This window comes from Cenococcum geophilum (genome assembly GCF_001692895.1).
Source record: "Cenococcum geophilum 1.58 unplaced genomic scaffold K441scaffold_3, whole genome shotgun sequence".
Classification (NCBI taxonomy): domain Eukaryota; kingdom Fungi; phylum Ascomycota; class Dothideomycetes; order Gloniales; family Gloniaceae; genus Cenococcum; species Cenococcum geophilum.
Window position 1 is genome coordinate 4033676 of NW_027137561.1, and position 72089 is coordinate 4105764.

Consider the following 72089-nt stretch of genomic DNA (forward strand, 5'->3'; position numbering starts at 1 on the left):
GGGGAACCTAGCCTTCTCCTATAAGGTATAGGAATTAAGTCTAGAATTTAGTAAAGGGTTAATTCGGTTTTATTATTAGGCGATTATAGTTATACTAGGCGTCCTATACTTTATTTAGGTTAATATAGATAGCCGCTAGGTGCCGTATTATCTTATTAACAGATATAAATTAGATAGGGGAGTTATCCTCAAACTTAGCTTAAAGGTGCCGTTAGGCGTCCCCAGTGGTTTAACTAAAGAGGTAGAGCATTTTAGCTTCTTTAAAAAGGAAATAATTATAGTTAACGCGGAGCTTTTCTTGTACTTAAATCCTCTAATTCTTAAAGGTAGGGTCTATTCCATTAGATAGTAGTAGGGGGTTAGGGAGCTTAATGGACTTTAATTACTTTATTATTATATCCGTACTCCCTAGTATATCGTATTTAGTGGAGTAAATAGGTCAGCTAGGGCTCTAAGAAGGGGAAGTTAGGCTATTTTATAGGGCTATAAGGCTTTCTAAGATCTCTTATAGGGTCTCTTTTATATTTCTTACTTTAAGATAATTGGCTTTCTAGCTAGTTGTAAGGGCGCGAATCTGCTTACGTACGTCTATAATATTATTATTATCTTTAATTTCTAATCCTAATTAGATCTTAGGTTCCTCTTAGGTAAAAGTAGCTCTCTTAAATAAGCTTGCTTTAGGTGCCATTATTAGCTTCCTAAGGTTCGTTAGTATTATANGCTTTAGTTTTAATTCTGGGGGTATAGGTCTAGTCCTATCTAGCTTATAAGGTGGGATATTATCTAGGCCTCCTTAGGTAATATAGAGTTGTTTTAGTGTCTAAGTATAGCGCGTTAATACATCATTACAGACGAAGTTTCTTTAGGGTGGAATATTATTAAGGCCTTCCCAGGTAAGGTAGGGTAAGCTTAGTATAATATCATGGCTTAAATAAATGCCTCTAAACCGAAGCTTAAACGAATACTGTATTACAAAGATACTAAGCTAAGGAGAAGGAAAAGGGGTTACTAGGACCGATGTAAATAAATATATATAGTAAGCCGCCAAGGCGCCAGCTTTAGGCGAGCCAATCGTAAATTAGTAGGATTTGGCAGGTAACGTATAATAGCGCCGTTACACTTACTAATTAACTCCAGAAGCTTAATCTTAGGACGGTTAAATTAGTAGGCGTTATATTTTTAATGCTGTTCCTAAATAGGATTTGCTAAGATCTAATATAGTATATATAGCTCTTAAATAGGGCGTTAATATATTAAGAACAAATAGACCTATAACTGGTACTAGGTAATAATAAACCGCAGCCACCCTATAAGGGAGCGTTATAAAAACAATATAAGCCGGACCTAGGAAGGTATAAAGGGCTAGGGAACTTTAGCGTATACTAGATATAAAATCAGACGTATTATAGATGTAGGGGTACCTACTATTTTATTAATTAATGTCTATAGCTCTAAGAGTTAGTTTATTATAATTTCTTATATATAAATAAAAATAACTAAATATACGCTAGAATACGTAAGCGCCTAGGAAATATAATTCTGTATTTATTAAGTAATAATTAAATCCAGTTTCTTAAAGACTAGCTAAGGTAGAACGCGAATATTAATCCTAATATACTAGTAATAGGTATCTAACTAAAGGCAGCTTCTGTAGAGCTTATAAAGGGTAGTAACGCTAAAAGTAAAGAGGAACTTAGTAAGTCCTAGGAAGATATATACTAAGTAAAGTCAATATATATTAATTTAGTAGGGGCCGCAACCTAGTTATAGCCTACGCTATAGGTATATAATCTTAGGAGACCGTAAGGGAAAGTAAGGGTAATAAAATAGCCTTTAAAACCATCTAGTCCGTAACTGGCAATAGTTTAAAATGTATAACTAAAAGGACATGTCTAAATTATACTATAGCCCTAATAGTAGGCCCCTTTACTACTGTTAAGTAGTAATAAGGTTAATAAAATAAACTATACTAAATAGCTAAGACAGGCGGAGTAAATAGTAGATATAATAATAATAGCTAAGGTATTATAACTAAAGCTAGTTAGGATAATAGATATACTAAAAGGAAACGTTTTAGGCTTAACCGTAATAGCGGACAAGATCTTATTAAAAACTATTAAAGTTACTATTAGTAACTGCCTTATAATACTTAGTAAGCTATAGTTAGTAAGGGCTAGACTAGCAATAAAACAAACTGTAATAGGTTAGGTGTCTTATATTATTTAATTAAAAGATAGTAGAGTTAAAATAAGGGTTTTGACGTCCTATAAGGATATAATATTCTTTAAACTAGATAAAGGCCTTAATATAGATAATAGTTTGGGAAATATATAACTGGTGCAACTGCTAGGATTATATCTAGGGTTACTTATAACCCGGCGTATTAGGATAAGAAAGATATTAAGAATAAAAAGGAGGGAAATAAGGTGCGGCTCTAACACGGGCGTTTACTATTTTAGATATCCGCTAAATAGAGCTATTGGTAAAAAAAGGAATATAATATTAGATGGAGAGAGCTTAACAGTAAAACGTTAAAGGAAGTTCTAAAGAAATACTTAAGGAAGAATCGGAAGCTAGTATTTAAAGTAAAGGTTAAGTCCCTTATATATTAAATATTAAAAATAATAGATTTATTTATAATATAAATAGAAAGCTACTAGAGTAAGGCCTAACTAAACGCTATAAATATAGCAACTGTATATAAATAAAAGGCAGATAAAGTCTACCTAGTTAATTTATTAGTATTAGATAGAATAGTTATAGGAGGCATAATAAAATAGTAAGAGGTAGCCTTATATTAATAGAAGGCGTCTATCTAGAAACTGCCTCTTAGTCCGTATAATTATTTTCTTAAGCTATAATATACTAAGCTGGCTTATAGGGCGTAACTAAAGCTAAAATAACTAGAGCGTATAATTATAGGAGATATTTAGCTAAGAGAATAAGAAATCCTTAAGGCTATATTATTTAACTAAGAAGAGGCTTTAGTATAGGAGTTCTCTAAGATAGGTCGTATTAGTCGGGACATAACTCTACCACTAAAGATTAAGACTATGCTGTATAAAGCATAGTAGGTATTAAACTTTCCTATAATAATGGCCTTATAAGGAGAAGTAATAAATATATTATAAAAATAACTAGCCTAAGGAACTCTAGAATATTGCAAAAGCCTATATAGGAACCTATAGTTTCTTATAAGTAAGAAGGAATATAAGAAATACTAACTAATTAATATAGCAATAAATATTAACTGAGTGACTATTAGGGACGTAAATTTGCCGCTATATACTAATAAGTTTTCTAAGGAGTTTATAGGGTATAAGGTTATATCTCTAATGGATTTCTTCTTTAGCTATAACTAATTAGAGCTAGATATAGAAAGTAGAAACCTAATAGCTTTTATAACACCTTTAGGACTTTTATAATAAACGATGGTACCTATAGAAGGTATAAATTCGGTAGCCTAGTTTATAAGAACAATTACTAAAATCCTAGAACAATATATCCCACACTATACCTTACTATTTCTAGGTAATATTATAGTAAAAGGCCTACAGATAGTATATAATAGAGAAGAAAGTCTTTTAGGTATGCGTAGATATATTCTAGAATATATTATATAACTAAACGGAGTACTTATAGATTTAGAGCGAGCTAGGTATATAATCTTAGGCGTAAAGTCTTACTTCTATAAAGATAAGATTATAGTAGTTAGTTACTGTTATAATAGAAAAGGATAATATTTAGGAGAGTTAAAAGTCGTAAAGATTATTTACTAGAGAGACTATAAAGATATTATATCTACTTAAGCATTTCTAGGAGTTGTTATGCACTACTAAATATAGGTAAAGAACTTTGTAATTAAGGCAAAGCCAATCTTCTAACTGCTATAAGTAAATATTCCGTTTGTATAGGGTATATAGTAGGTTACCGCTATAAAGACTCTAAAGTATATAATTACTACCGCGCCTATATTAGTTTAACTAGATTATAGTAAGGGGGCTAGGCTAATTATTCTTACTATTAATAGATGTAAGAATAGGTGGGGGTGCGGCCTTATATAACTGGATATATAAGGTTATTATTACCCGTATTAATATAAGAGTAGTATTTAGTCTTAAGCGGAATAGAAATATAACTTAGGAAAGCTTAAGTATTAGGCGTTATTATATACATTAAAGAAGTATCACGTATACCTATACGGCGTTTACTTTATAGTTAAGACAGATATAAATACCTTAGTTGTATAACTAAATTATACTGCCATTAATCTACCTGGACACTTAATAATAAGATAGCTAGCATAGATCTAACTATAGGACTTTAATATTAGATATATACTAGGAAAGAAAAATAGCCTAGCTAACGGACTTTTATAATAGCTACTTAATAGTAAACAACCTAATAAGCTAACTAAGGACATTAAAGAGTTTATTAACTATAAGCTAAGTGCCTTAGAATACTTAGCTAGCCCTCTTAAAATAAAAGCGGATCTACTATTAAAAGATTTATATTTAGAAGAATCTTAAAAAATTATAAAATGGCTAGTAACCTTGTAGCATTTAGAGGAGATAAATACTAAGGAATTTAAAAGGTTTAAATGGAACGCGCTAAAGTTCCTAGTACGTAATTAACAGCTCTTTTGCTAATAGTTAAAGAATATACTAATATAAAGAGTAGTTAATAATAAGACGACTTAGTAAAAGATTATTAAGAGTCTTTATAATTAGGGTAGATATTATAAATAAAAGGGAATATACTAGAGGATCTTAAATTAGTATTAGTAGCTAGGGCTATAGGATTAGATATTATAGTATATTAAGTTATGCCTATAATACTAGGGGTAATAATTAGGGTAGGAAGAAGAAGTAATATACCCTATATAGGAGTTTACCTTATAGCAATAAGTAGTAGTGGATATTACGTATATACCGCCAAACCGTCTTAAATTCTAGTACCTAGCTATTGCTTAAAAGTATATATCTAGATGGGTAGAAGCTTAGGCCCTTTAAAGTAAGGATGTAAAGAGTATAGCGAAGTTCCTCTATAAAGATATTATCTGCTAATAGGGAGTATTTAAACAGCTCTCTATAAATAGTAAAGGAGAGAATGCTAATATTACCGCTACGCTCGCAGAGCTCTATAACGTTAAAAGGGTTATAGCTTCCGTATATTACTTATAGGGGTAAAGCTTTATAGAGCGAGGTCATAAACCTATAATAGACGCTTTAGCGAAGATAGATAGCTTATAGCTAGATAATCTTTATACCGTCTTATAGGCTAATAGAATAACTATTAAGAGGTTTACGGGAATAACGCTAGTAAGAGTTATATACGGGTATAAGCATATCCTTTTTATTAAACTCTGTATACCTACCTAGTAAATACTACCTTAGTAAATAGTCCGGACTACTATAGAGCTGCTAGCACTTCGCGTAAAATAGTTTAACTAAAGAGACGCGGATATATAAAAGGCTATTACGCGTATAAAATAACTAAGGGTAATAAATAAGGAGTATTTTAATAATACCTATTATATTTACTAGGATGGGTTTAAGGTTAGAGATATAGTTATACTCTATAATATGCAGCTTAAGTAAGATTATTCTAGCAGTTATAAGTTAGATCTAAAATAGCTAGGCCCGTTCTATATACGTAAGAGTTACCCTTATAAAGGGTAGTACTTAATTAAGGATTTTAACAATACGCCGTTCTGCGATTAAACTCTAGAAAATAAATTAAAGAAGTTCTATTAATAATAGATATTTAAAGTCTGCTAGGAAGACTAGCTTAACCAGTTAGGTAGAATTATACTATAAAAAATAACAGTAGAGCTAGAGCCTAAGGAAGATATAAAAAATCTACAAGTATCGCAACGCTACGTATTTTAAGAAGTGCGCGTTTTAGAAAGATTATTTAATAGAACTAAGTATAAAACGTTTAACTAAGGGACAATTAAGTTCTAAGGTAGGGGAGGGGATATAGATAATAGCCGCGTAATCCGTTTATTTATTTACCGTATTTCCTAAAGCTCTTTCTATTACACTTTCTTATTTACTTTTTTTAGTTATAGGAATCTAATGCGTGTTAACAGTAAGGTAAGGATAGAGGAATATTTACGTATAACTATCTAGTATTATTTACTATAAAGATATTAGTTTAGTTACTACCTTTACTAAACTAATAGTGATTTTCTATCCTAGGGATGGAAAATTATAATTAGTCTATTTAACAATTAGAGCCAGTAAAACTCCATACCGCTACCTAGATTTAGTAGACTATTTAAATTAGGAAACCCTCTTTAAAACTTTACCTTTTCGCCCTTAATAAACCTTAAATATAGCCGCGATTAGTTAAAGTTATAAATTAAATAGAATTAATAATAGTATATTTATTATATCTTTATCTAGTAGACCTCTAGTACTATATAAGGGAGCTAAATAATAGATTAGTAATGTCTTTGCAGAAGTTAGAGGCTTTATAGTTAATTAGCGTTAGGTAGTACTCCTCTAAATCTATAACGAGATTCTACTCTCTTAAGAAAACTACATAGATGCTACTAGTGTAGTAGTTAATTTTATTAACTAGAATAATAGGTTGTAAGCATCTTTAGAAAAGGACGCGTTCTTATTAATCTTTAAGGATATCTCTAACGTTAGTAAGATAGTAAAAGATTAAAAAAATTAGTATAATAAAGCTAGAGAAACTATCTAAAAGTTCTAGGGATAAAGTATTCTTAATAGGCTATTTAAATATATAGTCTTCTACTACTTCCTTTTTACTACCTAAAAGCTTACCATCTACCTACTTTATAAAGTAACAGCGTAAGTTAATAAGGCTCTAATTAACAGGCTTAAATATCTAGGACGTAGTATTAAGAATATTATTTAACTATAGCTAACTAACTTTGCGCTCGCGCCTAGGATATTAGGAAAGGTAATATTAGACTAGGTAGTAAATAAGTATAGCTTAGAAAGATACTTAACTAGCTTTTTTATTCTAAATAAGGACCTATCGCCTAGAAGTAAAAGACTAACTACTATAGGACTAGAGGTTACTAATGTCGGAATTAGATAAGTAGGAGAGAGCTTAGCTCTTATACTATAAATATATTTATAATATACTTCTAACATAATAAATCCCTTAGCCTTTTAGCCATTAACGCCTGTTTAAGAAGGAGGCGTTAGTATTATACTAAGCCCATCCCAATAAAGATTACCTATATTAATTAACTTACCTTTATTATCTATAAATAAGAGCATTCTCGCAGCTAAAACGCCTATTAGCTCGCCCCCGCGACTGCCAGTATCTTTATTAAGAAGGAATCTAAAAATAGAACTAATAATTGCTTACCTAAAAGTAGGAGGGCTAGGAGTAGAAGCAATATTTAATAAAAATATTATTAAGCCGGGAGATAATATGGAGTATATTAAGGAGGTTATAGATACTATAATGGCAATCTATATAAAATAAGGATATAATTATAAGGATAATATACCCACTTATTTTAAGGCGTCCCGAAACTCAACTACTAAAATTAAACTAACTAAGGTAATAAAGCTCCTGCGTAGTTAGTATAGGGCGGCTAGTTTAAATCTAAAGATATATAAGGTCTGCTAAATATATATATAAGTAATAGGAGAATATATAGGTTTAGCGATAAAAGGTTTAAATTATACCGCACTGTGTTATAGACTCCGCTTAATATATTACGCTTATAACTATCTCGGCACTATAAAGATAGACCCTACTATATACTTCTAGTTTAGAAAGGCTTATAAACCTCTAGTTCTATCTAACTCCTTAAAACTATATAAGTTTATTTATAACTCGGCACTAAGGTTTTCCTATAACTAAGAGACTTTACTTAATTAGATGCTACTACTAAATAACTAAGATATATAGGAGTAAGAAGGATCCGTAGTTTTGAACATATTTAGATAGTAGTAGGATTTTAGCATCTTAGCAATAATTGATAAAGAAATGCGTATATACCGCTATTATTAGCGTCTAATTAATAGGCGGCCAAATTACAGCTAGTTAAAAACAATAGTCTATAGTCTCTGCTAGCAGCTAATAAGGTAGGATTCTTAGTATTACCGTCTCTATTACGCTCTTAGGCCTAACAGCTAGTGGCGTCTTATCTCTTACCCTTATTATGCGAAATTCGCTATTAAGGGAGACTCTACAGCGTTTTGCTTTATTAATATTAATATTCCCTCTCTCTTAGAAAGTGGATGCGGTGCTAATATAATCTAAAGAAGCGTTTCTCTAGATAATAAGACTAAGGATAATTGTACAATTATCCTACCTAGCTTGCATTACTACCTAGAATTATGGTAGGAGGATTTTAAGGCGTAAGGATTAACTAAGGGCGACGGATTTGTTTATAAGATCTCTAACTAAGACTAGACTACTAAAGACGTAGAAAAGTATATAATTAACTAGGTGGCTTAGCCATATAAGAAAGGAGACGTGCGTATAACCATGTCTTACCTTCCTTATAAAGCGAAAGGACCTTTAACCGGAACTCGGCGAATAATACTACTATAGTTTATTAGCATTTAGGACGATTATAATAACCCTAAGGTTATAAAAGGAGGGACTTAAGTAGAGCTGGTAAATACTTACTAAGACTTAAAAGTACTACCCCGCACGCTATCCGGACATGCCAATCTTTATAGCGTAATTCTATATCGCTTTCCTGCTATAGTTAAGCTAACCGCTACTAGTACCTTATTTAACGCCCTTTTAGGTAAACAATAATAGGATTCCCCAGCGGTAATTTAAGATTATAACCTTCTTCTTAATGGCAATAAGAATAAAGTTAGGAGATGTATGCATTCCTACCGCCTTAGGGCTGTTAAAAACTATAAGGATGCATTTGAGCTAATACGTGCGGCTAAAATAGAGCGCTTTAATAGCCGCTTATACTTCTATTGTGTTAATAATAGAATTAATCCTTTAGCTATTACGGTAGATCTAAGTAGGGTGCCTCTTGTTATTATAGAAGGGCAGAGTGATATAGAGTTGCTTAAAGAATTATGGGACAGAATTAAGCAGCTAGAAGGACGCGAAAGAGCTATATTGTCTAAAAGCCGTCTATCCAATACCTATTATGCTGCCTTACTAGGCGGATAAGAGCGGTCTTATTTAACCAGAACGGAGTCCCCTTATTTACTATCTTAGGTTTATAGTAAGGGCAAGGAACGCATACAGTTACTAGCCGCGCCATTATTTTAAAGATAGAGAGAAGTAAGGAGTTTTAGAGGTCGTTAAGGGACAACAACTTAGGTAGGGGAAGTATGTGGTAGTATAATTTAGCCTCCTGGATTTAATATTTAGATTAGGTATAGCTTTGGGAGAGTTTAGGCCTTCTATAATTATATAGATTGGCCTAAAGCCCTAGAGTCTTTAATAACTTAGGCGACACCGATAAACACATAATTTTCCTTTAATACACTCTATTCTTTCTCTTCTTACTACTTAATTCTAACTAATTGTAACCAACCAATAAACCGACAGACTGATAGCCTAATAGCACTATTGACTTTCTATCTAAGAGACACCGTACCCTCCTACACTAGTAGTAAAGATAAGTGCTTTTATCTTTAACTAAACCTTTAACCCCTAACGTGGAAGCCTTTTCTTTTAATAAGAATATACTATATATAGATCTACCCTAGGAATTAAAAGCGACTATACTAAATCTAAATCCGTAAGTTAGGATAATATTAACGACTTAGTTAACTAAGGTATAAGTACGGCAAGAGGGACGCGCAAGTTTATATAATTAGTAGTTTATAAATAAGGATCTAAAGCTAGAGAAAGGAAAGGAGATAAAGGGCGGCGCTACTCGACGTTATATATAATCCTCTAGTCATATAATAGTAATTATTTAAAACCATCTAAAACCATCTATAATTGTCCGTTATAATTTACTAATATCTACCAGTTTCTACTAGCGCTATAACATTACCTCCCCCTTTAAAAAAGCCTGCCCTTAGGCTTTATATATCCATTATATATCTATAGAGTATTTTTATCTTTATACTTAATAGGTAGCTTATTATCTTCGCTATTCTAGCACTTTATTTACTTATTAAAGTACTTTAGGGGCCTAGGTTTATTAGGGTAATAGCTATAAAACCTTTAAAGCTTATAGGGACTACTTATAAAGTTCTATATAGAGTACTAAGTAGAATTTAGGTTATACCCTTTCTAACTAATATAATATTTTAATGTTCCCCTTATAAGCTTATAGACTAGTATTTCTTTAATTTCCTATTTATTGTCGCTATTAACTTAGATTAGTAGGGGAGGTTTATTCTTTTGTCTAGGTAATAGGTTATTTACGGCTTTTAATAGTTTATTTAGAGAGAAAATAGGGTAAACCTTAATTAAATCTAGGAGCTTTACTTTGTATAAGTTGCCAATATTTTAAGAACCTTATATAGTCTTGCTATCTAATAGTCTAGTTTATAGCTAGGTTATTCTGTCTTTTAGTTCTTTATTATAACTTAGACTATATCTCCTATAGTAAAGTTAGGCTTTCGCCTATACTTATTTACCTACTATTATATTAATTTTTAGGCCTTTTTTTAGATTTATACAGGCTACCGTCTAGACTTCTTTTAAGCGCTTAGTATACTGCCGTACTTTCTTATAAGATAGTTTTTTGTATATAGTCTAGGGTCCTTCTAGTCTTTTCTAGTTAAAGCTTATATAGGGTAAATAGCCCATTTCTAGTTAAATAGGGGCAAATTCTACAGAGTTATGAGGTAGGGTTGCTTGGGCATAGTTTATTAGGGGTAGTAGTTTGGCCTAGTTATCTTAGAAGTAGTTAATAAAGGGCTAAAGTCTTTAATCTAAGTATTAATTTATAATTTCCATCTAACTATTTATTTAGGGTAGTATACTATAAAAAGCTTTAACTTAATGCCTAAGATTTAAGTAAACTTATTCTAGAAAGCCGATATAAATTACGGCCTATAATTAGATATAATAGTATCTAGTAGTCTATAGATTTAATAAATATAGTAGATATACAGTTAGGCCGCTTCTTTAGCATTAATATTTTTATAATATAGGATTAAGAACGGGCGCTTACTAAAGCGGTTAACTAAAATTATAACCATATTATATTCGTTACAGTCTATAGGTAGCTTATAAAAGTCTATAAAGATATACTATTAGGGATATTCTAGTATTAAGAGTAGTTTTAATAGTCCTAGGGTTTTATCTTATAGGATTATAAATCTATAGTAGCTATTATAGTTTTATATATAATAGTTAATATCTATAACTATTCCGGGCTAGTAGTAGCGGTTATTAATAATCTTATAGGTTTTGTTTTTTCTAAGATAGGCTGTAAAGACCTAGGTATAAGCTTTAGTAATAAGCTAGGTCTATAAGTTCTGTTCCTTAGCTACTACCAGCCATTTCTAGTACTTAAGTAGTCCGTTTTTAAGGGACTATAGGCTAGTAATATTCTTTACCTTTTTATAGTACTTCTATAAACAGGGGGTTATTTAGTTAGCCTATAGTAGTTTATTAATAAGGTTAAGTTTAAAGGAGTTAATAAGATATATTTTGGCGCCTAAGGAGTCCGTACTTAGTTCTGCCTATATTTAGGGGTTAAGGTATTTTAGTTATAGTAGTATTTAGGTCCGTAATAGGATCTTTATAGCTATTTAGTTATTTAGGTCTTATTTACGCCTTATAAAAGCGTTTATACGGTTTATAGCATCTAGTCTATATAATTAAGAAGTTAAACTAAAATAGAATATCCGCCTAGTATACCTACTAGGCTATAAAGGCCTTAGTTATTATAAAGTATTCTAGGGCCTTATAATCTAAAACGACCTTAATTAGCTTAGGGGTCCCCTCTAGCTATATACGCTAGTGCTAAAAGCTAGAGATAATAGCCAGCATTTCTTTATTATAGATATGGTAGTTTAGCTTAGTATCTATTATAGTCTTTAAATAGTATATAATAGGGTGCTATTTTCTATCCGGTTACTTCTAAGAAAAAATACTAGCTATTATACTATTTAAGGCATTAGTTTCTAGTATTAAGGGCTATTTTAAGTTAAAATAGGCAAGTAGGGGAGCCGATACTAGCTGTTTTTTAAGCCTATTAAAGACCTGCCTATATATAGTATTAAAGTAAAAGGGCTAGTCTTTTTTAGTAAAATGGTTAAGAGGCTAGGTAATCTTACTATAGTTCTTAATAAAGCATTAGTAAAAATTATAAAAACCTAAAAATAATTATACCCCCTTTATGGTCTATAGGGGTACCTACTAGTTAATTACGGCCGTTTTCTTTAGGTTAGCTTTAATTCTATTTATACTAATAATTAAACCTAAGTACTTTATACTCTTAACACTAAACTTTAACTTCTTAATATTAACCTAGAGGCTAGCCTTATAGAGCTATTATAGGAATTTATAGATATGCTCCTTATATTCTAGCTTATTTTTAAAGTAGATTATAATATTATCTAAATAGGCCGTATAAAAGTTGTTAAGGTAGTTAAAAAGTATATTATTTATATATCGCTAGTATATAGCTAGTCCGTTAATTAGTCTAGAAGGAAGTATCTTATATTTATATATTCCGTAATAGGTCTAAAATATAATAAGATTTTTAGACCTAGGGTTTATTCTAATTTAGTAAAAGGTTTAGCAGATATTAAGCTTTATAAAGACCTTAGCTCTACTTATTTAGGCTAAAGTCTTATTAAATAAGGGTAGTGGATAGTAGTTCTTGCGGGTTATATTATTTAGCTTATAGTAGTTAATATAGAAGCGGAGTTCTCTATTTAGCTTTTTAATGAAGAAAATAGGTAAGGTAAAAGGGGCTTAGCTAAGCTTAATAAAGCCCTTATTTAGGTTATTAATAAAATACTACTTTATAGCCTATAATTTAGCAATAAACTGCTTATAAAGGAGCTAAAGCTAAGGGTATTTTCCTTACCCTATTTAATCTCGATCTTATAGTTATATAATTAGTAAGGTAGAAGTATATTAGACGCTACTTTAGAGAATATATCCTTAAATTTCTAGTATTAATAGGGCAGTTTTTATTTTACTAGTTCTTTATCTATAAGCTTGCTTTCTTATCTACTAAGCTTATTTTCCTTTTTCTTAATTATTTAATTAATTTTATATAAGCTAGTTATAAAGGCGATAGTATTAAGCTAAACTAAGTTTTAGTAGAATCCTATAGTACTAATATAGTAGATATTAACTAATAGGAGGTCTACTAGTTTTTTTACGGATATTTATTAGGTTATATTTTATAGTATAAGGTTTATAGTTTTCCTTAGCTTATATTCTATTTTCTAAAAGTTATCTTTCCTATTTATTAGTTTAGTATAGCGTCCAATATTTCTAGCTTTCCTTTATAGCTATATAGGGCCTAAGTTCTCTATAATTAACTTAGCTAGGTTATTACTAGCTTCCTAAGTCTTTAGTATAAGTAGCGTAATATAGCTAGTTTAGGGGTAGTATAGTATATAGATCTGTTACGGGTTAAGCTATATATCTTTTTTAAAGGTCTAATCTCTACGTATAGCATCTACCTAGTAAATAGTATTAATTTAGGGCCGTATAAGGTTTTCTATTATAATGCTAATTTTTTTTATAAAGGAAGGGGTTAGGGGTAGGGTGTTAGGCTAAATAAGCCGCCTACTCTATATATTAAGCTGTAAGCCTAAATAGGCTAGCTATTTTCTTTTTAAGATTATATTATAGCTTCCTAAGTCTATAATAAGGAAGGGGATATTATACTACCTTTATCTATTAATATAGAGATAAATTTATAAGATAGTTATAATAGGTGGCTCTATTTGCCCGTTATACCCATAAATAGAAATTAGTTTAGGTAGTTCTTTAATAGGTATATTTAAAAGGTTAGCCAGCTTTACGGCATACTAGGTATTTATTAAGGTAAAGGTATTTACTTTAGAGTTAGCTAAAGTAGAGGTTAAAACTTAATATTTATTATAGAATAAAGTATAAGGGATAGTATAGCTTTTTCTACTAACTGGCCAACCTAGATTAATATATAATATATTAATCCCTTTTAACTCTAAAAAGGAGTCTTCTTTTAAGGTTCCTCTTTTTCTAACTTTAAACCATCCTCCTAGATTAATAAAACCCTATCTACTTTTGCGTTTATTAGGCAATCCTTTATATAGTAGCCTTTTTAACTATAAGAGAAGCAAGCTCCTTAATTACTAAGGGCCTATATATAGGGGTTGCTATATATAGGCTGAGCATTCGCTAAACCTATAGTAGAACTAGCCGTATAACTAGCTGCTAAATTAGTAGCGGGCTATATAGGTAGTGCTATAGGGGTTACTAATTATACTAGGGTATTATAGGCTATTCTTATATTACTTATAATCTAATTTAAAGGGCTTCTAGCTTTATATTATTTAACGTGTACCTTAGTTTAGTAAAGGCCTTAGTTAATAGCTAAGTACTAGTCGGTAAGTTCCTTTAGCGTCTATATAATAGTAAAAACTAGTAGTATAGCTCGCTGTAGATTTAGGGTAAGCTTATTAAATAGGGAATTTAAGCCTAGCTAGCTAGGTGCAGAAAGTGGGTTTAAAAGGCTTAGAAGGTCTCTGTCGTTTTTATATTTAGGCTTTTATAATTAAGTCAGGCATTTTATACTTTAAAGGGGTCCTTATAAATAAAAAATAGGTAAACAATTATCCCTTCTTTAAAAAGGAAGAAATTTAGTAAGTTCTATATATATTACGGACGTAGGTACGTCTATATATCCCTATTAATACAGCTAAAGACGTAGGCTATTTTAGCCTAAGTAGTAGGAAAGTAGTCCGTATTAACTTTAAGCTTATTTTATAATTAAAGCTTCTAATTATTAAATATAGGATTAATTCCGTCTATAAGTAATTGGGAGTCCGTAACCTTTACGGACCGCAATAATACTAATACTATATATTAGGCTAGGGTCTTAAGGACTATAGTAAGTCTTTAGGTATCTAATAACTCTTTACTAGATATAGGGGGTTCTCTAGCTTTAAGCAGCTTTGAAAGTTATTTAATTTTAGTATTAGCTACTATAAGCTCTACCTAAGAGTTTAAGTTAGTTACTATTTTACTATTGGAGGTATTTAAGGGTCTTATGGCTACTTTGTTGGCCGCTATATTTTTTAGTATAGTAGCACAGTTATTAAGATAACTTTTAGTAGGATTTTATAGGGGTTCTAATCTGTGCGTATTTTATAGGTCTTATTATTCTTTTTTATTCTTTTAATTCTGTTCTATTTTTTAAGTTTTAGTAATAGTTTTTAGGTTTATTTCTATATTCTATTCTTATTTATAGTCCTATAGATATATTTAAGTTCCTTCTTAGAAAAAAGAGTAGATAAGCTTTAGGTAATATTAGCAACTTAGTTAATTAAGGCATAAGTACGGCAAGAGGGACGCGTAAGCCTATATAATTAGTAGTCTATAAATAAGGGTCTAAAGCTAGAGAAAGAAAAGGAGATAAAGGGTAGTGCTACTTAACGTTATATGCAATCCTCTAGTTATATAATAGCAATTATTTAAAACTGTCTAAAACTGTCTGCAATTGCCCGCTATAATTTACTAATATCTACTAGTTTCCACTAGCGCTGTAATAAATAATAACGCTAGTACTCTAAAAGCCCCTAAAGTTATATATACCCCTACTATTATATAACCCCCTTATAGTAGATATTACTATAATTAGCGCTATAGCGTTTTACTTTAATATATACTAAAAGGATAATAAGGCCTTTATAATAAGCTTATATAAAATTAACTAAATTATTAATAATAGGGAGGAAGAGCTAGCTAAGGGAACTAATAAGAAACTAATTAAACACCTTCTTTTTACTATTTATACAAACTATAAGAATATATTTTTAAAAGTAGCTTTAGATAAGTTACCCCCTTACCAGATATATAATTATAAGATTTAATTAGAAGCTAATAACTTACTAGGCTATAGCCCCCTCTACTATTAATTAATAGACTAGCTAAAAGTAATAAAGTAGTACTTAATTAATAACCTAGATAAAGGGTTTATTAAGCTAAGTTAAGCCCCTTTTACTTCCCTACCCTATTTATAAAAAAGCTTAGTAGAGGTCTTTAGTTTTATATTAACTATTAAAAGCTAAACGCTATTACTTAAAAAGATTAGTATCTTATTTATTTAATTAATAAAACCTCTATATATTTAAGCCGGGTAAAGATCTTTACTAAACTTAATATTTATTAAGCTTTTTACTAAATTAGGATAGACCCTATATTTAAAGATTTAATAATATTCTATACCTATTATAGTTCCTATAAATATAAAATTCTTCCTTTTAGACTAATAAATGGGCTAACTATATAGTAAAGGTATATAAATAACGTTCTCTTTATTTACCTTAACGAATTCTATATAGTATGCCTAAACAATATTTTTATATACTTAAATAATAAACTTAAGTATTAAGTTTATATTAAAAAGGTTTTAGAGAGACTACGGAACGCGGGCTTATAAGTTAATATTAAGAAATATAAGTTTAGAGTAAAACGTATAAAATACCTCGGGTTTATTATAACTATAAAAGGGATTAAGGATAACCCTAAAAAGGTAAAAGTAATCTATAACTGGAAGCCCCCTTATATAGTAAAAGGGATCTAGTTCTTCCCTAGCTTTTATAACTTCTACTACTAATTTATCCACAATTATAGAATTATAGTAAAGCTCCTTATACGCCTAACTAAAAAGGATATGCCTTTTATATTTAATAATAGCTATATAAAAGCCTTTAAAAAGATAAAGGATCGGCTTATCTCTTCCCTAATCTTTTATTACTATAGCCTAAACCCTAAATTAATATTAAAAATAGATGCTTTTAATAAAGTTATAGCGGGAATTTTATTACAGCTATACCCGGACAGTAAATAGTACCCTATTACCTTTTTTTAAAAAAAATAATAGACCTAGCTAAGTATAACTATAAAATATACAATAAAGAGATACTAGCTATTATTTAATTACTATTCTAATAGTATATAAAGCTTAAAGATACAAACTTCCGGATTAAGATATATACAGATTCTAAAGCCCTAAAGTACTTTTTAACTATAAAGTAGCTTACTAAATAATAAGCCTAGTAGGCCGAAATACTCTTATAATTCTTCTTTATAATTATATATCATTTTAGTAAGTAAAACTTTAAGCCTAATGCCCTAACCTAAAGAGAATAAAATATAGAACCCTAAGATAAGCTAAAGACTTAATACTAGACGCGTGCCCTCTTTTATCCTAAATAGCTTAACTTATAGATTCTTAAGGAGCTAAACTTTTAGTAAAATAAGCTAGCACTAATAGAGGAGTCCTTAGATAAACTAATAGGGCTAATTAACCGCCTTTTAAATATAAACCATATAGCTAATGCCCTAAAGGCTCTTTATAATTAAGCTATAAAAGAAAACCCTAATTTTAAAATAGAGGAAGGGTTGCTCCTATATTAAGAGCGGCTTATAGTCCCTAATATTAATAATTTACGGATAGAACTAATCCGTAAAGCTTATTACTAAGTCTCTATAGTATACTCTGGCAAAAATAAGACCTATAAAATTATTAACTATCACTACTACTAGCTAAGAGTAGTTATAGATATTAATTAATATATATAGAACTATAAGGACTACTAAAGAGCTATAACCCTACGAGATAAAACCCTAGGACTACTTAAGCCACTCCTAATACTAGAGCGCCCTTAGTAGTATATCTCTATAGGCTTTTATAAACTACTTATAGACTATAACGAATATAATATAGTTATAGTTATAGTTAACCGCTTTAGTAAACGCCTATTTTTAATTCCCTATTATAAAAATATTAGTACTAAAGAGGTAGCCTAGCTATATATCTATTATATCTACTAAATTTATAGATTACTAGATACTATTATATCTAATTATAGGCTATAGTTTATATTAGCCTTTTAGAATAAGTTTACCTAGATTCTATATATTACTACCCTTAAATAGACGCTTAGATAGAGATTATAAATTAGTACCTAGACTAAAGGCTTAGGCCCTTTACTAACTATATCTAGAATAACTGGTCTAAACTACTACCTTTAATAGACTATACCTAAGCAACTCTACCCTATAACTCTATAGGGTTTACCCCAATTTAGTTAGAAATGAGATATTTACCCTATATAAGCTTTAATTAAAAAAGGCTAGAAAAACTCTAGACTGGATAAGAAAGGCTACTCTATAGTAAGGCCTAATAGTATATTAAACGCTTAGAGGAAGCCTAGATAGTAGCCTATAAGAACCTAGAAAAAGCCTAAAGATTAATAGAATAGTAGGTAAATAAACATCGTTAAGAGCCTAACTTTACCCCTAGTAATATAGTCTAGGTTATAATAAGGAATTAAAAAACTAAACAACCTAGCTATAAGCTAGACTATTAAATAATAGGACTATATAAGGTCCTTAAAAAGATAGGCAACTTATATAAGGTAAAGCTCCCAGATTTAATTAGGGTGCACCTTATTTTTTTACTAGATAAGTTATAGAAAGCTATAAATAACCTATTACCTAAATAAAAGAATAAGCCTTCCCTACTAATTTAAGTAAACGGTAATAATAAATAGGAAGTTAATAAAATACTAGCCTATAAGATAGTATAGGGAATATTAAAATACTATATCTAAGAGAAGGGCTATAACCTAAACCTAACTTAGTCCCCTATATAGAACTTTATAGGCTGCCCCTAGAAGCTTAAAGAGTTCTATAACTAATACCCTAATATACTTAGACCCTTAAAGTACCTAGACGAGTAAATAAAATACTAGTATAATAAAGATAATAAGTTACTAAAGGAGTATAGGGATAAGAAAGCCCTAAAGCCCTAATATAGCTCTCTGCTATATTTTGCCGTTTTCCGCCAGTACTATAAAACTTTAAATATTTAGGAACTTTAACAGCCGGTTAAAGTTGTCTAATTAGTTAAATCCTTGCTAAGACTTTTAGCGGCTATTCTTCTTAGCCTAATGCTTCTACTTAACTTATAATCGCCTTTAGTACCTGTAACCGACTACCGGTACCAAAGCTTGCGCCACCCTATGACTTACCACCCTTGTTTTCAGCTGCAATTGTACATCGTCGTCGGCTTCGCCGACGGCATCACCGACACCCTTTTGCCACCTATTTCTTGTATATAGTCTACTCGATTTCCATAGATTTACAATCAAGTCGCTTGTTCAATTCCCACACACTGCAAAGCTTACAGTACCTAGTCCGGATATACTTATATCTTCTTTTTTCCTCCTTATCTTATATTTTATAATCTTACGTTTTATAAGCCTAGTGCTGTCCTATTTTTAACTAAGCCTAAAAGTAGGATTTTTTTAAAAGAGGGGGGTAATATAACAGCGCTATCGCATATTACTTATTAAGTTCTACTATATTCTGCTAACCTATAATTAGCTCGCCTAAAGCTAGTGCCTTAGTGGCTTACCCTATATATTTATGTACATTAGTCCTAGTAACCCCTTTTCCTTCTCCTTAGCTTAGTATCTTTATAAAATAGCATTCTATAAGCTTTAGTTTAGAGGTATTTATATAAGCCGTTATAAAAGGCCTATTTATAGGGGTTGCTATATATAGGCTAAGTATACGCTAGGCCTATAGTAGGACTAGCTATATAGCTAGCTATTAGATTAACGGCGGGCTATATAGCTAGTACTATAGGGGTTACCAATTATACTAGGGCACTATAGGCCGTTCTTAGGGTATTTATAGTCTGGTTTAAAGAGCTTATACCTTAATTTAATAAAGGCCTTAGTTAATAGCTAGGTGGTAGTTTATAAGTACCTTTAGTGTCTATATAGTAGTAAAAACTAGTAATACGGCACGCTATAGGTTTAAAGTAAGTTTATTAAAGAGGTCTAGCATTAAATCTTTATAGGGAATTTAGGCTTAGCTAGCTAGGTATAAAAAGTGGGTTTAAAAGGCTAAAAAGGTCTCCGTTATTTTTATATTTAGGCTTTTATAATTAAGGCGGGCGTTTTATACTTTAAAATGGTCCTTATAAATAGAAGATAGGTAGTTAATTATCTCTCCTCTAAAGAGAAAGGGGTTTATTAAGTCCTAGGCATATTATAGATGTAGATATATCTATATATCCCCGCCAGTACGGCTAAATATATAGGCTATTTTAGATTAAGTAATAGGGAAGTAGTCTATATTAACTTTAAGTTTATCTTATAGTTAAAGCTTCTAATTATTAAATATAGGATTAGTTTTATTTATAAGCAATAGGGGGTCCATAACCTTTACGGACCGCAATAATACTAATACTATGTATTAGGCTAGGGCCTTAAGGACTATAGTAAGTCTCTAGGTATCTAATAACCTATTACTAGGTATAGGGGTATCCCTAGTTTTAAGTAGCTCTTAAAGTTATTTAATTTTAATATTAGCTACTATAAGCTCCTCCTAAGAGTTTAAATTAGTTAATATTTTACTATTAGAAGTAGTTAAGGGTCCTATAGCTACTTTACTAGCTACTATATTCCTTGTGTATATATAAAAATGTCTATTCAAAGCGAAGTCACGCCTTCCTCTAAACAGCAACATCAATATCTATCACAATCAGCCTTTCGGCTTTTCGCTTTCCCACCCTCCACCCTATAGATAGTTTTGCAGCCTTTTAGGCTTGCGGTAGGCCTGAGGGGGGCAATGAGTGCGTAATTATCTACCACTGCTTAAGACAGTAGGGAACTTACTATACAAGCAGGCTGAGGCAAGATTACCCTCTCCTTGGGCCTACACCCCCCAATACAAATACATTATTCGGAATATATCTCTGCGAGCGAGTGAATAGATAGACGCTTTAGAGCTATATTTACAATCGAGTCGCTCGTTCAATTCCCACACACTGCAAAGTTTACAGCCTGTACGAGCTTCGGTGTCCCCCCCATGTGCGCGCGCAACCACACAGCAATTTCGCTTTGTACGCACTAGAGAATTCCAAGTTTAGCTCTTGTAATTAAGCTTAAAAAATTAGAGACTTTGCCTTTCTTGTGAGTGCACAGCTCTTTTAGCAAGCGCACAGTATCTACGCTGGATGGTGCACTTAACTAGTAATTACCGAAATTGCTGTGTGGTTGCGCGCGCACATAGGGGGGACACCGAAGCTCGTACAGGCTGTACAATATTGATTGAGTTGCCAAGCCAGCGAGCTCTCAGTTGATTGAATTGATTGAGTCTTGGCATTCAATTCAATTCAATATTGAAACTTAGGTGATTGATTAACAAGCCTGATCCGACTACAACATGGCACGCTCGTCTCCGACCGAGACCCCATCCTCCCAGACGCCTAGGAGCAACGATTCCGCTGGTAGTGCCTTACCACATTAGCAAAGGACATAATGTTACCAGTCCGGCCACCAACAGGAGGCCCTCTCCTTGAGTTGTGAGAATGGTCAGCCGGGCCAGCAGCATCTGCGAATCTGGGAATCGGCGTTACGAGTTCCATCCCTGGCGATGGATGGCGCACAGGCAGGGTTGCAAATCAATCAACGAGACTTCAATATTGAGTTGAGTTGGGTGCCAAGACTCAATCAATTTGGAGGCTCCGATTGGGTTGAGTTGATTGAAGAATATTGAAGCTTTTATATTATATAGAAAATATTACTAGAGTTTACATAGAGTAATGCTCTAAATTTATTCTCCTTATTCTCGCCCACCAAAAATAGTTTACCCGAGTATCGCCCATTGTTTACTCCGTTAGGTGAGTTAACACCATGCCAAGACTTATGATAGACCTATATTGAGAGCCAGGCAACAGGAAGGGCAGTAAGAAATGATTTAGGCGTCGCTAGGTAGGTCGTCCTGCATCGGCTCTATGCCAAGAACTCGTAATAGTTACTGACTACTACACCAGCTGAACTCAGTTGAACCAGTTGTCAAGACTTCAATATTGATTCAAATAATTCAATCAATTCAATCAACTAAGCTCTCTACTTACAAAACTTTCAATTCAATCAATTTGAAGCCCTAGTTGAGTTGATTGATTTGCAACCCTGCGCACGGGAAGCAACTATTGAGTAAGGCGAGGGTGATACAAATGATGAAGAATTAGACATTGACATGGCTAAGCATGGATGGAGAAGCAGTTCTGAACAGGTTTAGACGCATTGGGCAATGGTTATATCGAAGGATTCTGTCCCATGGTATTCGAAGATCAGCTCTAGTGGCTATATGGATTGTCACAGGATTGCTGAGGAGAGCGCTTGATGAGGAATGACAACTCCGAAATATCTATTAATACGTATGCTAGTGATTAATGAAAGATGGGGACTCCAACGCTCAGTAAGTGTAACCCTTTTGATGTTCTCGTGGTGTTGCGTGTCCACTCTTATCCATGCTGCTCCTGGAAGCATCACTCGTGAAATGTGGAGGCGCGGATGAGCTGTATCCAGTTGAAATGTTGGGGTCGTTTGCTGTCAACCCGTGGGTGTCTAGCTCCAGATAAACGGGCGTTTGGTGCTGTTTTTTCCAGCTCGTTCCTGATCCGTATAATCTTGAGCCTTGAGATGCTGTTCGAGATTGTGATCGGAATAGAAGAGGCTTCAGGGCTGGAATGCAGCCACAAATAACTCCAACATTCGTTTCGACAGCTGTCCAGATCCAGATTTGGAATCCTTCCCAAGTAACATCATAGGTATCATAGAGTACATAATGGATCCAGTATGCTCGGAAGCTTCCGGCAATAACGATAACACCACCGACGCCGAAAAGGATCATAAGTCCGATTCGTTGTGATGAAGGAAGCCTCAAGTGGAATAGAGTTGGCATTGGGAGAACGTATATCATGAAGTCGGTGACGACATTTATGACAGTTTGGGCTACGAGTGGTGGGCCTTCGGGGATGCAATCTCGGTGATTGGAAAGGAAGTCCCAATAGCTGCTAATTGGCCTAGACAAGTTAGTATGAAATAAAGGCGAAATTGAATCAACTTCGACTTACAAGCACTGAGTCCAAAGCAAAATAAAGAAGACGACCATGGCTGCCACAACCACACCAAAAGTTGCCCAGACCAACCGTCGGAAGAGTGATCTCTCTGGTGCGATTCTCAAGTAGCTGACCAGAATTGATATTTTTACAAAACTCGAAGCAAGCACGAAGAGTGATTGGCCTGCCATTGAAGCCTAGAAACGATCAGATCGATCGGGACATGCTAGGGAAAGACTCACCTTTCTTCCCGTTTCCATTTGTGAGAGTTGAAGATCCCAGACGTGCATGTTCCAGCCATATAGTTGGGTAGCTAGCGCTCAGTCAGTTTGTGTTTGGACAGTGGGACTAACGAGAAATACCCAAAATGACTAGGACTGTTGTTCCGCAAGAGAAAATCTGGTTAAAGTTAGAGGGGAGCAGTCTAATATGACTGGAAAACTTACTGCAGCAGCAACCATGAGCCAATCATCCCACCAACTCTTATGGAGCCATCGTATCCGAATCCAGAGTCGCAATGTGACGCAAATCAAAGCGATTGGAAGGATGGCGAGCTCCACAATTATGAGGGCAGGTCCTCGAGTGATTGGGTTTTTGTAGTTGGGCCGTGGCCATAAGGCCAGGACATCTAGAGGAGGATATCTCATCTAATCTAATGAGCATCGATTAACTCCCGAGTAGAGAGTGTCCGTAGAGCATCACTAAGTGGGAAGGGAATCGAGCTCCAGCACCCTTATTATATCCGCGCGGAGGCCAGTGATTTTCCTTAAATCCCCCGCAATAGTCTCCACAATGGCAAAAATGTGGTAGGTGGATGTGGTGCGTTGGGATTTGATGCATGGTGATAAAGTCTGGCCCGCTGTGGCGCTGGCATCAAATGCGCAAAGATACCTTCAATGTTGCAGTTACGGAGCTAACATTTGCTAATCCAACTGTCGCAGTAATTTCCTTTGACCAGTTTGGGACAGTCCGGGAACGATCAAAGGGCCGTTGCGAATCCTCGTTGGACATTGTTAAAAATTATTTACGACCAGGAGTGTGGAGGCAAGCACCAATTACATAACGGAGCCGGGGGTGCTAAGGCTTGGCACTGCAGGGTACACTTCCAGACCCAATAAATCGGGTTGTGAATTCGGAGTTTAAAATGTGGAGGTGGCATGATACTTGACAGGTATGCAGTAATCGCTTAAGTAAGGCTGAGGCTGGACTTCTGCCGTTTTCTTATTACATGCAGGAAGCTTGGCAAGACCCCACCTGACCTCAGTTGAACCTAATTACCTTCTACTACGCCTACTACCTCTCCATTATGACTTATCGAAGCCCAATATACTCCCGATGCTCGGTTGAGCATCCTTTTTTAGTGTTGAGCCTTCCACCTCATCACGGTGTTTGATATATACCGAGCCCTCCCTGCAAATTTCTTGACATAGATTTCCCACCCATCTAGAGTAGCGAAGGTAACCCATGCTTTTTCTCTTGCAACTTCACCGCCCTGCCGACCGGTGCCTGCGACCCATTCGCTATTGCATTCGCCGCTACCTGAAACATTACCATGCGATCCCCCGCTCCATCCACCCCCTTCACACCCATCTCCAAGAATGGCGGTGTAACTTTGTACTCTCCCGCTTCTGTAAGCTTGAGCCCGAGCTGCTTTGCAAAGGGACCTATGAGTCGCATGAATGGACTGTAGCCAAGAAAATCCTCAGCCGTTTGGCTGCCGTCTCAAACGTGGATTTCGGCAACGGTATCATTGCCTTCAGAACTTAGCTTAAGGCACGAAATTGCTCGTTTGTCTGTCTTCCAAAGTACTTTTTTCCCCACCCTAGCCCCTATTTCTCGTGCTCAGTCCTCGTTGTTATTAGCGCAGATAGTCACTGGAGGCGTCAGCCGAGCACAACGTGGCCAATAAACCGTGGATTGGCTTAACGTGGCTTATATTGATTGATCGGATTGCTAATTAAGGCACTTGAATTATATAGATTATTAAGGTTGGATTCTAAACGACACAGAGGCTAGGTCTACCACTACTTTAGGAATAGGCTGATCTCCTCCAGGAACAAAAGAGTGAATGTATGGGCTATACCCGGACTATACACAGACTAGAAGCGGCGTAGAAGTGTTCTCTACACCCCTTTTCCACATTTTATACGCGTTGTGTACGAGAATTCAGGTAAGCTTAGGGGTTCTTAACCTGAACTAATCCAGATTAAGATGGATAAGCTCACGGGGTTGATTGGATTGATTGGATTAGCGATCCGTCGATTGATTGATTACGGATTGGACGCTTAATTAGCCACGCTGACTGAGCAGCCGGCATGGCGTTTAGACCAATAGCAATATGCGGGAGATTTTCCGTCTGCCATGCCCCAAGCCGTGGCAGAATGTGGAAGCTTCGGCGACCAAAGTGGGTCAAGACTTAAAACACCACGGCGTGTAGTTGGATGGATATTATTTACATAGATCTCCTTAACTCAACACTCCCCATACCCTAAGGCTTCCGGAAAAATCTCTCTGGCCAGAGACACCTTCCTCCTTTTATACAGCGCCCCTAACTAGCCTGAGATTCTCGCCCTTTCCATTCTCTAACTTAACTAACTCTACTACCTCCACATCTCTAACGCCCATAGTATTGTACTCCCGAAGCTCCTTTTTTGCTGAATGCAATGATGTCTCGAAGGGCTGTTGGTCTTAGGATAACAGGTTGTGAATGTAAGGTACGGGATCAGAGCGGGATTGTTGCGAGTCAAAGAGGAGCACGGTGTGCGATTCAAGTCTTACAAGGTAAGAACTTTCAAAGCATTGAATCGCCTACAGAACCCAAGTCACTTGAATCTATTGCGTTGATTTCCATATCTAGACTACAGAAACCGCTTCAGCACAAGTCTACGGACCCTTTCAACACTCTTTCAACCGTCTTGTCAACATTCCCACGAGTTAGACTAAGCAGCTCATTCCCCAGCAATCTCTCAACCACCAAATCCTGTTCAGAGCCTTTCTGGACCAGAACTGTTCTCGCCACCTTTTCCATTCCCTTCAAATTCCCCAGCCTAGGCTTCTCCCCTCCATCTTTGATCTCCTGTTTACTATCCACCATCTCGGCAGCCCAATCGCTCACACCCGTAGCTTTCTTGTGAGCGTTCAGAACCTCATTGAAAGACATTTCAAAAGACAAGATATACACAGTCCTATTTGCCATTTCTTGAAAATGCCCCAAAACGCGAGCGGCGGCTAGACTGATAGTTTCGAGGCATGTGGCTAAGAATTTGGCAGTGCCGGAGCCGAGGATACGGGCGGTGTGTGCGACGTGGTCGATTCCGAAGAAATTGTGAACAATACAACTAGATAATTATCATGAGCAAGTGATGAGTTGAAGCAGCATATATTATTGTAAGGTGGAGGGGCTTACAAACCGAAAAACAATTCGCAGCACATTTACCCCGTACCCAGACGATCACCTGATCTAAGGATCACATTAGCCTTGGATGATGATCGTCTGGTATAGGGTTCGGAATTTTGTTAGTCCTTCACATTCATTTGTATAGGAAATACACTAAGGGTCGCTATACCTCTAATTAACGACTTAGAGATATAGAATATCTTTAAGGGCGAGGAGAGAGAAAAGGGGGATAGTATTGCAGATACTTATTAGTAAATCTTAAAATATAATTAGAGTTAATCTATTAGGCACTTCCTTTACTAATTAGATCTTATTATTTAGCGACCTAATAGTATTTTTCCTCCCGTTGATGTAGTACGGGCGTGCTACCTAGAGGGGTACACTCTGTATTACCACTCACGTCTCCTTTAGAGGGTTTTTGCACCTATATTACGGCAGTAGTCTATATAGACCTTAATTGGGACCGTATTAGACATTAATTAAGAATTAAGAATAATAGATCTTATTATTTTATTTACCTATTATTAGGTAAAACCTAAGTAGATAAGTAGATAGTTTTATAGCTATAAGGTAGTTATAGGCGACCTAGGGGCGACCTAGGGGTAACTCCCCTATCCCTTATAGTGTTGATTTAGGTCCTATTCTTATCGGTAAGCTCTAGCCAATTAGATCGTTAGGATTTTAGAGCTGTGATAAGGAATATAAAGCTTTGGTAAAGGGCTTAAAGGCAGCCGCCAAAGCTCTAGAGATAGTGTTTTTGCTATAAGTTAGAGAAACGACGCATTTGGTAAGTTGGACGATATTAGGATTAAAGAACGCACAATTAAAAGGCATGGTGGTTGATTAAATTAATCTTTCTAATTCTGGTGTTCCGCACGGACCTATAGTAGGACACTAACGTTGTATAGGATAGGGTATGTACGCTATACATACCTAGGAAAACGCTTCCTTACCTTATATATAGACTCCTCCTTTCCCTTAAGGATTTGTCTATCTATATAATATACCCTATTATTGTCACGGAGTGAGTATAAGCGGTAATAATATATAGCGAAGTAGGTATTATTAAGCTATATACATAAACTGCGTAATAAAGTTAAGACGTTGCGTAAGGAAAGAAGGTAGGAAAACGGGAAGAAAGGGCATATATTGTTGACTTAGTTACTTAGTTAACACGTGCATAGGCAGAATAGGGTTTAGGTTGTAGTCCTAGCAGAACTTAGCAGAATTCGGTGGAACTTAGCAGAATATGGCAGAATACCGTAGATTGCCGTTAGATTGCTATTTCGCGGTTAGTCTCTAATTATTAAATTAGTAGAAACAGGTAGACGTGTATAAGGTGTTACGGGGGTATCCCGTAATAGTACCCCCCCTTTAAACTCGAGCTTCTATAAGATGGGGCTATAGTAGTTCTAGGTGGAGTTTATAAAAGTCTTCTATAGCTTATATAAGTCCTATAGAGTTAACGGGTTCCTATAAGGACTTAGTAAAGCCTCTCCATTTTATAAGATATATATATTAGCGTTTCCGTTTGTTATACTTAATATCATTAATTCTATTAATAAAGTACTTATTCTTACCATCTACTTTAACTAGTGGGGGAGGGTCTTATATCTGTCTAGGCAGGGCGTCTAATATGGGGGTAGTAGGGTAGAGGACTAACGTATGGAATATAGGGTGGATTTTAACCGTATTAGGGAGCTTTAGTTAGTAGGCATAAGGAGAGATAACCTTTTTAACCTTATAAGGGCCAGCGTTCTTCTAATTAAGTTTCTTAGTAGGTTGTTTCGTGTTTAGATTTCTTATATCTAGCTAGACGAAATTACTAATTTAGTAGGCCGGTGCTAGGGTTTATTTCTTATTCGCTGCGGCTTTATAGATAGATTGAGCCCATGTTATCTTATTAGTAAGGAACTATTATAGTTCCTCTATCTTCTCTATAAATTTATTTGCTTCTGCGACTTATAAGGTATAATAAGTAGGGTAAGGGACATTACTAAAGGGTTTAAAACCTATTTGCGGGTACTAGCCGTAATTAGCTAGGAATGGGGAGACTTTCGTAGTTTCCAAGACAGAATTATTTATAGTAAACTCGGCAAATATAAGCTAGTCGATCTAGTTATCCTGTAAATACGACGTGTATATCTAAATATACTGTTCTATTATAGCATTTACGCGTTCCGTTTAGCTATCTATTTTTGGGTAATACGCGGTAGATAATAGTGCTTTAATATAGAGTTAAGTAGTTAGTTCCTTTTAGAATGCTAAGATAAACTAGCTGCCTCTATTAGAGATAATCATTTTGGGGAGTCTATAGAGTTTCTATATATAATCTAGGAATAGTTAGGCAACGGCAGGCGTTAACATATTAGGGTAGGCGATTAAGTGTCTTATTTTAGATAGTTGGTCTATAACTACTATAATGTTTATACAGCCTCTACTCTTAGGAAGGTTAATAATAAAGTTAATTAAGATATCCTTCTATCTTTGGTCCGGAACGGGTAGCGGCTTTAAAAGACCGTTATACGTCTTATGTAAGGCTTTAGCTTATCAGCAGGTATGGCAGCTAAAGACGTACCTTTGTGTTATATTATATATATTTGGCTAATAATACTCCCGTTAGAGTAGTTCTAGGGTCTTTTCTCGGCCCGGGTGGCCGGTGATAGGTAGATTATGTATGTATTTAAGGAGTTTAAGCTTAAGCTTATTATAATTAGGACAACTAGACGGTTCTAGTAATACAAGCGATTTCCGCGGGCTTCGTATTTACTTAGAGAAATCTTTTTAGAGTGTCTAATGCTATCTTATATTAGCTTAAGCGTCTCTTAAATAAACTCGTTATTTGGGTATTTGTTAACTATAATCTGTTTAATTAATTAATTAGTTATTTTAAGGACGTATACCATAAGATCTTTAGTAGGAGGGTTAAATAGTTTAGGGCGAAGTAGGGTCTGATTTTAGTAAGAGCGCGCTTTTTTTTAGGGCTGGCGCGTCTTACGAGCGTTAGGTTAGGGTATTAGGCTTCTAACCTTAGACGCCTAGGCGGTATATAATTAAGAATTAAAAACAAGATAGATATTCTAACTAGCGGGCCTAACAATAACTTAGCTATTTCGTAGTCGTAAAGTACTGCAGGTTCTTATAGTCGCTAAGGACCTTAATTAGAAATTTAGCGCCTTTTAGTTCGGGTCGCTATTGTTTAAAACACCTAATAATAGCTAATAATTCCTTATCGTAGATCTTATAGTTGTATTTAGCTAGGCTTAGTTATTTTAAGAAGTATGCTATAGGGTATAATACTCCATCCTTATTATACTAAGATAGGATGCCTCTAGTAACGTAGTTAGATGAGTCGGCTTCTATAACACTTATTCGGTTTAGGTCGAAGTGTTAGAGCATAGGCGCAGTAGTAAATATAACCTTTAGATAGGCAAAGGCCTTCTTACATTCCTTGTTAAAGATAAAGACTTTATCCTTTTAGGTTAAAGCTATAAGGGGTAAAACTAGGGCGGAGAAGTTATTAATAAACCGTTAGTAGAAATTAGTAAATCCTATAAAGGCTTTTACGTCCTTAACGTTCTTAGGTTCTTGCCAGTTTACAATTATTTTAACTTTCTTTAGGTCTATTTATATACCATTTATAGAAATAAGGAGTCTAAGGTATAGGACTTCCGTTTTATAGAACTTGCATTTATCTATATCCAATTATAGACTAGCTCCGTATAGGGCTTATAGGACAAGGTCAACGTGTTTCCAATATTTAGTTAGGTTATTACTGTATATTAAGATGTCGTTAATATAAGCAGTATAGAAGATGTCTAAGTAGGGGCGTAGGGTGTCGTTTATATAATATTAAAACGAGCTTGGAGCGTTTATAAGGCCGAAGGGTGTTACTAAGTATTTAAATAGTCTATATCGGGTACGAAATGCAGTAAGCTATTTATCCCCTTTTGTAATATAGAGATGGTTAAATATAGAGATAATATCGAGCTTCGTGTAGTAACAAGCCTTACTTAGTTAGTTTAGCGTCTCTTATATTAACGGGATCGGATATCGGTTCTTAACGGTAATAGCGTTAAGAGCTCGGTAGTTTATATAGAAGCGTAGACCGCCGCTAGGTTTCTTAACAAAGATTACTAGTACGGCTATAGGCGACAAGCTTACTTTAATAAATCCTTTACTTAGGTTCTTATCTAAATACTTTTATAGTACTTAGAGTTTATTTTAGGATATCCCGTATAAGGGTCTAAATCTAGGCTGCTTTCCTTCTTTAAGTATAATCTTATGGTCGTATGGTCGGTATTCTAGTAGCTTATTAGCTTTCTTTCATAAGAATGCATCTAGGCGATAATAATACTCTATTGGTACCTTTATAGCAGGGTTAGTATGCTTCTTTAGTGCTAAGGCCTTCTTAATATTAGCTATCGTAATAGCGAAGATTATATGCTTAGGTTTCTTAGTAAGTTGCGCTAGCGGGGTAGCTCTAATTATGTGGATATCTAGGGTGCCGAGCTTACTTAGGTTGTCCATAGTTTCTTATTTAGGTTTAGGTTCGGTATTAGGTACGGAGTTAGTATTAGATTTAGGTTCGGGTTCTTTAAGAATCCTTTTTATAGTGGAATACTAGTCCTTCTAGTATTTCCGTGTATAAAGCTTAAGCTTTTGCTTGGCTTAGGGCGGTACAGTACTTAGTAATAACTTATAGAATTCAGTGGAGTTTTCGGGTCCTTAGTAGATATTGGTGGATTTTTTAGGTACGGGGTGGATAGTTATAGAAATTTTAGACTAGTAGATCCTGGTGGATTTTTCAGGTTTTAGTTCTAGGTCTAAGCAGCGAGTTATAAGGCACTTCTACTTATAACGGGAGGCAGTAAATAGAAGCTTAAGGTTGTCCTAATTAATAGTTACCTTATATAGCTTTATCTAGGGTTGTCCTAGAATCACCAAGTAACTAAGGGTGGTAATAAAAAGTTTAATTAATTCTTTATAGTTTAGGTATTAGAGTCTTAGGAATACTACATAGGTAATACGGCCTAAGATAGTGCGTTTACCATTAAATCTAAATACGTTAATATGCCGGTCGAGGGGGGTTAGGGTAAAATTATTATCTTATATAAAGATCTTATTAATAAATCCTATGCCGCTAGCTTCTGTGTTAATTAGGATTCAAACATTAGCCTATTAACCATTCTACTAAAGACGGCAGTTAATGGTTATACTATAGTCCTAAGAGTTAGAGTTTGTAACGTTAAATACGTTTAATAAGATCCTATAGCAGAGCCGTCCCGGAGAGTAACTTAGCTCTAGGACCTTTCTTTTAGAGGTAATTAGGGTGGGGTTCTTATAGGACGTCAGTTATAACTTTATCCTTGTAAATGGTGCTTATTAGATATAGGGGTAGAACTAGATAAAGATCGGGGACGGTAACCGGAAGATTAATATAGTAAACGGCTGCCAGTGCTAGCTGTTTATAAATTATTTTAGGGCATAGGGACGGAGTAGTGGTTTAAGAGGTAGAAGCTACTTCTATATTTAAAGCAAAGGCCTAGCTTAATGCGTTATTCTCATTTAGAGGACCCTAATGGGGCGTATCCTAGGGTCCTAGTATTAATATCCATGGCGTTGGGGTGCTTAGGTTAAAACAATAACTTAGTAGACGTTCGCGGGGTTATTATATTATACTAATAAACGGGCTTTAGTGTAAGGCGTAGTATATCGTTATACCGTTTATTAATAACGTTTACGTAGGCGTTAAGAGTTTCCGGGAGGTCTACGCCTATTAGGGAGGTTTTTAGTTTAGGGCTTAAGGATTTAACGAGGCTATTAATTAGTGCGGAGTTATTTTAGCCTATTTCCTTTATATAGCGGTTAAATTTGGAGAAGTATACTAGGAAACTTTTCTTTTCTTAAGTTATTTAGTTTATCTTTCTTTAAGCAGTGGCTTAGCGGTTCGGGTTACCGTATATAGCTTTAAGAAGTGTAACTAGGCTTTATACTAAGTTTAGTTAGAGAGGTTTAATAAGGTTAGCTATATCTCCTCCTAGTTAACTTAGGGCGTAATAGAGTTAGTTAGCTTTAGTTAGGTAGCGGTTAGCATTACTAGTTAGCTTATTCTTAAGCCGGCTTAAGAATAACCAAAGCTCTCATCGTTTACCGGTAAATACTAGGGGGTCTAGTAGTTTCTCAGATTGTTTTAGTGCAGTAGTCGGCTCTATAGGGTAAGTAACTACTATTAATTCGGGGCTTGCGTTCCGTGTGTTTATCTCTAAAGATGGCGTTTGGTCTTAGGGCCTTAATATAGGCATCTTAAGGATGCGGACTTCTTCTTAAAGTACTTTAATTAATTATTATTATTATACTTCTTATTCGGCTTGCTATTAAGTTAAAGTGGCTTAGTGCTGTATAAGGGCGTCCGTAAAGGACTTCTGTATACCTGCTAATTATTCTTAAAGTGCAGCTATAATAGCATCAGCCGTTACGGGGGCTTTAGGGTCGTTCTGCATTTTCAGAGGGTAGTGTAAGTTTTTAACACAATATAGTGTCACGAAGTAAGCATAAGCGGTGATAATATATAGCAAAGTAGGTATTATTAAGCTATATATATAAACTGCGTAATAAAGTTAAGATGTTATATAAGAAAAAAAGGTAGGAAAATGGGAAGAAAGGGTATATATTGTTAACTTAGTTGCTTAGTTAATACGTGCATAGGTAGAATAGGGTTTAGGTTATAGTCCTAGCAGAACTTAGCAGAATTTAGTAAAACTTGGCAGAATATAGCAGAATGCCGTAGATTACCGTTAGATTGCCATTTCGCGGTTAGTCTCTAATTGCTAAGTCGGTAGAAATAGGTAGATGTGTGCAAGGTGTCACGGGGGTGTCCTATGACAATTATTCTATTAATTAGACCCCCTATTTATATCCTTACCTTATATTTAAATCCTTACTAATCCCCTTAGGAGGATAGCCGGTTTAATTTTTCTATAATGCCTCTAAAAAAATAACTAACGCTTATACTTAATAGTAATACGCTAGGAATATAATCGTAAAACGCCTTAAAATCTAGTGTAGATAAAACCGCTAGAAGTATACTAGTAAAATCTAAGCTACCTTTTAAACCTTAAACTAATTAGATAGAATTTTTATTTTATTTTATATTTTATTAATATCTATTGTATTATACTACGTATAATACTACGCATACAGCCTCTAGGCTATAGCGCTATAATTCTATATATATAAATCCTTTTTAGGTAGCTTAATATATACTAATAGCTATTATAGGACACCCCTATAATACCTTATATATATCTACCTATTTCCACCAACTTAGTAACTAAAGACCGACTACGAGACGGAAATCTAATAGCAATCTGCGGCAATCTAACGGCAACCTGCCGCATTCTGCTATATTCTACTAAGTTCTACTAAATCCTGCTAAGTTTTGCCAGGACTACTACCTAAATTCTATTCTACTTTATATACATATTGACTAAGTAACTAAGTCCATAATATATACCCTTTTTTCCTATTTTCCTACCTTTTTTCCTTACGTAATGTCTTAATCTTAACGTGTTCCACCACCGAGCTGCGCACCCCAAAAACCACCAAAAATCGGAAAAACTGCACCTTAATATCTTAACAATGGCTTAATAATAAATTCTGAAATTTTATAATTAGCCTTTTATACCTATTTTAAACCTCTTATTAAATTTAAAAAGTAATCTATTAAATAGCTCTAAAGATATAGCAATTTAGCTTAAGATTAGGGGCCAAACCCTAATATTTCAATAATAGCCAGGCTTATTACGCTAGAATTTTATTAAAAGTCTTAATATAGGTACAAAAGGCTAATTATAAAATTTCAGAATTTATTATTAAGCCATTGTTAAGATATTAAGGTGCAGTTTTTCCGATTTTTGGTAGTTTTTGGGGTGCGCAGCTCGGTAGGGTGCGCAGCTCGGTGGTGGAACACGTTATTACACAGTTTATATATATAGCTTAATAATATCTGCTTTGCCATATATTATCGTCGCTTATACTTACTCCGTAATACTATATTGCGTTAACTTTATATACTACCTCTAAAATATAAAACGACTCTAAAACCCCTGTAACGGCCGCCGGTATTATATTTATACTTTAAGAATAACTAATAGAGATATAGAAGTCTTTTATAAACGCCCTTATATAAAACTAAGCTATTTTAAATTAATAATAAGCTAAATAAGAAGCACGACACTGGTAACTAATTAAGGATCTCTAAGAAGAAATCCGTATGCTTAAGATGCCTATATTAGGGCCTTAAGACTAAATACTATCCCTAGAAATAAATATATGGAATATAAGCCCTAAACCTATAATAGCTGTTTACCCTAAACCGGCTACTATACTATAATAATCTAAATAATTACCTAACCCCCTAGTATTTATTAGTAAACGGTAAGAGCTCTAATTATTTTTAAGCTAGCTTAAGAATAAGCTAATTAGTAACGCTAACCGTTACCTAACTAAAGCTAACTAACTCTGCTACACCCTAAGTTAACTAGGAGGAAAGGTAGCTAATTTTATTAAACTTCCTTAACTAAACTTAGTATAAAGCCTAGTTATACTTCTTAAAGCTATATATAGGAATCTAAACCGCCAAGCTACTGCTTAAAAAAAGATAAACTATATAGCTTAAGGAACGAAGAGTTTCCTAGTATACTTCTTTAAATTTAACTGTTATGTAAAGGAAACTAGCTAGAATAACTCCTACCTCTCTAACTACTACTCTATCCCTATACCTAAATATAATTTATAAATAGCTAATACAAGCAACCGTTTACTATATTAATTTTCTAGTTACCGTCCCTAATCTTTACCTAGTTCTAGCCCTATATTTAGTAAGCACTACTTATAAGGGTAAAGCTATAACCGACGTTTTATAGGAACCCCTTCCCGCTTACTACTAGAAGGTATATTTTAGAGTTAAGTCGCTCCTTAGGACGGTTCTGCCTTAGGATCTTATTAAATACTTTAGATATTACAAACTCTAACTTTTAGGATTATAGCATAACCGTTAACTATTATCTTTAGTAGAATAATTAATAGGCTAATACTTAAGTCCTAATTAATATAGGAGCTAGTAGTAGAGGATTTATTAATAAGACCTTTATATAAGATAATAGTTTTACCCTAACTCCCCTTAACTGGCATATTAATGTATTTGGATTTAATAGTAAACGTACGGTCTTAGGCCGAATTACCTATGTAGTATACCTAAGACTTTAATACTTAAACCACGAAGAACTAATTAGGCTTTTTATTACTACCTTAGGTTACCTAGTAATTTTTAAATAACCCTAGATAAAGCTATATAAAGTAACTATTAATTAAAATAACCTTAAGCTTTTATTTACTGCCCTATATTATAAGTAAGAGTGCTTTATAATATACCGCTCTAACCCTAAACTAAAATCTAGGAAATCTACTAAGATCTACTAGCTTAAGATTTCTACTAATATCTACTTTACGCCTAAGGAATCTACCAGCTTCTACTAATATAGGAATTCTACTAAATTTTACTAATATAAGAATTCCACCGACATCCACTAAAGATCTGAAAATTCCACTAAATTCTATAAGCTATTACTAAGTACCGCACCGCCCCAAACTAAGTAGAGGCTTAAGCTTAGTATACAAAACTACTAAAAGAACTAGTATTCTATAATAAAAAGAATATTTAAAGAACTTAAATCTAAATCTAATACTAACTCCATACTTAATACTAAACTTAAACCTAAATAAGAAACTATAGACGATCTAAGTAAGCTTAATACTATAGATATCCGTATAATTAGAGTTACTCCGTTAGTATAACTTACTAAGAAACCTAAATATATAATCTTCGCTATCACTATAGCTGATATTAAAAAGGCCTTAGCATTAAAGAAGTATACTAACCCTGCCATAAAGGTACTAGTAGAGTATTATTACTGTCTAGATATATTCTTATAAAAAGAAGTTAATAAGCTACTGGAATACCGACTATATAACTATAAGATTATACTTAAAGAAGAAAAGTAGCCTAGATTTAAACCCTTATACGGGATATTCTAAAATAAACTCTAAGTGCTATAAAAGTATTTAGACAAGAATCTAAGTAAAGAATTTATTAGAGTAAGCTTAACGCCTATAGCCGTACTAATAATCTTTATTAAGAAACCTGGCAGTAGTTTACGCTTCTATATAAACTACCAAGCTTTTAACGCCGTTACTATTAAAAACTAATATTTAATCCCGTTAATATAGGAGACACTAAACTAATTAAGTAAGGCTCGCTACTATACAAAGCTTAATATTATCTCTATATTTAACCGCCTCTATATAGCAAAAGGAGATAAATAGCTTACTATATTTTATACTTAGTATAGATTATTTAAATACTTAGTAACGCTATTTACCCTTATAAATACTCTAAGCTCGTTTTAATATTACATAAATAATACCCTACGCCCCTACCTGGATATCTTTTATACTGCTTATATTAATAACATCCTAATATATAGTAATAACCTAACCAAATATTGGAAATATGTTAACCTTATTTTATAAGCCCTGTATAGAGCTAGTTTATAATTAAATATAGATAAATATAAGTTCTATAAAACGGAAGTCCTATACCTTAGACTTTTTATTTTTATAAATGGTATATAAATAGACCTAAAGAAGGTTAAAGTAATTATAAACTAGTAAGAACCTAAGAAAGTTAAGGACGTAAGAGCCTTTATAGGATTTGCTAACTTTTACTAATGGTTTATTAATAACGTCTCTGCCCTAGTTTTACCCCTTATAGCTCCAACCTAAAAGGATAAAGCTTTTATCTTTAATAAGGAATATAAAAAGGCCTTTACTTATTTAAAGGTTATATTTACTACTATATCTATACTCTAATACTTTAACCTAAAATAAATAAGTGTTATAGAAGCTGACTTATCTAATTACGTTACTAGAGGTATTCTGTCTTAATATAATAAAGAAGGAGTATTATACCCCGTAATATATTTCTTAAAGTAACTAAGCCCTGTTAAATATAATTACGAAATCTATAATAAAGAATTGCTAGCTATTATTAGATACTTTAAGTAATAGTAACCCAAACTAGAAGGCGCCGGATTTCTAATTAAGGTCCTTAGCGACTATAAGAACCTATAGTACTTTACAACCATAAAACAGCTGAGTTATTATTAGGCCCGCTAGTTAGAATATTTATCTTATTTCTAATTCTTAATTATATACCGCCTAGGCATTTAAGGTTAAAAGCCTAATACTTTAACCTAACGCTTATAAAACGCGCTAGCCCTAGAAGAAGCACGCTCTTACTAATATTGGACCCTATTTTGCCCTAAACTATTTAACCCTTCTACTAATGATCTTACGGTATACGTCCTTAAAATAACTAATTAATTAATTAAATAGATTATATTTAATAAATACCCAAATAACGAGTTTATTTAAGAGATGCTTAAGCTAATATAAGATAGTATTAGACGCTTTAAAAAGATTTCTTTAAGTAAATATAAAGCCTATAGAAACTGCTTATATTACTAAAAAACCGCCTAGTTATACCTAACTATAATAAACTTAAGCTTAAGCTCCTTAAATATTTATATAATCTACTAATAGCCAGCTACCTAGGCTTAGGAAAAACCATAGAACTGCTCTAATAAGAATATTATTAGCTAATATATATAATATAATATAAAGGTACGTCTCTAGCTGCTATATCTGTTAATGAGCTAAAGCTTTATATAAGACGTATAACGGCCTTTTAAAGCTACTACTTATTCTAAACTGAAGATAAAAGAATATCTTAATTGACTTTATTATTAACCTCCCTATAAGTAAGGGCTATATAAATATTATAGTAGTTATAGACCAACTATTTAAGATAAGATACTTAATTGCCTGCCCTAATATATTAATACCTACTATTGCCTAACTATTTCTAGATTACGTATAGAAACTCCATAGACTCCCTAAAATAATTATCTCCAATAAAGGTAGCTAGTTTATTTTTATATTCTGGAAAGAACTAACTACCCAACTCTATATTAAAGTATTATTATTTATAGTATACTACCTAGAAACGGATGGTTAAATGGAATATATAAATGCTATAATAGAATAGTATATTTGGATATATACGTTATACTTATAAAATAACTAGATTAACTAGCTTATATTTACTAAGTTTACTATAAATAATTCCGTTATAGAAACTATAAAGGTCTCCCCGTTTCTAGCTAACTACGGCTAGTATTTATAAATAGGGTTTAGACCCTTTAGTGATGTTCCTTACCCTACTTATTACGCCTTATAAGTTATAGAAGTAAATTAATTTATAGAGAAGATGGAGGAACTATAATAGTTCCTTACTAATAAAATAATATAGGCTTAATCTATCTATAAAGCCGCAGTAAATAAGAAATAAACCCTAGTACCAGCCTACTAAATTAGTAACTTTATCTGGCTAGATATAAAAAATCTAAATATAAAACAACTTATTAAGAAGCTTAATTAGAAGAACGCTGGCCCTTATAAGGTTAAGAAGGTTATTTTTTTCTACGCCTATTAACTAAAGCTCCCTAATACGGTTAAAATCTACCCTATATTCTACACGTTAGTCCTTTACCATACTACTCCCGTATTAAATGCCCTGCCTAAATAAATATAAGACCCTCCCTTGCTAGTTAAAGTGGATAGTAAGAACGAGTACTTTATTAAAAGAATTAATAATATTAAGAATAATAAACGGAAACGCTAATATATATATCTTATAAAATAGAGAGGCTTTACTAAGCCCTTATAGGAACTCGTTAACTCTATAGGACTTATATAAGCCATAGAAGACTTTTATAAACTTTACCTAGAACTACTATAGCCCTATCTCGCAGAGGCTTAAGTTTAAAGGGGGGGTACTATTACGGGATACCCCCGTAACACCTTATATACATTTACCTATTTTTATTAACTTAGTAACTAGAGACTAACTATAAGACGGCAATTTAATAGCAATTTATAGCAATCTAACAGCAACCTACCGCATTTTGCTATATTCTACTAAGTTCTACTAAGTTCTACTAAGTCCTGCTAGAACTACCACCTAAATCCTATTCTGCTCTATATATATATTAACTAAGTAACTAAGTCAATAATATATACCCTTTCTTCCTATTTTTCTACCTTCTTTCCTTATATAACGTTTTAATCTTATTACACAGTTTATATATATAGCTTAATAATATCTACTTTGCTATATATTACCGTCGCTTATACTTACTCCGTAATATAGCTAAATAGATACTCCGGCCCGTTTTTTTAAAAAAAATAGTAGAGGAGCTGCTAGCCTATTAGTGTTTTCGTCTGGGTATTTTGCTTACTATAGTCTAGTTTACACCAAGAAAATCGCACTAAGGAAATCCTGGCTCTTTTATCTATTTCTGCCGTATTCTACCGTTTTTAGAGTAGAAAAAGCGCTCTAAAAAATAGATTTTTAATGTAGTTTTATATATAAAAATGAGAGAAACTATGTAGCTTACTAGCTCAAAAGTAGCTACCAATTACCCCTATATAACTGTTTTATTCTATACCCTATTCCTTCTCCTTACTAAAGAAATAGGTAGGGAATTAGTAATTAGTAGATACTCTCCCCAAAAGTAACCTACTAATCCTAGATTTATGTTTTAGAAAACGGGTATTTTAGGGGCGAACCTTGCTACATAAACCCGCTCCTATTAGAAAATTTTTTATCAGGTTGTCTTATATAGGGTATAAATAGCAATTCCCCTATATACCTTATATTTAACATACTAAAGTAATACAGGCCGGCCCCTTTCCCTTATTATAGCTACCCTAGCGTATTTGTAGTATGCCTATAGTGTAGTAGTTATTTATAACACGATAGCCCAATAACTTACAGTAGGTCTACAGTAATAGAAGGAGGTTTGCGGTATTAGTGGTAGTAATTATCGTCTACGTCTACGGCTTGTCTATAGCTCGTCTGCGGTGCGCCTACGGTATAACTATACGCCTATAGTGTAGGGTTAGTAGAGGTTGCCTATAGCGCAATAGCTGTAGACTAGTTGGTAGAGGTTGTCTATATAGTAATAGCTGTAGACTTATAGTAGAGGTCGTCTATAGCGCGATAGCTATAGACCTGTTATAGCCGTGGTGACGTATCTTTAGGGGCTATATAGCGTTATAGTGGCGCGTCTTTAGGGGGTATATAGCTGGCGACGCCTAGGCAATAACGGCAAAGAAGTAAAGGGAAGCGACGGCATTAGATAGATATAAACGCTAGAGACTAGTTTAACTTATATACCTAGGCTTAAAAGAAGCTTAGTAAGGTTACTAGTATTTTATAAAACACTGCTAATATAAATATATAAGAGGACTTTATAGATAGGGGGCTATAAGGCATAATTATAGGAATAAATAGATTATAGAGGAGACAAATCCTTAAGGAGGTGTCACGGATTCCGGCCTGGCGGCCCTTAGCGAGCCTTGGCACCCCACAGTATATAAAGTGCTGGTCCCTTCGCACCTCTTTGCACCTTCGTGTAATATCCTATCGTGTGCTATAGTTAATACTACGACGTTTACAGAGCCTCCTAACCTCGTTCCGTAATAGGAGGTAAGGCCTCTGGGATTATGGAGACTATATACTATAGGTACGCGCCTTATTAGAAAAATATTTGCAAGCTAAGATTTAAGTAAACTTTATTTAGCGCGTTTTGGGTAATTAATATGCAATTAACTAACTTAATATATTTGAAAGTTAAATAATACGCAGTTAACCAACTTAACAACTTTAAAAGCTAACTGTATATTCCTTAATATGTAATTAAGGTAATATAATATATTGTTTTAAAGTTATATGCCAATTATATAAATAAATTTTTACTATTTTCTTAGCCTATAGTATGCTAGCATATAATATATTTAACTATTATATATTAGGATTAAAATAATTTTATATAATTTTATATAGTCCTATATTGCCTTATATAGTCTTATTACTATATTATATATTATAGGTTCTATACTAGCTTAGCTGCTTTTACTATTATCCTAACTTCTATATAATAATATAGTATAAGTTCCTTTTTAAAAAAAGTTGTCTAGGTATAGAGTATTATATTAGTTCTAATTAATATAATTATTAATATAGTATAAATCCGAATAAAAAGTAGCGACTAGAATAATATGCGCGCTTTATAGGATAGATAGCATTAAATAAAAGCAACTACCTCTAAGTACTTACTTTGTATTTACGCTTAAGCGCGGCTACCTTTTTACCTTAACTATGCCGTATATTAAATACGGCAGTCTATAATTTAATAGCTAAAGCAGCTCTACTATAGCTTTAGTATACTCTATATATATATACCGCACTTATCTAACCTTTTAATACTTAGAATAGTACATTGGGAAAATATCCGCAGGCTGAAATTCAAACTGCCCGTCAAATGCTGCCAATTAGGTCAATTGGCTGCCAAATGGCTGTAGTTAACGTCGTTGACGTCGTTAACGCATTTAACGTTTTTAACACGTAGCCTGCGCGCAATTAAATATATATAATATTCTAACTTAATAAGAAAGCATCTAATTTAATAAGGAAGCGTCTAAATTAAATAAGGTAAGGGGTATATGCATATTAATTAGGGGGTGTATATAAGGGGGCTTTATAGATAGCGGGCTATAAGGCACGATTATAGAATAGGAGAGATTAGTAAGAGAGATAAATCCTTAAGGAGGTAAGGCCTTTAGGATTGTAGAGACTATATACTATAGGTATATATCTCTAGTACGTAACCGGCGACTATCTAAGGGGCGTTTAGAGGTTATCCTAAGGGCAACCTAAGGTATCCGCAATAATATCCCTTTATATTACCTTCCCCCTTTTTATAGTTAGCCCCTAATTACTATTACCTTATAGTAGGGAGATTATAAGGGCTCGTCCTAGAAAGGGGTTGGAGAAATATTAAAGAGATATTAGTATACCGCTATATATTATCTATCTATCTAACCCCTACTTTAAACTTCTAAAAAACCTTAATAAGGAAAAAATATAACTAGAGAAAAGACGTAAAGATTACTAAAAGTATACTAGTAGCTACCTAGGCTAATATAGGGATTTTTATATAACTCTACTTTTAAGCCTTTATACTGGTTTATAATTAATTATAAGTATTATAGGCAATTTAGTATTCTAGTATAGTTCCATAAAACCTTTTAGTATGGGATTTAATGTATAGAGCCTTAGCTTGCTGTTATCTTTAACTACTAAGATATAGTCTATAATCCTTTCTTATAATCCTTTTTTTTATAATCCCCTACATTACTAATATATTACTCCCGCATTTGCCCTTAGGCTATTAAATACGGTTAAGGTATTAATTAGTTAGTTAAAGAGATTTATCTTTTAAGATTTAGTATATATGCTTTTAAATCTAGTAGTTCTATACCGTATATTTAGCGTAGCTCTACTACCTAGTAAATAGGGATACTTTATAATAGCAACTGTAGCTATTATACAATTATTAAAAACGTCTATAACATTAATCTTTAATACTATAGTATCGTTGTTAGGTATAATTTAACCTATATACCTCTTTAACTAACGTCTTAATTGCCTTCTCCTAGCCGCGTTATTAGTTTTTATAAGGAAGTAATAGCTGGATAGCTTATACGCGTATTTTCTTCCTTTTGAATAGCGCTATTATAATAGAGTTATATTAGTAAGGTTGCGGCTATTTACTAAAAGGATATTAAAAGGTAAAGTATAAAGATACCTTACTTCCTATTGCTAACCTTTGTCCAATTTTTAGATGTATCTTTAATATATTATTAAGATTTTCTTTTTTTCTATTAATAATTTAATATGCCTCTTTATTCTTTTACTAACTGCTTTTTAAGCAAATTCTATAGTATATCCTAGCCCTACCTTTATATATAGAACCCCAACCTCCGCTAACCTATAACTAGTGCTAGTCCTACCTAAATAATTTTACCTATATGTTTTTAAAAGACTAGAAATCTAATAATAGGATTCTAAAGGCTTATAATAAGACGCACTGCGTTAGATCTAATACCTTTAGTCCTTATAATTAATACATGCGTACTAAGAGTGGTAGTTACGTTAAGGTAAGCTTTTCTATCCTTAATAGATTTTTATTACTAACTTTAATAGCCTAAACCTAAGTAGCGACATTTCTTTAATATCTTTAACTACTATATCGCCTAGGCTCTCTCCTATTTAAGCGCTAATACTAAATATCTAGGTTAAATTTAAGATTATGCTATAGCTATTTATACCGCCTATAACTCTTAATAAGCTAGCTAGTAACGCTTAATATAAGAGTAAGGTTAGTATATTAAGGATAGGGTAAGGAATAGAGGTAATAAGAAGAAGGTTGCTGTTTACTATAGAAAGGAGTTTATATATACGCGTTAAGTTTTAAAAGAGCGTAATATAATATATTATTAGGTAGGTTACCCTTCGGGTACCTAGCGGATAGGTAACTAATAGTTACTATAGTAAGGTCTTAATGGTTCTAGTTTATATTAGCTAGCTAACGTCTCTATTTATTTTAGGCTTAAGCGTGTCTTTATTAACTATAAGCTTACGCTATAAAAGCTTCGTTGGTATTAGTTTAGACCTAATATTAGTATTAAGCATTTAAGGATCTCTGCCCTAGCTATACCTTATTATCCTACCCCTATTTTTATACCTACTTACACCCCTACTAAGGGGTCTAGATCCTATTTTTATTAGCCATTACTTAGTAGCCTAATAGATACTAATCCTGCTCCTAAGGATAAGATATAGTAGCTTTTTAGATTAGGTATTTGGGATTTATTCTTATATATAGTAGTAATTAAGGACCTTAATTAAGGTGCTTAGGAAGGCCTTAAAAGATTTTTAAGAAGGGCCTAAGAGCCCTAAAAATAATATTCCTAGTATAGATTAATTAATAGAAATACAGTTCTAGCAAAATACCCTATTAATTCTATACTATATACGTAAAAAGGCTAAGGACCTATTCTACCTTAGGCTGTAGCCCTATCTCTATAGTTTCTAGAGCCTATTTATTCTATATCTAATTTAACCTATTTACTCTTTAGGGCCTCTTACAGCCTACTATAAGCTTTCTTTATAGGTCGCGATAACACCAAAGTATTAGAGCGCTTTTTATAATTTGTAGATTATAGACCTTAGTCCTAATATTCTTTTAAAACATCTTTATAATAATTAAGGTAATCCTCTAGTTCCTATATAGAGTCCGTAGCGGGCTAGCCTAGCTGTTTAACTTTATATTAAAGCTTGTTCTTAATAGACTTATAGCGTAGTATATCTTTTACCTTATACCGCTTGCCTACTACCTTAGGGTATTTAATTAGGCCTAAACGGAAGTTTTTTTAGTAGTAGTCTATACTATAGCTCTAGTAGGTTTATATAAAATACTAAATATATATAGACTATAGATAGGGGTAGCTAAAGACAGTAGGCTAGCTTACTAATTTATTCCTTAACTTAGAAGGGACCTAGGTATCTTATATTAAGCTTCTTTAATAGTTAACGGGTTTTAATATTTGTTAAACGTAATAGAACCTTATTACCTACTCCAAAATGCTTATTTTAGTATTTATAGTTATACTAAAGTCTCTACTACTCTTAGGCATCCTATAGGCTCTGCTTTATATACTTTTACTACTCCTATTTCTAAAGATATCCTTATACTCTTTAGTAGATGTCCTTAGACTTCCTAATAAGATCCTATAACTAATTATACGGCCTTAGCTAGTAATTATTAGGTATACTATCGAACCCTAATAGTTAAATACTATAGGTAATCTAGATTGGTGTAAACCAATATAATAAATATTGCTTTAAATTATAAGCATACTCCGCGTATAGAAGTAGCTTATACTAATTATCTTACTAGTAGTTTAAATATATTTATAAGTAAGACTCTAGTTCCTAGTTCTAGCGTTCTATTTACCCATTCGTTTATAGATAGAAAGCTATACTATAATAGTAGTCTATCTTTAAATAGAAGTATAGGTCTGACCAGTACTGGCTTATAAAGACGCCACCCCTATTAGTAATAATAGAGTACGGCTAGTTTACTTTAAGAAAGTATTTCTCCTTAATTAGGTTAGTAAGTGCTTATATATTAATTGCCTTATTAATAGGAAAGTATTAGACGTACTTTAAAAATCTATTAATAAGTACAAGAACCGAATTATATATTTGTCCTTACCTATCTTTTAAGGGCGGGAGATCCGTAATAATAGTCTATAGCGTAATATTACTATAGCTTACTAATAGGGGAAACAGATTTAAGTAAACCCTATAGCTTATACCTTTGGATTTTATATACTTAACACTTTTTATAGTAACTAATATCCTCCTTTGCTTCCTAATTAAGCTTTAACCAATAGTATTTATATTAAAGTACTTCCACTATTTTAGCTTAACTATAGTGGCCGCCTAGAGGATTATTATAATTCTTTATAAGAATCTTCTATTATAAATTTGCTTTTTATAGCACCTAAACCTTACTACCTTCATATAGTAGGCCTATTAGGTCTAGCTCCTAATAGTAGTACCTAGCAGCTTCCTTTTTATTACATTTTTAGTCTACTTTTATATTAAAGATAGTATAGAAAGCGTCCCTTTATTATACCTTACGGATAAAATCTATTAACCTTTTAGATAGTTCTTAGGTAAAAGCTATTTTGTTCTATACTGCTCTAAGCATAAGACTAGATAGTATTATAAATCTTATAACTTCTTAGTGCGCGTATATTAGGAAGGCCGCTATAAGGTTAAAGTCCTTTAGTTATTATAGGGCTTTAAGTTCTAATTACTCTATAGCTTCGCTATTAGTTTAAGAGGATAACTTAGTAATTAGAGGTAGTGTATTACTAGGTTCCGAAAATATATTAGGGACGTCCTATCTAGGTATATTTAGACCCTTATTAGCAATAGACTGGGTACTAGCTAGAACGTTAATAAAAACTAATAGGGCTTATACTGCCTAAGACTTAGTATATAGAGCTATAGGTGCTTAGGCATTCTATACTTAAAGCTTATTCTATAATATAGGGAGTAAGATATCTATTATCTATTTTCCTTCTCCTGTTTTAAAGCCTTTAGTATAATCTAGCCATCATAATGGTTTATTGGTAGGGTTATTTTCCCCTAGCTTATATTTAATTTTAAAATTAAATTATATAAGCTTTTTTACCTATCTGGTTTATTAAGGTATAAGCTCCTTTATAGTTATAAAGTAGCGTAAATTATAATAAATTAAGAGTATATAAGTGGTATAGCTTACGTACTTAAGGTAGTATCTCCACTATTTAAAGTAGTTAACTATAGCTAGTAGTTCCTTATTATGGGTATAATACCTAACTTTAGGTCCCTAGAATTTTCTACTATAGAATACTATTAGTTTTTAGTAGAGCTGGGTAGTATCTAAATGCCTATTAGGTTGCAGTAGGATACTAATAAGGGCAAAATTTAATATATTAGTAATTATTATTAATAGCTAATATAGGTTAAAATACCGCAGTAATAGAGCTTTTATAAACTTTATACGTAGTTCCTAAAAGGCCTTTTAGCCCTTTTTAGGCTATAACTATAGTTTATACTATTTAGTTAGTCCCTTTTTAGTTTTTTTTCTTACTACCTTTAAGCCTTTTACTCCTTAGGTTAAGTCTTAAGAAGCTTCTATAATATAGTTAAATAGGTATTAGGTAACGTCTAAGTAGTTATAGATAAAGCGCCTATAGAAATTGGTAAAGCTTAGAAATACTTAAATATCCTAATAGCTCTCTAGCTCTAGCTACTCCTAAATCGTCTATACCTATACTAGGTCTATAACTATACTTATAGGCGTTACAATATGACCCAGGAACTTAACCTACTTAGTATTAAAGATATACTTTACCGCCTTAGTATAGAAGCCCTAATTATCTAAACATTTTAGCACTTCGCGGATATATTACTTGTGTTAATCCTTATTTTCTAAGTAGATTAAAATATTATTTAAATAGATAATATATATGCGGTTAACTAGTCCCCCTAAGGCACTATAAATATATAATTAGAATATTATAAGCGTATTAGCTAGCCTAAAAGGCATTACTAGATACTTAAAGTGGCCGTATTAGGTCTTAAAAGCGGTCTTTTACTTATCCCCTTTTTTAATATAGAGCCTATAATAGGTGTCTTATAAATCCAGCTTTATAAAGATCTTCGCCCTAAATAGTTAATCCAGTATTTTACTAACTAGTAATAATAGGTAACGGTTCTTAATTATAATCTTATTAAGACTGTAATAGTCTATATATAGCCTTATAGTTCTATCCAGTTTTAGAACAAAGAGGATTAGTACGCCTACTAGCGACTTACTAAGCTAGATCTACCCCTTTTCTAGTAACCTATTAAGGTATTCTCGTAAAATCTTAAGCTCTTTATAAGAGAGGTTATAAATAGGGAGGTTTAGTAGTTATTTGCCTTCTTTTAAATTAATTATATAATTATATTCCGAGTTTTATAGCAGGACTTTAGCTTATCTGCCCTAAAATACCCTTAGTAAGCCCTTTAGGCCTAATAGAATATTTAATAAATTAGGGTCGCGTTTGTCTTTTATATTATTATTAGGTAGATCCTAGAGCTCCCTTAAAATACTTATGGGCAGTATTACGCGCTATAATAATTACTTATATATAGTTGCCACCGTATATTAAACCATTTTATATAATAGCTAGTAAAGGGTAAAGAAATCTTTAACGCATTATTTAAGGTGCTGTAGTATACTCTCTGTATATTACTTAAGCTAGAGTAACCCGTAGCGGTTAAAGTATCTTATAAGATCTTTAAGATTGCCGCCTCCCTATAATGTCTCCGTAACCTATCTAGTAGTTCCTTAAAAGGTTTCTATTATAGAGGGATTATTACCTATACTAAGCTTTATACCTATTTTATTATAAAATAGGGGTTAGATCTAATACTCCTTTAGGTATAAAGCGTATACTATTTCGCCTAAAGCTATATCCTTTAGAATATCCTTTAAGCTTATTAGTAATATACGCCCTTCTAATTCTTTATTGTTCTACTATTTAAAGGCTCCTATTTTAAAGTATATTTTAAGATCTACTTTTATAGGCTAAGGGTATTTAAGGATAAAGTTATAACCTACAAAGTTAGCCACCTAAAAGGGTTATAGGCCGACTACCTTAATGCGGTTATATATATTGGCTACTAATACTATAAGCTTATAGGCACTATATAGTTTAATCTAATGCTTATCTAGGAAGCCTATAATGGATTTCCACTACCTTAATAATAGGATAAGTTTATACTCTTTTACTAAATTATATTATATAAGATTAATTTTAGCGCCGCTATTATATAGTACTTAGAACTATTATACCTCACTTATAGAAAGTACTATTTTTAGCTTAATAGCAATATAGAGAGTCTCTTATTCCGTATTTTACCTTAGTTATAGCTAGAAGAGGTCCGCAACTAGGGCTTTTCTTTGTTTAGATTATTAGTACGGTTATTACCCTGTTTATTTTTCTAATAAAATATACTTTTAGAGTTTTCTCTTAACTTTTTAAAGTGTTTCTATAAAGATGCTAAATAGGTATTAAGCTAGCCCTAAGAGTTTTTCCTATTACTTAAGGCCTCTAACTTTAACTCTTTTAAAGTTCTTTTTAAAAACAGCTTCTTTAAAGGTTAGGTCTACCCTATATTACTATTAAAGTGCCTACGCTTTTAGTAACCCCTTAGCTTCCTACTAAAAGAGGTCTAGTTTCTTACTATATCTTTAGCATTTAAAACTGCTCGTTTAAAATCCGTATATATAGTAATCCGCAATAGGGCTCCTACGCGCTTTATTTTATTATAAATTACTAGCTTAATTCTAGCCTAGATAAACTTAATCTTCTCCTTTTTACAGATACCACCGCCCCTATTCTCAAAGGGTTTTAAATCTATCTATTAAGTATAAGTTTTTATAAAGTTTATAAACTAGTAAAAGTTAGCAATTAAGCTATATCCTATTCTACAATAGCTTTATATTATTATATTAGACAATATATAGATCTTAAGTCCATTTCTTTAAAAAGGTTTGCAGCTATAGCTATATAGTAATTTACTCTTTATTAAGCTAATTAAGTACAATTTAGTTTAGTAATTAGTCTTTAATCTTACTAATAATCTAGTATATACGCTCTTTGGTATTATTTTATATTATTAGCATTTTAAAGAAGTTATTTACCTTATAAACCCAATTATCTAGCTGCTAGGCGTTAGGTCTATAGCGGAGTTCTAAACTACTAAAGGCCTTAGCTAGTTAGTCTATATTCTTTTTCCGTTTATAGCATAAATAACTTTTTAAGTCTTTTATACCTTCTTAAGTAGGTATTAGGTAGCCCCTAGAAAGCCCTTAGCCTTAACTAGGTTATAAAAGAATTTACTTAGCTTAGATTAACCCTTACTAGATATAGATTTGCCCTTAAAGGGTTCTAATATATTTATTAGTAGCTTTCTCCCGTATAGATTTTAAGAGCCTTATAATAGCTTCCCAATATCTATCTTAAAGGAGATTGGTATAGGGCTCTTAACCTTCTAAACTTAGGCCTAGGGAAGCTCCTACTATAAAGGTAATATTAGCACTAGTAGCTAATACGGGTTTCCTAATAAGCCTTAGGTCTTAAGTTAGTATTTAGGTTTAGTTTTCTAAAGGAGTAGGCCTACTTAGCTTATAAGTAGTCTATATACCGCTACTATACTAATTATAGGCCGGTGGTCTTCCGAGAGGGTTTTAGTTGGGTCCCTAGTTAAACGCGTTAGTATATTCCTCTAGTATTTCTAGCTTAGGGGAAGATCTTAAAGTTACCTTTAGCGCTTAATCTTTTAATTAGCCTAGGTAGGACTAGAGGGGTTTTAGTTACTTTTTAGTAGCGTTATAACCGTTATAAAGGGTGTCTACGTTTTCCTTAGTGGTAACTATAGGTATATAAGAGTCTTTAAGCTCCTAGCGCATCTAAGTATTAGGGCTTATTCGGCCGTCTTGCCTAGAGGTTTATATTGTTGTAATCTCTTACTATTAAAGGGACCTTTCTGCCTTAGCGCGATGGCTTTCCATAAGGTATTTATAGAGTTTCTATTTAGGTCGTCGCGAGATTTTAAAAGAGGATAGTAGTTATAAATAAAAGATATAAATAAATAATCTGGTCCTTAAGCCAACTACCCTTCTAAAAAGGAGTAGGAAGGATTTAAATATAAGGGGCTATAAGGCACAATTATAAAATAGGATAGATTAGTAAGAGAGACGAATCCTTAAGGAGGTAAGGCCTTTAGGATTATAGAGACTATATACTACGGGTATATACGTCTAGTACGTAACCAGTAACCATCGGAGGGGCATCCAGGGGTTGTCCTAAGGGCAACCCAAGGTGTCTGTAATAATATCCCTTATAATGTATATATATTAATTAGGGGGGTATATATACATTAATTGGGGGGTATACGTGTATTATTTAGGGGGTGTATAATTATCGCTAACCTTAATTAATAACTAAATTAATCTATATTTTCTGCAAAGCCTTCTTAGTAACTTAAATAAGTTTAAATATAATATTTAAAATAAATAGGTTAAGTTATAGTACTATTTTAAAAAAAAAATTAAAAGTTTTAATTATAGTATAGTCTACTTTAAAGTAGTAAATAATGGCTTTTATTTAATAAATAGTATAATAGTAATCTAAGCTTTAGTAATAATTTTAGTAATAGATATTAAATTATAAAGAGTATTGAAATTGGTAATTTTAATCTAAATATAAAACATAGTATCTCTTAGTCTTTGATGCACACGCACATCGTCATTGGTGGCCTGGGCTCCTCCATGGGTACTGCCCGCCACCGATGCCGCCATCGAATGTGTTGGCGTATCAAAGAGACTGCTCAAATAATGCCTCGCCCTCTCGCACACCATGTCCGCATACTTCGCAGGTGGACATATACTGACCGCCTTTGTGGCGCGCCCGAACGCATAGCTCATGGCATGCGTCAGGTCCTCCAGCACGTCTGCAACATTATGAAATGGCTGGGGAATTGTCTTGTAGCGCTGCTGAAAGATTTCGTCGAGCAAGACGTAATAGTGCGCAGGACGCGCAGTGCCTTGGAGTGCGGCGTGCGGCTGGAGGAAGAAGTCCCAGTTGTGTGCCTCTGTGACACTACGGTCAACAATAGTCCCAGGCTTAGGATTCGAAAATCTGTCCGCCGTCTGGACCGTAATTGGGTAGAAGCGTGTGTGGTGGCGCTTGCCGACGATAATGATGGTGAGTCTCGGGAGGCCGTTCTTCTGGTCTGCGGGGGGATACTTTTCCTTGCATGCTTGCCTGAGTTGCGGCAGTTCTTCGTTAATTACTTTTCCGTACTGGCCTTCGGAAACACCATCACGGTAGACCAGAATGTTCTCTGGGAATGATAGATGCCTGCCCTTGGTTTTCCAAAGGTCCAGGTGATGCTTCAGCATCTCCGCCAAGTTATCGACCTCTTCTTTGCGAGCTCTTGACTGAATGCGGATTGTCGCAGGCCATTGGCCAAGCAGTTTGTCAATACTGGCAACCATGCCTGCCACACTTGGAGCATTGGCACTGGATCCCGGCGACGGGTGGGTAACATCAATACCAACAACCATAGTTTTGTCTTCATTGATGATGCTGAGACGGAGATTATCGACGATTTGATTGGTTCCCCCTAATTTTAGATTGAACTTAAGAGCCAGGTTTTTGAGATATTGGTCTTGGCCCTTCTCCTTAGCGAGTTTCTCGCCGACGCTGCATATAGTCTGAATTCCATATTTGACGTCGGCTAGTTGTTTTATTCGAGGGTAGAGTGGGTCGTTGGCTTTTGGTAAGATGATGAATAGAAGATCAAGACTCCCAGCAGCCAACTTGAGGCTATTCTCTACTACTGGGTCATCTATTTCATTCACAACTATCCTTCTGCCTTTGGCGGGCTTGTCTGCCAATACCCCAGTTGCTTCCAAAGACCTGTGAAGTTCGTCTACCACTGCAACCAAACTTGGTTCATTCGGAAATGCATCCCGGGAATTGGGTGTTGAGATAAGCAAGAAGGACCATTTCTTCAGTTTCACGCCCGTAGCATTAAATTTAACTTTGAGCATGTTCCAGGATCCAGACTGTACTACAGCAGTGCTGTTACCTCTATAGACAACCTTGGGTTCGTTAAGGACGCGACCCTGGACTGTGATTAACTTTTGTGGCACTGATATGCCAAAACTTCCCTGGTTGAAGTTAGCTATGCACCTAATAACCATCAAGAAACCTACCAAGAGTATATTCCCCTGCGGAGACAGGCCAGCAGTTTGGAAGCCTTGGTCAACTATCGAATTGGCGTTCTCCCAAGGCCTGCGTACAGCAAACCGTATCATATGTTGCGTTTGGTTCGGGTCAAGCTGCCCATTATATGCCTGCCCAGGCACAACCACGCATACTTCAGCTGGTAGATAGCTGGGATTCTCCTTCGTTCCGACATTGATCACAGGAATGGCCGGATTTGTAATGGGTATGCCATGTGCTGTTCACAAAGTCATTATGCTGACCTGATACTCTAAAGACATACTTACTGGTCCTAAAAAATTCAAACACGCTGATATATTTATCAGAAGGTGCAGGTCCAGTAAGGGGGCCCGGTTTTTGCCCTTTTTTCTTTCCCCCAGCTTTGCTGGCCGCTGTTGCTGCCGGAGACGATTGAGGTTGACCGTCAAGCCAAAACTCCACATCTTTTGGACCTGCGCCGTTTTCTCTGACACGCGGTGGATGTTGTAAACCATGGCCATCGTCTCTGGTAGCAAGGCCGTGGATAGTTTTCAATCTGATAATAGTCTGGCCAGCTTTGTTCTTCTTTTCAGCCAAGTGAGTGGTCTTGATTTTGAGCTTCTTTAGGAACTTGTTCAATTTGAATTTGTTGGGGCCATTGGCGTGTTCATATTTCTGGATCAGCTGATCCAACCTGTCAGTGTCGTAGAAAGCGCCATGGCTGACATTGACATTCACCAGGATGCGGCAGGTAGCGAGTCTGACACTAGAGAAGAAACCTCGAATCGCAGTTAAGCCGGCACCTAGGCCCAACTTTTCCGAATTAGGACCAAGCGAAAAAGTCTTGCTCGCTCCAATCGTGGCAAGGTTTCCAGTGGACTTGGAATAATGGTTCAAGAAGATGTTGAAAGCCTGAATTATAGGGAGCTTCTCGTCGTAGTTTTTGCCAAGTTGTGTAGATGTCAAATAATTAATGAGGTCTGATACGGGCAATGTATTCGTATACTGGATACGAACATGGTATTTAGTGGCACCCTGCCGCGGATCGTCCTCATTTTCGGACCGGTACTGGAACTCAACTACCATCTCGTCCTTCTGCAACTTCTGCCGCGATATAAGGGTTGATTTAAAATCGGTGACTATATCAGACTGGATTGGAGTCATTTCAGGGGACTCTAGAAATAGCCTGATAATTTGGCCAAGTTTCCTTCCGGAAGCCTCGGGAGATACGGAGATGTCATATCGGAAAAGGATGAGTTTCGGGTCAGGCACCATTTCCACGTAATTAGCCCATAGCGTGACGGGCATGCCTCTTGTACCATACCCGGGGCGATGGGCAAACATAGAGTCAAGCTGTAGTTTCTGAAGACTAAGAGGGTCTTTCGCCGCCTTTTGGACAGCATCTTCAATGTTTACGACCCGCGCATCAAGAATAGGTGCTTCGTTTGGAGTCCTGGGCCTGCAGTAGTTAGTTGAGCAGCTGCGGCGTGGGTATGAGCAGAGAATGCCAACAAGTATACTTGGACTGCCGCACCACCTCGCCCTCCCATGGCGCCTCCGCCGCGTCCACCACGAAACCCCCCTCGAGCGCCTCCTGTGAAGCCTCCTCGTTCCCCGCCCGGAGCTCTTCCTCGGCCGCCTTCCCGATCGCCAAACCCATGATCTCTTCCGCGTCCTCGCGAGTCTCCTTGGCCTCTTTCTCCTCGGCCTCTGCCCCCTCGACCACTTTGGTTGGACATAATTCTATGAAGAAATACAAATTGGTGGAGAAAGAGATTGTGGGAATTATGGGAGCACACTGCATAAATGTCATTTCGGTTGCGGGGCATCTGTGCGTAAGTTTTGCGTCAGATCAGCGTAATTGGTCCGGGTACCAACCTAAATAGAGGCTAGTCTTCATACCGAAAAGAAATATAATTTTTCTTTTAAGGTTTTAAATATATTTACAGTATTTCATAGCTATTATTAAAGCATCTGCTTAATCATTTATACTATAAATAACTAACCCAATACGGTAACGTTGTTTTAACTGCTTGACTTTTTCGTTCCCCCACTCATTGCGTGCTCCATTATTCAATACCTAAACCTAGTCACCGCCTTAACAAATAGCGTTATATCCATCAAGTCTTCTTCCCGGTTGGCTCAGCCACATTGTCCGAACTCGCTGTTACAGTCTGACAAAGCTTCAGCATCTATGAACCCTGCGCCCGACCATAGGTCCCGTGTACCTTCTGGGTCGGAATTAATAACCAAAGCCCTATATTAGAATAGCGCCCATAACAAATTTGGCATAATTTATGTTCTTCACATTAATGCTTAGTAAGGCAGAATCAGCAGAATATTCAATTCAAACCAGAAACGACGCTGACGTAATGTTGACTGGACAATACCAGGTGAGGAACTCGTGTCTCGATTGATCTATGAAGGAAAAACGACTAGCTGCAGGCAACAGGAACGGGGTCGTAGGCAACAGGAACAGGTAGGTAACACACAACGTTGACAGTTATGTTAGCTACAGCCTTTGTTATGTGCTTTTGCGGACGATTACGGCGTAAAGGCCTAAGATGAGCACAACGATTCTGTCCTAATAGTCAATATGGACGAATGACGCCCATTGCAGAACCACCCCGGGCCTCCGTGCTCGGACTTCAGGAACAGTGTTATGCAAGGCTGATGCCACAGGCCATTTGTCGTCTTTTTGTAAGCGAAATAGCTTGGCAGCAATCTCCAAGCAAAGCTCGTTCTTGTGCGGCCAAAGGCTTGCAACCACGTGTCTAAATCCAGCCAACTGAAATTCAGATTATCTCAGTTGACTCATACCCTCGGAGAGAAAATCCACCTCACCTCCTGCAAACTCCTGAGCCAATCAGCGGCTGGCACCGCCACACCTCTATAACCCCTGTGACTCCTATAAACTCCTAAGCCAATTAGCGACCGCCGCCACAGCCTAATGTACGCCACGGGCGTTAGCGCTTGCGCTAGCTTCAGCAGCCAATTATAGAGCGCCGAGGTAGATTCCTCTCCGAGGGTCTAAGAGATTATAGGCGCCTTTTGTAAGGGCTGTACAGCCTCGCTAGTAGAAGACAGTTCTATTGCCTTTAACGTTATATTTCGCCCCCTAATATAGCGCTACTTAGCTCGCCAATACCTCTATTTAAAAGCTTATCTTTTACTCTATATATTATATCCGTAATAGAGCCTAATTATGCCCCTAATGGGCGTCTATTTAAGCGGAACACTTAAAGTCCTCTCTTTAGCTAACCTACTCTTTCCAGCCCGCTAGAATAGCTTATTAATATATCTAAGGGTTCCTCTAATAGCGACAACTAGATAGATAATAATAGCTAACCTAATACTAGCGAGCCTAAACCTCCCTTATTAAACCGAAGTATATAACAGTAGAGGCGCGCGAGGAAGTTATAAGCCGTGGTTAATACCCTAAAACAAAAGGGTTAGAGCTTTATATAATTCCTATCTGCCTAGGTTAGAGCAAATAATGCAGATAATAGGGGGGTTATAATTAGGCACCGTTGGTATAATTGCGTTAAAAGACGATAACAAGCATTATTAAATGCAGTTGTAAAAAATCCGCAACTTAGCTATATTTAAGGGGCAGTTATACTAGTAGGGTCTTTTACTATAGAGCTAGACCGTCTTATTTAGGAGCTATACTTTAATATATTTAACAGGACGTTAAATATAGAGGACTTAGACTTTAAAGTCGCCTTCTATACTATACGAGATATTGCCCTAATATAGCATATAACTTTACTATAGCTACTTGGTAACTAGCGCGCCTATAGAGTAAGTTATTAGGCGGGAGGTTAGAAGGCGAAGGGTTAGGACGCTTTAGTTAGGCGGGTATATGCTATTACTAGTATAATCTATTCTTCTAGAGCAAAGAAGCAGTTTAATTTCTTTACTTTACTTATAGATATCTATCTTATAGGCTCTAGGGTAAAAAGGAGGGTGTTTAAAACGCTATCCGGCTTTAGGCTATATTATAGCTATTATTTAGTAAATCGCATTATAAATAGTATTGCTAAGAAGGTAGAGATATATTAACTATCTTATATCTATCTCCTGCGAACTCCTAGGCTAATTAGAAGAGCTCCTATAAACTTCTATAAGCTCCTATAAACTTCTATAAACTTTTAAGCTAATTAAAAGAGCTTTTATGGACTCCTTTAGGGGCTAATATTTATAGAGGCATCTTAGAACCCTAGCGTATAACCCATAAACAGTGGTTATATATAATAATGTGAACTTTAAGGACACAAAATGTAATAAATTGCTTAGTTATACGTCTGTTATGCGTTCGCTAATAACTACTACCATTATATTCTATCCGGAATTACCTTTATCTAGGCTACGCTAATTAATATATAATCTAACAAAACCGCTATAACTTAATAATATCTTCCGGTTACCTAGCTTTATTAGAGACGAGTTAATAGTAAAGGTTAGCTATTACCTTATCGCCAATGTAATAAAGGGGGTAGGGGTGGATTTGCGGACGTCCGAATTAATTTCGGTCAGGTTTTAGATAGTCACTAGCGTCTTTTAAAATCCTAGGCCTCTAATTAGTGTAACCTTAATTTAAGTTATTATGTTAGCGTGCAAATCTACTTACACGGCCCCCACTAAAACTAAATTATTATCTTCTTGACGATTTAAAGCTCTATTACCACTAATATGTCTACTAAACGTAGTAGAAATAAGGATTTTAATATCGCAGTTGCCTTCTAGAAGTTTAGAAAGGAAGGCGCGAAGACTAAGCGAGCCTAATGCACCCATTGCGGCTACAAACAATCGTAGAAAACTAATATGCTGTATACTTACCTATCTAGCTGCAAAAAATATAAAGCCTTACTATTTATAAAGGATTTAGCTAAACTACAGCTAAAATAAAGTTAGAATAAAATCCTATAATCGCCTAACGTCATGCATTGTAATATTATCTCTAAAATCTCTTATATAAAACCCGGAGAATTGTTAAAATCTAGGCCTTTAAAATATAGAGGATCTGGCTTAGAATTTCGGTCAGGATCCGGACCTTCCAAATCCGGTTAGATCAGGATTTACATTTTAGACGGATCGCACCCCTAAAAGGGGGTTTATCTATATAGGGTAAAGCGCGTCTTTACTAAAAGTGATTTTTTCCCTTAGATGCTAAGTATACACTATATTAATACTAAAAAGACTAAGTTTTAGTAGTTTAGTGCTATAATAGAAGATAAGGGTACTATCTAGGGTATATACGGCATCTATAAGAATATTTTCCTTAATTAGCTTGGACTTTAGGCTCTGGATAACCCCTATAGCTCTAGCTTGCCTATGGTAACCAGCTTACTACGTATTATATTAGGTTAGTAAAATAGAAATAGGCCTACGCGGGTTATCCTTTTAACCGTTAGGACTAGCTCCTTAGTATACCTTCGTGGTTCTATATTAAGATAAACCTATACAACACTATTATATATACGCATTTAGCGCCTAAGGACTATTAAGAGGAGGCGCACTATTATCTAAGATCCGACGTTACTTTATAGAATTATATACCATTTACACGGGAGAACGCTAAGTACTATTAAGTGGTACCGATTATTAAGTAGGGCTTTATAGCGCGCGTAACAGCCCTCTTCTATACAGCTATATAGCGCTAGGGTCTCCTTACTATAATACCTAAACTATCTAACCTATTTAATCCGTTATCGTCGGAACGTATAGAGAATGTTACTTAGGCAATCGGTTACCTTATACTAGAGCAGTTCCTAAAAATAGTTAAGGATATTTAGTTTACTGCTTTTACTATTAAAGTATAGAGCGGCGTAGACTTAAGTGGGCGCTTATATGGTAATATTAAGTTTCGGATAATATATCGCCTGCTTTAAAAAGCTAAGCTACTTCTTACTATTCGGTATACCATTAAATATACCAATATAGGTATACTATAACGGCTTATTAACCCCCTTATTGTCTACTTCTTTAGCGCGTCACAGTATAATTATAGCCGCGAGATACTGTTCTATTGGTGGAATCTTACTTTAGTAAATTCGCCTAAACTTTAGTATGTAATACTAGCTTTAGGGGTTATAAACTGGCTTAGGTCTCCTAATACGCATAAGGCTATTAATCTTAGATTAAAGCACCTAAACGGTAGCTATAAAATTAAGATAAAGTGTTATAAGAACTCTACCTATAATACTAATATCATATTCAATTAAGTATGTCTATTAAACGCGATAGTTAGGATAGTGCGTGGCAAGATAGAGCATATATTTAGTGAGAAGATATTAGGTGCTTATACGCGGGCTTTTACAGAACTTAATATATTCCTGCTTACTTATATAATCTATTTAAGTAATCTAGCTATACCGCGAGGCCCCAAGTAGCTGGTAGGCTTACAGCTATTTAACTCCTATAATATTCTCCGTACTAGTATAGACGTTTTAGTAGAGAGGATTAAGCAGTTTAACTAGCTCTATATACGGGACCCGCATTTAGCTACTACTTTCTATTCTCTTCTAGATACTAATAACCTAACTAGCTTTACGGATATATAAGAGTTTACCAATATTATTAGCGATAGGTTAAATAAGGTAGATCTTACCTTTAACTAAAATATAGGCTAGGAGCTAGACGTCTCTCAAGCTCCTTACCTAGATATTGCCTAAACTGCTATAAACTCCTAGGCCAATTAGAGCGCGCGTTAAACCCCTTACTACCGTCGTTCCCTAGGGTCTCCTAATAAACTATTATAAACTCCTAGGCCAATTAAAACGCGCGCTAAGTTTTCTACTATCGCTATTATTCCCTAAGGTCTCCTAGTAAACTACTACAAACTCCTAAGCTAATTAAAACGCGCGCTAAGTTCCCTACTGTTATTATTATTCCCTAAGGTCTCCTAGTAAACTACTACAAACTTCTAGGCTAATTAGAACGCGCGCTAAGTTCTCTACTATTGTTATTATTCCCTAAGGTCTCTTAGTAAACTGCTATAAACTCCTAGGCCAATTAGAACGCGCGCTAAGTTCCCTACTATTATTATTATTCCCTAAGGTCTTCTAGCAAACTACTGCAAACTCCTAGGCCAATTAGAATACGCGCTAAGTTCCCTACTATTATTATTATTTTTTAAAATCTTTTAGCAAACTGCTGTAAACTCCTAGGCTAATTAGAATGCGTGCTAAGTTCCCTACTATTGTTATTATTTCCTAAGGTCTCCTAGCAAACTGCTATAAACTCCTAAACTAATTAGAGCGCGTGCTAGGCTATAAGCTTATATACTTTAAGGGGGCAGGAATAGTTATAGCACGTTTAAGCGGTAGAATAAAAATAACCTCTATTTTAATACTACTACTCTAGAGCAGAGGCCCGCTATACTTGCTCTCTCTATCTACCTATACCAGAGCAAAGGCCTACCATGCTTACTTTCTCTATCTATCCATACTAGAGCAGAGGCCCGCTATACTTACTCTCTCTATCTATTTATACTAGAGCAGAGGCCCGCTATACTTACTCTCTTTATCTATTTATACTAAATACCCCTCTAACTTAAACCTAGATAGAAAGTAGAATAAGGGCTTTTATAACGCCTTACAGTTGCCTATAAAGGATAACTTATAGTTAGGCCCACCTAGAATACTGGCTTCTTTACCTATATAGGATCTAAACTAACTAGAATAAGGTTAAAGCTTACCCATAAAGAGATACTAGTCTTTACTATAGCCGTTAATCCTATACTATACCTTTTTACGCTATTATACCCAAACCCCTAGCTCCCGGAGGAGGCGGCAGCGGCCCCTTTAAAAGAAGAAACTAAGGGAGAAGAGGCGGCGACCGTAAGCCTCTTTAGAACTTACGCCGCTTTAATAAACTATACCTACTGGAGTGGGCTACTATATAATAGCGAGTATAGGCGTTATCGGGCCTACTTACCTACTAGGAACCCTTTCTAGAGTAGGCCCAGTACTCCTTGTCCCTTACTTAGCAAGCTAAGTACTAATCCTCTTCTATAAGCTACTTACCTAGCTCTATCTCTATAATCCTCTTAATATAAAAGGTGTTTTTAGCACCTACTAACGCCAAGAGGTCCGACTACTATTTGCCCGCAACCGTAGGCATATAGTTAGTAGTAGCCTTCCTATAGATAGCCTAGTTCTATAGGAGCCGCTATTAGTCCGCTTATTAGGCGGCCACAAAGCCAGCCTAAGTAAGGGGTAGCGGCGGGGCCGCGAGCGGCAGTGGCGGTGGTAGTAGTGGCGGTAGTGGTAGTGGCAGTAGTAGAGGAGGTGGTGGTGGTGGTAGTAGTAGAGGAGAAGGAGGTAGTGGTAATAGTAATAGTAATGGTAATCTATATACTATATTAGCTAATGTTTAAAATATAAGGCATTACAAAATATACAGTAGATTAGGCCACTAGCCAATACCGTTATTATTATTATCGTTATTATTGTTATTGTTATCATCCTCCCTACTAGGAGGCAGTATAGAAGGGGGATAGGGGATAGGGACGGGGATAGGGACGAGGATAGGGGGAGTGCGAGCGCGGTAAGGGCGAGGAGGAGGGCTATAGAATTAGTTAGCAAACGGCCTTTCTAAGTAGGGAAGTAGTTGGAAGCTTAGGTTAATTTACTAAAGCTTTAATTAACTACTTAGCATAGGAAAATACTTATAAAGGACACCGGACGCGACCTAAATATAGGGCTTCGCGATAGAGTATAAAGGCGGCGGCGAGAATAACCTCCTTATTAATTAGAAAGTTTACTAGGTACAAAAGCACCCAGGCCATAAGGGGAGTTATTATAAATAATTTTTTAAAAAAAATATTAGTGTTAGTATTATAGAGAGAAATAAGGGGTATAGATAACTGTAAGTACTAGCTTATCTACTTTACCTTTATAAATATTCACCGCAATCTAACACTTATTCACCTTATATTATTAATTAAGTTACTAGCATAAAACTTCTAAAGACTCCTATAAACTCCTAGACTAATTAAAATACTCCTATAAACTTCTAGGCTAATTAGAATATATTATAATACTCTAAGTAGAGGTTACGGGTTAATAGGTAAGATTCTATATAAAATCCACTATATAAACTCCTACTAACTCCTGCTAACTCCTACTAACTCCTACTAACTCCTACTAACTCCTAAACTAATTAGAACACGCCATTATATAAAACCCTAAGCTATCTCTATCTACGATTCTATAAGGAAATTCTTTTTACTCCTTAGTGTCGCTTTCCTAATACGCCTAAATCTAGTTTTTGGACTAAATATAAATACTACATCTATATTTACATTTATATCCCTCTCCTATATAACTATCTAACGTTTAATAGGCGAGTCCCTTTAGTTACTAGCTTATCTTTTCTGGCTAGGCGTTAAAACTACCTATAACCAGGATATAACTAGAACGGCGGGCTAAGAATTAAGAATAGCTACGACTTAAGAATTAAGACCGGCTATATCCTAGGAGTTAAGAACTACGGCATCCTAAGCGTTAGGAGCAGCAATATCCTAAAAGCCTATAGTAGACGTACTATATATTATAGGCGTAGAGATCAGTCTTTAAACATCCTTAAGTACCTATACCGCGCGTTTAATACCCTCTAGTATAGCTAAAAGTAGAGTACTAGATAAAGAGCCCGGCGCGCTAAGTAGTGAAGCTAGTATATCCACTACGCTCCGTACTGCTTCCCGTATAGCAACCTAAACGGTAAAGCTATTATCCCGTCGCCGAACGTGTGTAGTATACTCCGCTAGTATAGACGGCTGCTTTAGCAACTCGCGCACTACTAAGGCCTCGCCTTAAGTAGCTTTACCCATCTCTTCTACGCTAGATTGCTCTTATAAGTAGTCCTAACCGTTTTAACTATACTTCTTAACCGCTTAATTAACTAATCGCTATAGGTATTATAATATCGCCATAAAATAAATAGGGAAGCCGCACTTTTTAGTAAATCCACCGTAAGTGTCTCCTAGAAGGTATTAGGTGTGGTCCTATTATATAAATACGCAAGCTGCTAGCGATATTTCTCGTCTATAAATGTAGACAATAGCATAGGGAAGTGTTAATATTTGCTAGCGTATATTAACTCTACCTACTTAACCGCCCACTTATTAATAAACCCTAATATAATATTAGGCTAGGTACTAGCCCTTAGCTAACAAAGCAGTGCTAAAGTATTAGGGGCCGACGTAAACGTAGGAAATAATAAGGGATTGTATTAATTACAGCACTAATTAGTTAGGGCGCGAATAATATAGTTTAAAACTGCTAGTGGTAACCTATCCTCTCCTAGGAAGGTAAGGAAGGCCTTTTAATAGCATTTACCGTTTACTATTTCCTTCTATTTAGTTAATATCTTCTTACAACTAGCTATCTTAGCCTTTAACCAAAATAGAAGGTTGCTATTAGCTATAGAATTGTAACTTATAGCTAATTTCTCCGAGGCGATACTCTCTATATTACTAATATTGCTAGGCGTATAACTCTAGATAAGTTAACTCCGTCTATATCTAGCAGGTAGGCTATTACGTCCTCTTTAAGGCGCTTAAGTGGGCCGCGGCTTTATATATAGTGGTAGTGGCTTCCATCCTAGCCTATTTACTCCCTTTATATTAAACGCCTAGTATAGTAAGAAGATAAAGCCTATACTAGTATAATTCTTCTTTTACCCGCTTTAACTAATCCGCTACTATATATTGCCCAGGCTCTTTATAATTAGAAACCCCTAAACAATTACGCGCTTAATATTAGCGACATTTACGCCTATACTAAGGGAGGTTATAGCTATTATAATTTAGATAATAGAAGAAGGCTTCTTAAACTCTATATACCGTTAGTTGCAATTATACTCCTATATAGTAGCGGTAAACTTCTAGATTACGCTACTAATATAAAAGGCCTCGCTATTATTATTGGCCCCTTTTATATACGCCTTAGACTTTTAGAGCAGCATATTCTAGAGGTACTCTACTATATTCTAAATAGAAATTCGGCCATTAATAAAGACTATTATCTTTAGTATACGTATAGGTGTAGGTATTCTGTTACCGTCCATATAGTTATCTAATAGAAAATATAGGTTTTCCTATGGGTTTACCTTTCGCCTAGAAATTGGCTATATATATATAGATATGTCCAGATAATTAATAAATATTCTTATAACCTCGGTCTAGTATAAACGAACGCTAGCTACTTAGAATCTAGCGCGTAATAGGACTAATCTCTCTGCCTTCTTATTAAATATTGCAGAATAGGTAAACTAGATAATACTTAGACGGAGGATTATCTACAGCTCGCCTAGTATTAAGTAGGCTAGTTAGAAGCTTTCCTAATCCTTTACCAGATAATATTTATTAATTATAACTAGCCTAATCCGAGACTATAGCTCTAGCCCCTTTAAGGCGTCCTAGAACGACTTTGTCGACGCCTACTTAGGTCTAAGAAGTATATACATATACACCCCTTCTTAAATCTTTATAATTAGATCCTTCTCCTAACTTTTTATTTTAGCGTTAATAAGAACCGGATTAGACCTATTTATCTTCTTAATATTATCTAACTACTCGTCGCTAAGCTTGTTTAATGGTATTATCTAAATAGTAATCTTACCGGTAAGGATAAAATATATATAGAAGATTAGACTTTTACTAAAGCCTATACGGGCAATAAGAAGAGTGTCGCCTTTTCTAAATATAAGCTAACGTAGAGTGCGCACCTGCTTATTACGCGGCTTAAAGTCTTTAAGCTATAGATAGGTTTAAAGAATAATTCGCTAAAGGTAAAGGCTAATAACCTTATACTAGAATGGTACATTCTCTATATACCCTACCTATTAGATAACTAATAGTAATTGCTTTACGCTTAAACTCCAAATTAATTATAGAGTCTCTAAGATAGGACTATAATTAGCTGACGGTTGTAGTATAGGCGACTCCACTACCCTACCCTAAGATCTATGCCATTAACCCTAACGGTTAGCGCCCTTCTTCTTCTTCTTTTTTAGTTTAGATTCGTATCTTAGTATCTATCTAGCTTAGCCTAGAAGCTTATATAAGCTTATCTAATTAGCCTAAAAGTTTATAGAAGTTTGTAAAAGCTCTTCTAATAGCCTAGAAGCTTATAGGAATTTATAAAAGCTCTTCTAGTTAGCCTAGGGGTTTATAAAAGTTTATAAAAGCTCTTCTAATTAGCCTAGAAGTTTGTAAAAGTTTATAAAAGCTTTTTTAATTAGCCTAAGAGTTTACAGAAGCTTGTAAGAATTCCTAAAAGAGTATACCCGACTAATAACACGCCACGAATGTTATATAGGTATATTATAATTAGGTAAGCTATTTATAATAGGGTATAAAAGGCACCTTATAAAGTTTAATAGTAAATAAAGTTGTGGTAGTAGAGTACGGTCGCTATATTAATAAGGCTGGTTAGGTATAACCGGGTTTAAAAACGCGTCTTTAAACTTTAACGCTGTACTTCGCCCCCTAATATATTAATTAGCTAGTTAAATTTACTAGAATATACTAATAGAGGATATTATAATTTAATTGTATTTGGAACTATAGCTATAGCCGCTATATTAACCCCGTTGCAGTTACTTAAAGTTAGTATATATTAAGAATCGCGCCCGGTTTATACTAAATACACGCCTATAATCTCTTAAACGCTTTATAGAGGAATTTTAGGGTTGTAGGGGGGCTAAGGGGTAGCGCGACGTTCTATTGGCTTAGGAGTTCGTAGGAGTTAGTGCGCGCCGCTAATTGGCTCAGGAGTTCGCACGAGTTGGCAGAGTGGGGCTGTGGTGGGAGAGTGGGGCCATGTAACGCCATAAATTCCTCGGAGAAGCGGCTGAGGCACCTGAGATAAAATTCAGAAGCGATGTGGAGGCTCTTGTCCGCTAAGGTAGCAACCTTTATATTGGCTATAGAGCAAGCTGATATGTAGGCTACAGCTTGTACGAGCTTCGGTTTCTCTCCTCCCCCCGTATGCGCGCAACATATACACCTAATTTCGCTAACAACTAGTTAAGTGCACTATCCAGCGTAGACACTGTGCACTTGTAAAAAAGGCTGTGCACTTATAGGCAATGTATGTGCACTTACAAGAAAGGTAAAGTCTCTCATTTTTAAGCTTAATTGTAAGAGTTAAACTTGAAATTCTCTAGTGTGCAAGAAAGCGAAATTAGGTATGTTGCGCGCATACGGGGGGGGAGAAACCGAAGCTCGTATAAGCTGTAAGTCTGCTTTCGGGCTTCGATGAGTGAGGAGATAGCTTATAGATGTCGACCTGGTGTCGATCACTACTATATTTGGTTAGATTAGGGGTGCTTATAACTTACCTGCTTTATGTAAGTTACAAGAACGGTATAGCGCGAGCTCTTGTGGTGTTGGAAACCCTATTTTTAGAGCTGCGCCCGATGGGAGGTTAATTGCCCCGGAGGATCAGGAACAACCATTCTTTAATAGAATTGCTTAATTCTTAATGGAGGTTAACTGTATACATCTGCTTTATTAATCTATAGTTTAACCAACTAGTAAATGTATATCTATAGATTATTATAGGGGTGGTTTAAATCCCATCTCCACCAGGCGTAATTTAGCGCTATGTATTGACCCCCTACTCTTAAGCCTACAAACTAGCACCGCTGCCATTAATATTTATTAATTTAATACCCCTCTTGCCCTATACAATGGTGAAGTCTAAGGACCTTAAGCGCCTTCGCCGCCATGGTGTTTTAGAGCGTGAGAGGCAGCAGATCTGGGTATACTGCCGTAAAACCCCTAGAAAACCTTAGAGAGACACTATACGCTTTTTTACCGATTAATTTTAACGCCCTATTTAACAGTCTATTATATTAAACTCCTTAAAGCCTAAATATAAGTACCTTAATTTACTTATACTTTAACGCGGCTAGGAGGGCTTTAAGAGGCGTAGAGTTCCTAATAATTCTAAGCTTAAAGAAGCGCTATTTAAATGGCAACAGCGGATACAGGCTGCTAATATACTTATTACCGGCAACCTTATACGGGCTATAGCAGTAAAGCTTTAGAATACAATAGCGTGTTATTAGGGTTAATAGCCTAGCTTCTTAAGTAGTTGGGTTAATAACTTTAAGAAAAGGAATTAAATATTAAAATGGAAGCTATATAGTAAGGCTAGGTTAGTAAATATAGAAGGCGCCGAGGAGCGCATATAGGAGCTTAGGGTTATTATAGATATATATCTAAATTAAGACGTTTATAATATGGATAAGGCAAGGCTTTTCTATAAGGCTACGCCGGATATAAGACTTACAACTATAGGGTAATTAGGCACTAAAAAGCAGAAGAAGCGTATTATAACCGTCCACTATAGCAACGTAGATAGCAGCTATATTATACCCCTGTAGATTATTAGAAGAGCGAAAAATCCTTAATATTTTAGTATATAGCGTAGCAACCTAAGGGGCTTTAACTTCGCCTAGAGGTTTAATAAGAAGGCATAGATAACGGCGTTAATATTCCTTAATTATATTAAGTGGTTTAACGGCTTAATAGGCGGTAGAAAGGTTCTCTTACTTATTAATTCCACTCCTGGCCATACTAGGAGTATACTTATAATATTGAAGCACGCTAGCTTGCTTAATACTAGGGTTATATTTTTACCTAAAAACGCTACCTCTTTCTATTAGCCTTTAGATTAGGGTATAATTTAAACCTTTAAAGCCTATTACTGCCGCTACTAGCTATCCTATATAGTAGATTAGGTAGAGTAAGATAGGAACCCCCTTAAGATAATAAACGTACTTAGGGCCGTTTAATAGGTTATCGCAGTATAGTATAAAATTAGCCCTTAAACCGTAATAAATTGCTTTATATATTTAATAATCTTTAGACCCTGTAAGGGCCCCTAGAGTACGCTAAGCGGGTATAGTAAGCCTTAGCTTAAGGCCGAATTGGAGGTATATTTATAGCGGCTTAGCTAAATAGGGCAAATCAGTTAATTATTGGCTATTAGTAACTTTATTAATCTAAATAAGGAGGACGCTTTAATAGAGCCTAAAGCCTCCTTATTATAGGAAGCAATTAAAGCCTTAATTATACCTTTATATAATGCGCTAGATAATAAGGAAAGCGATAATAAGGTTAAGCTATAAGTTATTAAGCTTAATAAGCCTTTAAATGCACTAGAGCGCCTTAAGCTCTATAAGGGTTAGTAAGAAGAGGGTAATAAGACTCTAATTACAGCTCTTATAAAGGCAGAGAGAGCAATTTAAGGCCGTCGAGTTGCGTAAGTAAAGTAGACGACTATTACGAGCTTCTTTAAGTAGTTATAGATAGAGAGAAGAGTTGATTTAGCCCCTTGCAGCGATTAATAAGTAAACTCGCAATATAACGTTTCTATACAGCATAACGTTTAACCCCCCTACTACTAAGGTAAACGGTATGACGAGGTTTTACTATAGTCTCTTTTTCTTTGTAAATCAATCTATACGAGTTTGTTTGACAATAGGTAACGTTCTAGGCTAATCACCGTCCTAGTTATACGGATTGCTTAAAAGTAGGCGACTATTTAAAGAATCTATGGGATTAGAGATGTTATGGCAAGCAAAGTAAATCAGGTTATAGTGTAGGAGTTACTCTAGAACTTGACAAAGAGTTAGATCCTTAAGCGGCACGATTTATACAGCCCCGCCCGCAATAGCACTTAGGTATACCTTAAGCTCCTAGTTCTAGCGTTCTATTTAACTATCTATCTACGGGTAAAATACAGAACTAAGCTTACGCTAAACGCGGAGGTAGTAGTATATAATCCTCTAGTACTCGCTTATAAGTACGCTACCCCTATTAAAGACGATATTATCTAGAGGCCCTATTTATATAAAGACTCTAAATAAAAGTTCTGCGAGTTGCGTAGCATTAATTATCTTACGTACTAGATAGTAACGTACTAGCTTTATAATACGGTCTATAAAAATAAAAACGGAGTTATGCTCTATATTATTAGGAGTTTTAGACTTAGGGAGATCTATAATAAAGTTAAGTAAATAATGCCGCTAGGCTTAAATAAGGACCTAAAGAGGCTATTGCTTACTATAGGGTTTATAGCGGCGCGATTTAAAGCATTAGTAGGTATTATAGTTATTTAGGTATTTATAGAGGTCCTTAATAAGGCTTTTTTAAGTATACTTCTACGCAATTACCTTATAGGTATAGTTAAATCTATAATAGCCGCCTATAGGATTATTATAATTCCGCTTAAGGATCTCCTATTATAGTAGTATATAATTTAATACCTAAACCTTATTATTTTACTTTAGGAGTCCTTAATTATTAAGGGTATAATCTCTTTAGTATTTTAATAGGTTATAGCCCTCCGTATAGCTTATGCCTTATTAGTTTATTTCTTTAGCAATTTAAATACTCCTTTATTACTTTCCTTACGATATTTTAGATTCTATTAATAATATATTCTTCCTAAAGTCTTAATACTAAGCCTATTACTCCATTATGTCTTTAAGTTATTCCCTTATAAAAGTCTTCTACGAAATGCTCTGCTATACTCTTTAGAATATATTTCGCTTTTTGATTTTCGTATATATCTATCTATAGATCTTTTAGCTATGCTTTTAGGATTCTTTATACCTAAAAGCTCTCTAGTATCCTATAGACTTTTCCTAATTTATTATCCTCTTAAGTTACTACTAGTTTAGGGTGGTTATATCTAATCTATCTATCCTTATCTTTACGTAGCATTGCTCCTAATAGCTTTTTATCGTCCTATAGTTTAGCTTTTCTACTAAGTGCGTCTGCTCTTATATTTTTAGTTCCTTTAGTATACTAAATCTTAAAATAGTATTCTATAAGTATCTCTACCGATTTAACCTATCTATAATTAAGTTCTTTTGTTATTAGGAACCCTATTAGGTTCTTATAATCCGTTTTAACTATAAATAGTTTTTCTACGCCTTGTAAGAATGCTCTCTATTTCTTAAGTACTATAATTATACCTAATAACTCCTTATTATAGACGTCGTAGTTTAACTCTAGTAGTGTTATCTTTCTACTATAGTATAATACTGGATGCTATGTATCCTTATACTTCTATAGCAAGTATACTCCTAATATATAGTCTAATGCGTCCGTTTCCACAACCGTATTTAGTCCTGGTTAGTAGATTTTAAGGATTAGCTCCTAGGTAAACAGCTCCTTAAGTTCCTTAAATAACTTTCTTTATTCGTTTCCCTATACCTATAGTTCCTCTTTCTTTATAAGCCTGGTAAACGGTTTAATATTCTTTAACTATTGTGCTATAAACCTTCTATAGTAGTTATAAAACCCTAAAAATAACCTTAACTGTGTTACATTCTCTAGTTCCTACCAACTTACTATAGCTTTAATCTTCTTTAGGTCTATACTAATATAACTTAGTTCGATAATAAACCTAATGAAATTAGTCTTCTTTATAAAGAACTCGTATTTTTTAATTGTTACTAGCATCTGTTCTTCTTATAGTCTCTTTAAGACCTATTTAACGTGTTCCCTATATTCTTCCTTAGTTATCAAGTAGATAATGATATTATTAAGGTATACTATAATAAACTCATTAAGGTGTTTTCCTAGTATACTGTTAATTTGTTTCTGGAATATTGCTAGTATATTTATTAATCTAAATTGCATAACCAATGGTTTATATAGTCCTTCTCTTAATCTAAAGGCTGCCTTCTATTTGTTGCCTTCCTTAATCTTAATCTAATAGTATGCCTATCTTAGATCTATCTTTATAAAGATTTGCGCGTTACCTATCCGATCCTAAATTTTGCTAATTAAGGGTAAAGGATACCTATCCTTCTAAGTAATGCTATTTAACTGCCTATAGTTAATGCATAGTTTAAGTTTCCTATTCTTCTTTAGTATAAATAGTACTAAATAACCTACTAATAACTATAATGGTCTAATATATCCCTTTTATAAGTTTTCTTAAACAAACTCTTTAAGTGCTTTGGACTCTTTTTCTATAAGCTTATAGGTTAGAAAGAACCTTAGACTTATTCCTAGTTTTAACTCTATTTTATAGTCCTATGCTATATAATTTATCAGCTTTTTACTTTCTAGGCTCTATAGTTTCTTACTATATTTATGGTATCTCTTTAGTATATAACTTAAGCCTTACTTAGTCTCTTTATATATCGCTCTGACCTAGTACTATACTAACTTAGTTTACTATTATGTCTTACGGCGTTAAGTATTTTTAATATTAACTTAACCTATAATCTAATTAATCTTTAGATTATATTCCTATAACTAAGGCATTCCTAATACTGCCTCATCCCGTCCCAATAGTAGGATATTAAAAGATATTTCGACTCGTCTTCCTTTAATGGTTATTTAAATAGGTCCTATTTTAAGATTAATAATCCCTCCTCTATAGGCTATTAGATTTCCTAAAATTGTAACTAATAGGTAAGGTTATTCCTTCTATCTGTAAGGTAATTCTATTTTTTTTAACTGCTACTAAAGAGATATGATTTCTTATTGCTCTACTATTTATTAGTGCTTTAAACTGCTAATCTTACTATTTAACTTATAAATTTAGGTGTTGTCCTTAAATTCCTTTAAGGGTTTAAGGCTTTACTACTAGCTCCCTTTAGTCCTATAGGCCTCTACTTTTCCTAACTATTAGCTGCTTAATCCTATTATACTTAGCTTACTCTTTAGCTAATGCCTAGTTTGCTTTTTATCTTCTATATACTATAGACATGTGTTTTCTAGGTATTCCCACTATTATCGTCCATCTAAGTATTCTTCCGTAAGGAATCTTTCTAGTTAAAGTATTAAGTCTCCTAACTCTTAAACTTCCGTTAAATGCCATCTATATATATATTTGGTATTTTTATACTATTGCTTATCTAGCGCCTAATATATCCTTATAGGGTATTTCTAATTATTTTCTTTGGATTTTTGTATATTTTATATATATCGTCTATATATACAATCTATAATAGTATATAGTATACTAGGTGCTTTAGGTTAACTCTTAACTTATTTTTATCTTTAAGTTTAAACCTTTACCGCGTTAATCTAAACGTTATAACTTTATTTATAGGTATTAAAATGCGTCTCTTACTTTTCTAGTTCTCTAATTATTCCTCTAGATCCTTTAATATAAGTTATAGCCTTCTCTATAATTAGGTAGTCCTAAATAACTCGTTTATCTAACTATATATAGAAATCTTCCTACTTATCGT

At 34.5% G+C, this 72089-nt stretch overlaps 5 protein-coding genes across 5 annotated transcripts; 1 reads left to right on the forward strand and 4 right to left on the reverse strand.

Annotated features, from left to right (window-relative positions):
- Positions 1–22078: 22078 nt before the first annotated feature.
- Positions 22079–23855, reverse strand: K441DRAFT_602031 (uncharacterized protein). The gene is made up of 5 exons (XM_067645250.1): positions 23485–23855; positions 23401–23437; positions 23281–23351; positions 23054–23235; positions 22079–23002 (listed from the first exon to the last, which is right to left on the reverse strand). Exons 1-5 carry the CDS (start codon positions 23683–23685, stop codon positions 22393–22395), a joined length of 1101 nt encoding a protein of 366 aa, XP_067509453.1. The 5' UTR covers positions 23686–23855; the 3' UTR covers positions 22079–22392.
- Positions 23856–24481: 626 nt separating this feature from the next.
- Positions 24482–24757, reverse strand: K441DRAFT_537737 (uncharacterized protein; the record flags this gene model as incomplete). The annotated part of the gene is made up of 1 exon (XM_067642496.1): positions 24482–24757. A coding segment is annotated over one exon (276 nt), but the record flags the coding sequence as incomplete, so codon positions are not given.
- A 697-nt stretch (positions 24758–25454) lies between these two features.
- Positions 25455–26597, reverse strand: K441DRAFT_652254 (uncharacterized protein). Its single transcript, XM_067647341.1, has one exon. It carries the CDS (start codon positions 26196–26198, stop codon positions 25911–25913), a length of 288 nt encoding a protein of 95 aa, XP_067509455.1. The 5' UTR covers positions 26199–26597; the 3' UTR covers positions 25455–25910.
- A 21161-nt stretch (positions 26598–47758) lies between these two features.
- On the reverse strand, positions 47759–47986 carry K441DRAFT_537291 (uncharacterized protein; the record flags this gene model as incomplete). Its single annotated transcript, XM_067642470.1, is given in 2 exon segments — positions 47759–47900; positions 47916–47986. Coding segments are annotated over 2 exon segments (213 nt in total), but the record flags the coding sequence as incomplete, so codon positions are not given.
- A 19360-nt stretch (positions 47987–67346) lies between these two features.
- On the forward strand, positions 67347–67532 carry K441DRAFT_536462 (uncharacterized protein; the record flags this gene model as incomplete). Its single annotated transcript, XM_067642417.1, has 1 exon — positions 67347–67532. A coding segment is annotated over one exon (186 nt), but the record flags the coding sequence as incomplete, so codon positions are not given.
- Between the last annotated feature and the right edge of the window lie 4557 nt (positions 67533–72089).

Bases quoted from the DNA above. Each gene is read 5' to 3' on its own strand.
- K441DRAFT_602031 (XM_067645250.1), bottom strand. From the start codon at position 23,685: ATGAGATATCCTCCTCTAGATGTCCTGGCCTTATGGCCACGGCCCAAC. The intron at 23,352-23,400 runs GTATTTCTCGTT...ACTGAGCGCTAG, and splicing joins AACAGTCCTAGTCATTTTGG to CTACCCAACTATATGGCTGG. The intron at 23,003-23,053 runs GTAAGTCGAAGT...TAACTTGTCTAG, and splicing joins TTGCTTTGGACTCAGTGCTT to GCCAATTAGCAGCTATTGGG.
- K441DRAFT_652254 (XM_067647341.1), bottom strand. From the start codon at position 26,198: ATGTCTTTCAATGAGGTTCTGAACGCTCACAAGAAAGCTACGGGTGTG.